This window comes from Cannabis sativa, chromosome 4, assembly GCF_029168945.1.
Source record: "Cannabis sativa cultivar Pink pepper isolate KNU-18-1 chromosome 4, ASM2916894v1, whole genome shotgun sequence".
NCBI classification, from domain to species: domain Eukaryota; kingdom Viridiplantae; phylum Streptophyta; class Magnoliopsida; order Rosales; family Cannabaceae; genus Cannabis; species Cannabis sativa.
The window spans coordinates 60813818-60881548 of record NC_083604.1 but is presented as its reverse complement, the minus strand read 5'-3'; the positions used below and the strand labels follow the sequence as shown (position 1 = coordinate 60881548).

The following is a 67731-nucleotide window of genomic DNA, read 5'->3' as shown; positions in this document are numbered from 1 at the left end:
TATTTTGCCCCTTAAAACACTTAGCTACCTGTAAATGGTGTTTATGTTGGGTTTTATGCCCTAAATAAAACTCATTTCAATATAATCAGATTTACTTATTAATATAGATCAGAAATAACATTTAATGTTGCATGGTTCACATGATTTATTTCATGATTATATGTACATAATGTATAGATTCATCTGAAACCCTTTTCACATACTTGATCCTGTTTATTGTGCCGTCAACACATTGGAAAGTAAACATGACTATGTGAATAAAGTTTCCTAGATATATCAGACATAGGGTTTTACTGATATGATAATCTACAACAGAGTTTACTTGCATTTGGAGAAGTGCTATGTTCTTTCCAGAGCATTGGTTAAAGTAAAGCTCAGGTTGGATGCATGGAGTATGCATCGGAAGGGACCGATATTGAACTTTGACTTAGATTTATTAAACTTACCGTAATATCTATTCAAGTCAATATCGCCTAGTTGATCCTAGATCAAATGTTCTTAATCCTGTTATGATTAGGCTCAATCTTGAAAGGCTATTCGTGTTCTTTGATTTGTTAGTTAAGCCTACTTTTAGGTCAGGGTGATACGTACATTTTGGGAACACGATAGTGCAATTGAGTGGGAGCGCTAGCATTAACATGGAATCTATAGCTTCTATCTGGCGAATAGTAAGCAAAGGATGATCTCCTTCGAGCTTGACCAAACGAACATAAATGGTGGAGTACTCATTTCACATAAGCTGAGATATCATTTATACGGGGTCAAGTGTTTTAAGGAATAAATACATTGTAGGGTGTAACGGTAATTTAATCCCTTTACAGTGTAGATCATTCATATAGAGGATCATTGATCAAATTAGGATTATAACAATGGATAACTAATGATGTGTCTATATGGTGGAACATATAGAGCATTCTATATACTGAGAGTGCAATTCTAAGTTCTATGCGTGGATTCAACAAAGAATTAATAAGTTAGTGAATTTTAGTGCTAAATTCTTGATCTACTTATTGGAAGCTCGGTTATATAGACCCATGGTCCCCCCACTAGTTGAGATAATATTGCTTGTAAGACTCATGTAATTGGTTTTGATTAATCAATTATAATTCTCAAATTAGACTATGTCTATTTGTGAATTTTTCACTAAGTAAGGGCGAAATTGTAAAGAAAGAGTTTATAGGGGCATATTTGTTAATTATGATACTTTGTATGGTTCAATTAATAAATATGATAAATGACAATATTATTTAATAATTATTTATAGTTATTAAATAGTTAGAATTGGCATTTAAATGTTTGAATTAGGAAATTGGCATTTTTGAGAAAATCAGATACAAAAGGTGTTAAAATTGCAAAATTGCAAAAAGCAAGGCCCAATCCACTAAGTGTAGGGCCAGCCACTTTTGTAGGAAATTTAAACTGATATTTTCATTATTTTAATGCCAAATAATTCAAACCTAACCCTAGTGGAATGCTATAAATAGATAGTGAAGGCTTCAGGAAAATTACACTTTTCTTCAGACTTTCTGAATCAGAAAAAAAAAAAAAACTGAGCCTTCTCTCTCCCTATCTTTAGCTGACCACTCTCTCTCTTCTTCCTTATAATTTCGAAATCCTTAGTGTATGAGTAGTGCCCACACACATCAAGTGATACCTCAATCATAGTGAGGAAGATCGTGAAGAAAGATCATCAGCAAAGGAGATTCAGCATCAAGGATTCAGAGAAAGAGATCCAGGTTCAGATATTGATAATGCTATGCTACAGAAAGGAATCAAGGGCTAGATATCTGAACGGAAGGAGTCATATTATTCCGCTGCACCCAATGTAAGGTTTCTTAAACTTTATATGTGTTTAATTTATCGTTTTAGAAAGTTCTTATTTAGGATGTTAATAAACATACTTGTGAGTAGATCTAAGATCCTGGTAAAATAAAATCCAACAACTGGTATCAGAGCCATGGTAATTGATTTACTTGCATGTAATTTGGACTTTAAAACGATTGTTTGTATGTTCTTTGGATGGTATCATGTTGTATTGAGTGTTATTTGATGAATGATTGATGTTTGTGAAATTTTCGTGAAAAATAATTGTGATTTCGTTTCTGGAATTATTGTTATTGGATAGTATGGAAAAAATTAAGCAAGTTAGCCTTTTACAGAACTCAATTTGGATTTTATTTGAATAAGTTATGATTTTTTGAAGATTTGACAAAATGGGGGCTGTGCTGATTTTTTCTGCGATCGCAGAACTGTCCGTACAGTTTCGGATTTTTTCCTTTTTCTTCAATTTTTCATACCTTTTCATGGAATTAACTTCCAATTTTTTGTATGGTTTTGTATATATACTATTACTATTCCTAATTCAATTCTAATTATCATTTTGAATTAATTTAATTTTTTTTTTTAAATTAATTCAAGATATTAGTGTAATTTGAATTTGAATAGAATTAGTATTTATCTTTTTGCTTAAAAATCTATCTTATTTTTAAATTTGATTATATTTTTTTTAAATTTAAGGTCAGATTTTTTAGATATTTATAATATCTTTTTAAGATATTTATAATATCTTTTAAGATATTTTAAAAAAATATCTCTTAAGATATTTATAAAATCTTTTAAGATATTTTAAAATATCTTATCTTTTAAGATATTTAAAAATATCTTATTTTTTAAAATTTTTTTAAAATCTTTTTAGATATTTTGACCTTATTTAAATTTAAAATAAGATATTTATAATCATGTAATTTTAAATAGATATAAGATAAAAGTAGGTTTAATTTTAAATTTTTTTTTTATTTTTCGAAATTTAAATTATTTTTTGAATATTAAAATATTTTTTATTTAATTATTTATTTATTCGAAATTATTTATTTAAAATTAAATAAATCCTACTTCCAACTATCCACCTAACCCTGTTGCAGGAGTATGTGTTTTAGCTTATGTGTAAGTTTTCAAAACCTATTATTACTTGATTGCAAATAGCCATGGTTACTTTTTGCCAGATCTAATGATCTGATGGCTCCCTTGGTCAAGATAATAATTTGTAACAGGTATATTTATAATCTTCTTTCATCTGTGTATGACCTAGCAACATGATAGGACCCATCCAAAGTGTGCCTGTGTGAGCCTATGTGTTTAATTTGATTATAGATACATATAGGTTGTTGTTGCTAAAATAAATTATCATAGTTCTTGATAGAATTTATTTAGGCCCATTTAGTTATTGGGCTTATTCAATTAATAACAGTTGTTCTTATTAAGGTTAAATTCCTCTCTTTTGGGCCTTGTGTGAGAGTTGGGAGCCATAGAAGTGGGTACGATATACTGAACTCAAAGACCCCTCACACAAACCACCCCAATTGTGAAGGCCCATTTGCCTGATTTGAATAACTGTACTAGGTTAATTAAACTAGTTTAACCTAATAAAATTGATTAGCAACATAATTAATTTCATTTATTTTGAAATTAATTTAAGAAAAATATAGTTTAAAGAATTTTTGAAGTTAAACTATATGTATTTTCTTGTATTTAATTAAATATAGAATTATAACCATCTAGATTCTTTCTGGAGCTTAATTTAAATTTTTCATTAAATATTCCTATTTAAGTTGATATTTAGTTATCTACAACTAACCAACTTAAATCTGAATATCTTTTGAATTTCAAATTTCAAAATTAAGTTGAGGAATTTTAGGCATTGGTTATTAAGATTCTTTAGATATTTTTTAAGTTAATATCTTTTCAAATATTAACTTAAAATGGAATATTTTTGAATTAAGTGGTTACAACTTAATTTTTGATATTTAATTAAATTTAAATTTGAAAATATTTAAGTTCTAGATTTTTTTTCTAGTACAACTTAAATTAGATATTTTTTCAAATTTTGTGGAAAAGATACTTAGTCAAATAAGATATTTTCTAGATAGTTATTCCTAGACTACTTATTATTTCTAATATTAAATAGGAAAATATTATACATTGTGAAATTAATTATTTAAATAATTAATTTTGGTACAAATTATTTTAAGTATATTTTTCCTAGTATTAAACTAGAGATTAATAATTAAGCCTTCTCTACACTTAATTATTTATTTCTTGAATTTAATACATTTAATTAATTTGAAAAATTAAATATCTAAGTTGATTTTCATCATGATACTTAAATATTTCTTTTTCATGACATTTAATTAAATAGAAAATTATTTTTAGTTGAAATTTATTTTTTCAACTAAATTTAAATAATTTTCAAAATATATTTTTTTTCTTTATTTTATTAATCAATTTTCGAAATTGCATTTACAAAATGCTAGAATTTCGAATTTTATCTTGAAAAATAGATTAAGTTGTAAATTAATTATTTATTTTAATTAATTCTTGGATCAACTTAAATCAATGATTTTTTCATTTATTGATTAATTTAAAATAAATTGAATTAAAGTATATTATTAGAAATTGAATTAATTAGTCAAAGGAAAATCTAGATAGGTGATATTTTTGCTTGAAGTATTTTTCTAGTGTATTTAATTAAATAGAAAATTAATATTTAAGTTGATTTTCATCATCATACTTAAATATTTGAAATTTTTCTTATATATATTTAATTAAATAGGAAAATTATATTTTTTGTTGTAAATTAATTTTATTAATTAATTTTGGGCCAACATTAAATTAGAATAATTTTTTCAGGATTTATTTTTTATTTTAACATGCATTTTCGAAAATTGTATCCTTGAATACTTTAATTTTTCGAAATGCAATATATATTTATAGAAAATAAAATTTGAGTTGTAAATTAATTTAAATTAATTTTGTAACAACTTAAATATTTTTTCTAAATATTTATTGGAAATTATTACTAAGATGGAAATAATTCATGTTATTTTCATAACCATCTAAGTAAAATTTATAAATATTAAATTAAAATTTATATTTAGAATTTTTCATTCTAAATTGGAAATTTTAATTAAATAAATATATATTTAAAATAAATAGAATAAATAAAGAGAATCAAAGAAAATACAACTCACTTTAAATAATGAGCTTGATTATTATTATGATATTCGATCTCCATTGTTGGTCTTACAAAAGTTAAATGTTTTCAATATAACCTCGAGACGCTAGACTTCGTCCCCCTATGGATGGTTATTCGTTGAACGCATTTAACACCGTAAGATTTCATTTGATAAGTGTTTTGTAAGTTTTCGTCTCTATTAGACTCTCCCCTACGGTGACTACTTAGAGATAAACTTATGAAACATGAAACAATGGTGGAAGCTCATAAAATGAGAATAACCTTGACTCTCGCCTACCGGGACAACGTTGGATTCTTATTTTGATCGAATAAAAGGTTGCTAGAATGGTTTCTATTTTAGATGAGCTGACAACTCTATTCAATAAATGATGCTTTGACTCTCGCCTAGGGACCGTATCGATCCGTTGAAAACCTTGGAAATTATATAGGATTGTATGTTTTAGTATTTTCACTAGTCATTCCTACTTGCTATATGTTTATAATTTCTGAATTGTGTATGAATTTATATTGAACCATGTTATTTTCTGTTATTAAGTTGTAGTTTAATTTCGAATCTTCATTGTTGGTCTAACATGTTTGTTTTTCTAATGAGATAAATCCCTAATGGATTTTCACCATTAGACATACATAATAGTGTAAGATCTCGAAAGATAAGTATTGTATATGCGACATCTAACTGTTCATCAATTGATGACACCTTAGACTAGTATTTTTACAATATGAAGCAAGAAGATTACATAAATAAGATTACTTTGTCTTTCGCTAATCGAAGCATCGTTGGATTCTTATTTATAAACGAAATTATCCTAATTCCTCTTAGCTTATTCATTTTGAATTAGCTTCAAAACATATCATTGGATGAATGGTCTATAAATCATTTCATGTCATTATATTTTCTCTTAAGAAATTAAATGACGCATATGATTATAATCCCGAAATTCTATTCCCAATTGATATAACTCCTCAATCTTAGAAATCTACTACTTGTATGGGCAAATCTGACTTAGAGTTTGTATTAGTAGTGCTGGTCCAAGATAGAATTACTCATTATATTTGGTATAAATTTAAGTCTTTGACTTTAATTTTAGATTCCAAATAGAAATTTTCTTAAATTTCTAATTCCAGAATACAATACAGTTACACTTTCTCAAGTGTTTAATATCCATCTTTTATTAATGGATTAAAACTGTATGGAATATGAGTTAGGTATTCTGTGACCAGGATCCACTTGAAGTATTCTAGAACTCTTTGATGTAACTAAACCTATGTCATCAATAGACACTACCACATTCTTTTTAATCTATGGCATTTGTATCTTGTTCATAGTGGATTTGACAAGATCAATCTCTGCAAAGAGTTAATATGCCTATATCCACTAAAAGTAGTTCATCTCATTCGCAGATGGATGTACATTCAGGGGTGGATATGAGTTTTTCGTTGTATTCTTAAAACGATAACTCTAGATTATACCTTTTAGCAAAGAAATTTAAAATGTTTGAAAAATTTCATTAATTTCTAGCAATGGTTAAAACCATTAAGGTAAGTGGTTAAAGATCTTGCGAACTGATAGGGGTGGAGAAATAGTTAGTAGATATGCAGTTCAAAGATCATTAAATTGATTTTCGAATTATATCCAAACTTACCTCCCCAGAAATTTCGAGTTGCATGTCGATGATTAGTTACTAGTCGTTGCCTAAATCCTTCTATGGTAATACAATTTCAGAATGATGTAATGATTGTATACTTAATGTAAATCATTACTAGATTCATGGATGACCTAATCAAAATCTTAAGAAAAGCTAGAACTATTAACCATTGTTTGTTAGCTTTTCTAAGTGATTAGGGGTGGACCATCCCATTGTCAATAGATAAGAAAGTGTTTGTTCAAACAAATACTACTTTTCTAAGAAAATGACTAAGTCTGAAAAACAAGTAGCAAATAAAGGAGATATTTAATTCTTGATTCCAAAAGTGTTCTATCATCTTATATAACATATGATGATCCCACTGCCTCTGTTGTCTTGTCACAACCGAAGAGATCAATACCATTTAGTTTTCTTCGACATAATTCACGGTACCTTGTCGTAGTGGGAGAGTTTCTAGGAACTCACCTTCTTATGACTTGGGAGACACTAGTGATTTAAATCCATTGTGAGTTTAAACAAGTAATGGATTGTCAAGATAAGAAACTAAGAAGAAAGCCAATAGAACTATGGTTTAATCCATTCACATGGAATAACCTAAAGTTTTTTATTACAAGGACATAAAAGGAAATTTTAGTTAATAAGTCTATTCTATAGACTTAACAAAACTTCCTGTTCCTAGTATTATAGGTTTGAGTTTATCTAAACCTATGGCTTATGGTATACCTGGTAATTACTTACTCTAATGCAAGCAACTTACTTTAGTAAGATGCTGAAGCATTTTCTTTCTAATGGAAATCTTTAGAAGCTTCACAACTTCTTAGGTATAGATTTTATTTATCTAAAGGAAAAGTTTCAACTATTCCAGAAAAGATAAAGCCATGAAAGAATTTCTTACATCAACAGTAAGAGGTCTTAGATATGCTTTTGTATGCCTTAGACCAGACACCTGCTGTTGAGTGGGAGTAATGAGTAGGTATCAGATTAATCCAGGAGAAGAACATTGGAAGACAATCAAGTAAATCCTAAGATAAAGAAGAGGAACTATATGTTAGTCTATAAGGGTGTGTTTAAAACTCTTAGACTACACCATATCAGATTTCGAAATTTGCCTATGTGCTAGTAAATATTTCTGATAAGATGGTGATTACTCTAGGGGTGGAATAGTGATTTTGGAGAAGTGTAAAAACCTATCTGAAGTCTCTAGGTCTACCAGAGAGAGACTGAATGTTAAAGCTGCAGGAAAGGTACTTATTCAGTCTAAGGAAAGTTCTATACATCTTTGGCACCATTCCAAATTGCCTTAAACTACTAGTGTTAATTTCCTGATTAACCAAAAGTAGTTGCCAAAGGTATAGAATCCAGTATCCCAAGAGAGTAGACATATAGAGAGGAATTTCACATTATCAATGATTTTGTGATAAAGGAAGAGTAATAGTGGAGAAAAGGTTGTGTTTAATTCAACCTTTCAGATCCTATTACGAGGAGTTTACTACTACTACACTTGATTTGTATATCAAGGTGTTGAGATTATTTGAAACACACTTTTTGTTTTATATTAGTGCAAGTGGGAGTTTGTTGGGTTTTATGCCCTAAATAAAACTCATTTCAATATAATCAGATTTACTTATTAATATAGATCAGAAATAACATTTAATGTTGCATGGTTCACATGATTTATTTCATGATTATATGTACATAATGTATAGATTCATCTGAAACCCTTTTCACATACTTGATCCTGTTTATTGTGCCGTCAACACATTGGAAAGTAAACATGACTATGTGAATAAAGTTTCCTAGATTTATCAGACATAGGGTTTTACCGATATGATAATCTACAACGAGTTTACTTGCATTTGGAGAAGTGCTATGTTCTTTCCGCAGCATTGGTTAAAGTAAAGCTCGTGTTGGATGCATGGAGTATGCATCGGAAGGGACCGATATTGAACTTTGACTTAGATTTATTAAACTTACCGTAATATCTATTCAAGTCAATATCGCCTAGTTGATCCTAGATCAAATGTTCTTAATCCTGTTATGATTAGGCTCAATCTTGAAAGGCTATTCGTGTTCTTTGATTTGTTAGTTAAGCCTACTTTTAGGTCAGGGTGATACGTACATTTTGGGAACACGATAGTGCAATTGAGTGGGAGCGCTAGCATTAACATGGAATCTATAGCTTCTATCTGGCGAATAGTAAGCAAAGGATGATCTCCTTCGAGCTTGACCAAACGAACATAAATGGTGGAGTACTCATTTCACATAAGCTGAGATATCATTTATACGGGGTCAAGTGTTTTAAGGAATAAATACATTGTAGGGTGTAACGGTAATTTAATCCCTTTACAGTGTAGATCATTCATATAGAGGATCATTGATCAAATTAGGATTATAACAATGGATAACTAATGATGTGTCTATATGGTGGAACATATAGAGCATTCTATATACTGAGAGTGCAATTCTAAGTTCTATGCGTGGATTCAACAAAGAATTAATAAGTTAGTGAATTTTAGTGCTAAATTCTTGATCTACTTATTGGAAGCTCGGTTATATAGACCCATGGTCCCCCCACTAGTTGAGATAATATTGCTTGTAAGACTCATGTAATTGGTTTTGATTAATCAATTATAATTCTCAAATTAGACTATGTCTATTTGTGAATTTTTCACTAAGTAAGGGCGAAATTGTAAAGAAAGAGTTTATAGGGGCATATTTGTTAATTATGATACTTTGTATGGTTCAATTAATAAATATGATAAATGACAATATTATTTAATAATTATTTATAGTTATTAAATAGTTAGAATTGGCATTTAAATGTTTGAATTAGGAAATTGGCATTTTTGAGAAAATCAGATACAAAAGGTGTTAAAATTACAAAATTGCAAAAAGCAAGGCCCAATCCACTAAGTGTAGGGCCAGCCACTTTTGTAGGAAATTTAAACTGATATTTTCATTATTTTAATGCCAAATAATTCAAACCTAACCCTAGTGGAATGCTATAAATAGATAGTGAAGGCTTCAGGAAAATTACACTTTTCTTCAGACTTTCTGAATCAGAAAAAAAAAAAAACTGAGCCTTCTCTCTCCCTATCTTTAGCTGACCACTCTCTCTCTTCTTCCTTATAATTTCGAAATCCTTAGTGTATGAGTAGTGCCCACACACATCAAGTGATACCTCAATCATAGTGAGGAAGATCGTGAAGAAAGATCACCAGCAAAGGAGATTCAGCATCAAGGATTCAGAGAAAGAGATCCAGGTTCAGATATTGATAATGCTCTGCTACAGAAAGGAATCAAGGGCTAGATATCTGAACGGAAGGAGTCATATTATTCCGCTGCACCCAATGTAAGGTTTCTTAAACTTTATATGTGTTTAATTTATCGTTTTAGAAAGTTCTTATTTAGGATGTTAATAAACATACTTGTGAGTAGATCTAAGATCCTGGTAAAATAAAATCCAACAGTTTAGTGATCTAATAATTAGTCAGTTAAACAAGAGCTTATCCATTTACTTCTATTTGCTAAGCTCGAAGGGAATCATCACTTGACTTATATACACCAGTAGAAGCTATAGATTCCATATTTATGTTCATCACTCCCACTCAATCATACTATCATGTTCCCAAAATATACGTATCACCCTGACCCAAAAGTAGGCTTAACTAATAAATCAAAGAACATGAATAACACTCCTGAGTTGAGCCTAAGCATATCAGGATTTAGATTCTTTTAATCTTAAGATCAACTACTGATATTGACTTGGAAAGATATGTATAACGGTAAGTTTGTAATATCTTAACTTAGTTGCAATATCGGTCCAGTCCAATGTATACTCCATACATTCGAAACTAGTATACTTTACTAATGTCCTGGAAAGAACATAACACTTACTCCAAGTGTAAGTACACATCATTGCTGATTATCACATTAGTGTAAATCCAATAACACTGATGAAACAGGGACCAAGTCTTTTGATTCATATGATCACAATCACATTCCACTGTGTTGACGATACTATAATTGTGAATAAACATATGATTTGGATTTAACTGATTTTGTGTGTAATAGTAATAAACATATTAAACATATTAAACCATTAGCATGTAAAATTCATGCAAACATCAATCACTTCAAATTTCTTATATTGATAACTAATCAGATTGTAAAGAGTTTTATTTAGGGCATAAAACTCAACACGATGAGCCACCATCATCGGCCAAGGGTTCGAACGAAGGCTATCAAGGGCCTCATCAACTCCCAACCTTGAGAAAAATTCGATCTTCTCCTTCCCAGGCCCTCTCTTTCTCTCTCTCGTCTCTTCTCTCACTATGTGGTGGACCTCGCGGGAGCTGAAGCTCCACGACTCTGATTAAGCCATCTCCGAGTCCTAATGAGCCAGTTGAAGCTCCACAAAAAACCCACAACCAAACCCAGAAAAACCCAAGCTTGATCCCCTCTCTTCACACACTCTCTCTCTCTCTCTCTCTCTCTCTCTCTCTCTCTCTCTCTCTCTCTCTCTCTCTCTCTCTCTCTCTCTCTCTCTCTCTCTCTCTCTGGATTTTGTTTATAATTTTGGGTTTAGGTTTAGGTGGTGGTGGCTGTTGTAATTTGTGGTGGTAATTTTTTTTTTATTTTTTTTTTGTGATTAAAGATTAGTTCTAGTGTGGTGGTGGTGGTGGCTATAGTGGTGTGGTAATAGTTTTATCCGTGGCTTTGGTGGTAGTGATTGTGGTGGCGATGATAATAAAGAAGAAGAAGAAGAAAAAGGATAAGGAAGATAGGTTAGAGTGGAGAGGATTAGGTTTCAGGAAAAAAAAAAAAATAAACAAAAAAGGAGAAAGAAAAGAGAAAAAAATATATTTTTATATATTTTTTTTATAATTTTAAAATTATTTTTTTTATAATATTTTAATAATTAATATTACGTGAATGAAAAATTGTCACATGTACACTTGTGTATACTTGGGCAGTTTACTATGACACTTAAGTGAGATTTTCTTGTTTCATATTACGTGAATGAAAAATTGCCAAACTATTTTTTTGTTTCATATTTAGATTTTCTTGCTTCTATTGTCAGCATTTCTTTTTGGTACTGCTCCTTTGCAACATTTGCATTTTGTTTGATCATTCATACTTTCATAGCCTTTGGAGAGAGTAAAGTTAGAAAGAGGAGACTTGGAGGGAATATGAAACCCATGCGTTTGAGGGGATCAACATTACCATCATTTTAATTTTAAAAGTGAGACATACTTGAAAACACAAACCTTTTATCATTCAAGTTTAATTTAAATTTTACATTCTCATTCCGATCAAGTTTAAACCTCATACCAACTGCTCCATTAAAGCTTTGTAATAGTCATTGCCTCATATATTGTAATCCCCATTGCATCATAAAACTAATGTGATGGTGATTACATATGGTTAAAAGACCTCTTTTGCCCTTTTTTATTTAATTTTAAATATTAAAATAATAAAATTAAGGATATTTTGGTTAATATTACTGTTTATATTACTATTACTATTCCCATTACATCACAAGCAAAACAAACATCACTTTAGTATTGTTAGAAACCATGGATTATAAGTACTAATTAACAAAATATTATCTTGTTTTCATTAGATCAGGACCAATACTAATTAACAAAATATTATCTTGTTTTGAAATATTGGCTAAAAATTCTCTGGCTTTGTTATCATGTCACTCATTGATTTTAACTACTTTTTGTCTATTTTTGCAAAAACTAATAGTACTTCCAACATGTAATATTATTATTGAAGAATTTTTTATATACCGAATTCATTGCTGAGCCGCCTACTAAAGCATAGATACTTTTCAACCACATCATTCTTATATGCCAACATTGGTCACTCTCCATCCTATACATGGCAACCCATTTGTTGGGGTAGGGACCTACTGGTTAAAGGTATGAGATTTAAGATAGGAAATGGTCTTCACATAGCTTATGATATTGATCCTTGGATTCCCAGCCATACTAACTTCAAACCAGTTAGCTAAAATGGTCCATCTAGCATGTCGGTCTCTAATCTTATAACTGAACAGAGGGAATGGAATATTGGCTTGTTAAATAATTTTTTTCCAGCCAATTGATGTTGAAAAGATTTTGACCATCCCTTAGAGTTTTTTACTGCTAACGATAGACTCATATGGCATCACTCATCCTCTGGAACCTACACTGTTAAATATGATTTTCATTTAGCCACAACATTGGAAGAGCAAAATACTTCTTCTATCTTAGATCCAAACCGTGATTGGTGGAAGTTTTTTTGGAACATGAATTTACCACCAAAAATACGTATTTTTGCTTGGAAAGTCCTACACAATGTGCTTCCTGTAGTTGCTGCCCTTTTTAAGAAAAAAATCATTGATTCAGCTACTTGTTCACTTTGTACTTCAAATTGGGAATCAATTGGACATGCTCTTTTTGGTTGTAAGCATGCTAAAGGAATTCAGAAGGATTCAAAATTCTCAATTGACTTCCATAAAGCTCAGACAATGCATAATGGAGACTACCTGCAACACCTATCTTCCATTTACAATCAAGAAGATTTTGAGCTGCTTATTTGTCTTATATAGGGAATATGGTCAGATCGAAACAAGGTCTTTCATGGTGGACAGGCACGACTGAGATCTTCAATCATTGCATATGTAACTGGTTTTCATCAGGACTATACCCATGCCAAAACTTACTCTACACCAGCTGCTACAACACAACATTTGGCCATTCAACCAGCCACCAATATCAGGCTGCAGCAGGCAGTTCCATGGTCTCCACCTAGAATTAATGGTTTCAAGTTGAATGTTGATGCAACAACGAATTTAGAGCAAAAAAAAAAAAAAAAAAAAGCTGGAGTAGGGGCTATTCTTCGAGATCATGATGGTATGGTTATTGCTGCTCTTTCCAAAATTGTGCAAGGAAGCTTTCGATCAGATGAAATGGAAGCAAAGGCTCTTTTCCATGCTCTCAATTGGGCATCACAATTACAACTTTCTATAATGCATATTGAAACGGATGCATTAATTCTACTTCAGCTGATTTATCTTGCTTCTCTAATCTTATATTTGATGTTCGTTGTCTCTTACTCTTTTTCCCTGGTGTTTTAGTATCCCATATTAAAAGAACTGCTAATCAAATAGCTCATGGGTTAGCTAAATTTGCTTTAGGGTTGGATGAAGACATGTGTTGGATAGGAGAAATTCCCTATTCTATTTTCTCTGTTGTTATAAATGATTTCAATTTATAATAGTAGTGATTTTCTAAAAAAAAAAATATACGAATTTCTATATAATTTGACATAATAATTATTATAAAATATCACTAATGATCGCAATGCACCACCTCTAAAAGTACTAACATCACAAGTGCCTTATAAAACTATTTTCTTACAGAATTTTAATAACTTTCTTATTAGTCTAATGAATGAATCAGATACAAAAGACATTATAATATTTACACTATCAAAATTTGTTGGAAGATATTTTTTACCATGCAGATGAAAAAGTCCTTCTAACCCTCTTAATATTAATCCTTACAAAAAAAAATGTATATTTTAAACTTTGACCTAAATTATACAATATAGTATAATAGAAATACCTTAGAAAATAAAATGGAATGGATAATTCAACTTTACCAACTTTGGTTAACAATAAAAAAAAAATTAAAAAGGTAATATGTTAATTATTAATAATAGGCTGATCAGACTAAAAGAAATATTTATTTTGTTATAAAAATTTTATTTTTATTGTAGCCTAGTGTATTATAAATACATTTTGTTATAAAAATATAATTATAGAATATATATTTAATAATGTAATTTATTAAAAAAAAATTAAATTATTATTTCTACTTCTGAAAAAAAAAAATTTAGCAATGCGCTTATTGTCTAGTAAACTTACAAAATAATAATATCTAAAATTGTTAGTAAAAAAAAAATATAATAGCAGTTTTTTTATTTTTATATTTTAAAATAATTTTTTTTGGTATTTTTATAAAAATTTATATAGAATCTCATATAGCAACTAGCAACTAACAACTAACGGAACAACTTAAATAGTAAAAATATATATAAAAAAAGATTAATTTGAAATGTAAAATTAAAAAACACTCTTATTTTTTTTTTTTAGAGTGAAAGGGAGTTATTGTTATTATTTTCTTGTTTGTAGAGTGGAATGACTCGTTACTTCATGAAAATTAAATTTTAATAATGATTTCAATTTTTTTTAGCAACACAATAATATGATTTTATTTTATAAAATTTCTGAAAAAAAATATATTTTTCAAAAAAAAGTTATTTTTTCTTGTGGATATTTATGCTTCTCACGCGTTAAAGAAAATTTGCTACTAAAAAATAAAAATATATTTATATTAGGATTAGGAAATTTTAAATGATGATTTTTATTTTATCTTAAGGAAAAGTAATAATTTTATTATTATTATATTTTGAGATAAAAAAGGTTATCTTTTTCTGTTATGACATAATATTTTTAAAAAATTATCCTAAATACACTAAAATTAGGAAAATTTGAATAGTGATTTTCATTTTATTTTTAAGGAAAAGTAATGATTTTATTATTATTATTATTTAAGAAAAAAATGTTAAATCTTTTTCTGTTATGACATAATATTTTAAGAAATTTTATCCTAAATACAATAATGATTTTTATTTTATTTTTTAGGAAAAGTAATGATTTTATTACTATTATTTTTTTTTAAAAAAAAAAAGTTAAATCTTTTTCTGTTATGACTCAATATTTTAAGAAATTTTATCCTAAATACAGTAGGATTAGGAAATTTTAAATAATATTATTTTAAGAAAATAAAATATATTAGGATTAGGAAATTTTAAATTTTAAAGTAAAAAAAGAGCCGTTCAGATGTCTCAACAGAATCTAATCTTGACTGTTCATTTAAGGCTGGACTTGTTATAAATAGTTGTCCAGCCTCTTTGGGTCTGATACTCTAGACTCTTCGTAAAAAGAAGAAGATGGATCTGACTCTGACTGTGTTCATTCATATCTGCAATTCAATTTCATATTCATCAATGTTTGTCCATATTCCTTTGTTGAATTGAACTTTGCTTGGTTTGTTCTGTGTTTATTATGCAGATTGCTTTGGATTGAGATCAATGTCAGCGACTTTGGGGTTGTGGTATGATTTTCCTGACCTTACTCTTTCACGGTAGGGTTATACTTAATCAAAACATAAATCTATAAACAGAAAGAAAAAGTTAAGCTTGATTATTGTTTTGTTTCTAACCTGATCAAATTTCTAACAATAGCACTTGCAATTGCCATTTTGTGCCTAACTTTATCGAGTGTCAAACAATAGGACTTGTTAAATATCAGCAAATTAAAAGTAGGAATGCAATGCAACCCTTAGAAAACCACAACACATGACATATGTGATTATTTTATTGTTACAATACACATCAACCACTCAAATCTTTTATTTTACTCACATTTACACAACACTTGTATATAGATCACACTCTTTAGGACACTCAAAGTTGGTTTACAGTCATTCTCGCTCTATCTTAGGGTTTTTGAATTAATTTTCATTCTAGGTGATCATCACAATTAAAATGATTTCTTTCAAATTCTTATTATTTAGTTGTCCTTACATGGTAGACACTACTTATATGTGCTTGTTCGATAATTTCAGGATATAAACTTTCGTAGCCTTCAATAATTTTTCATCGGATGTTTGACTTGACTTAGTTTTCTACTATTTTCAAGACTTTCTATTAGGTTTTGGTGAGGTTTTTGGTTTTACATTTTCTTAGCATTCATGTTGGTTTGGTAATTTCAGGAAGTATACTTGCATAGGCTTCAATAATCTCTAAACAAGCATTTAACCTGACCTAGTGTCCTAGTATTTTCAAGATTGTTTCTATCTTTATCATCTGCAGCGCAGGTCTTTGTGATTTTTGGTTTTTATATTTTCTTCAGGTTACTCAAATGATTTTTCTGGGATTTTCTACTTGCTCAATGGATTTTAGGCAAACTTTTTCTGGGAGCTGGTTAGAGATATCTTTTTGGGTTTTACATAGCATTTGCACTGTTTCATTTTGCCTCTCCTTTCTCTCGTTATGGTTTAAGTATTCAATTGTTTCTGTGTGTTTCTGGTACTACTGTTTTGGTGTTTTTGGTGGTAGCCAATAGTTTACCATAATTACTTGAGCGTTGTGCGTTTTTAAGTAGATGATGTAGACATACACGACCTTAGGGTATGACTTCCCTCTTGAATCTTCTTCTGAATAACCGACTTGTTTGGACTTGGGACAACATTGTGAGCATATTTTTTAAGGTTCTAGTTTTTAATGATCAACCATTGTGAATTGGTTTGGTTCTTTCTTGGTATAAGATCAGATTTTACAGCACTTTTTCAACTGTTGATTTACACTTGGGATCAATGTTGCATGTTTATTTATAAGCCCTTGGAAGATATATCTTATTGATCATACTTTTGCTGGCGGACTTGATTTTGATTTCTCCAAATGATTTTTTTTTTTATGTATATTTGCTTGCTGAATTAAATTTGTTCGGTATTGATATATCAACATTTGTGAATTCTTAGTTCTTCTGGATAGTTTTGTTTGTTTAAAGTATGGCTTTTGTCTATAGTTGAAATTTGTGTATTTTCTTTTTCTTTCATTTTTTTTTTAAACCAATTTCATTCAATTTTTCTGATTAGTTCCTTGCAATGTATTTTTTATTACCCTGTTTGCTTAAAGAAATTCAGCAAACATGACATTAATTCTTAGTACTGTTTTTCTTTTTTTAATAATGTTATATACATTTAAATTTGCTTAATCAGATTGATATATATTTTTTCGAACCATTAGAATTTTTTAGATTGAAGAATTAATTAGAAAAATGGTGCCATGAGAGTATGGTATAAATTGAAAAATAATCCTTTTTTTTAGGACTTGTTCAGTTTGTGTGAATATTATGTTACATTATTCAAATTGTCTATTCCTGTTTTCTTTTGGCTTTTGTATGATTTTCTGATAATTGTTACATATTGGCATATATATATATACTAGGTGAATGTACGTGCCGAGCCACGTATTATTAATTTCATTTAAGATTTTAGTCTTTTTAAGATTTTAAATATATTTTATTTTTAAAAATTACAAATTTTTTTCTTGAAAAAATTAAATATTTATATTTGAAATATCTTTATATATTTGAAATATCTTTATATTTGAAAAAATTAAAGATAGAAATGGTATTTTTGCTAAACCATGACACTTGAATCATCGGGGTGAATTAACACCAACCAATAAGAAAGAAAAAAAACAAAGAACGGTTTCAAGGTGGAGTATAGTGTTTAATATATGAGTTTGCACGATCAGATTTAGAACAATTACAAATAATGAGAAAGTAGATACAGAATTAAATCTAATCAAATTTAAATTTAAATGGTATATGATTTAGATATTTTTAATTAATCTATTTAATATTTAATAATTATTTAGTCAAAAAAAATATCTACAAACATCATAGTGAAAAAAATAATAACAATAAAAAAAATAGTTATCCTTATATGATAGAAAAATAGAAAAATTAAATTTTATCATCAATTAAAATTAATAATTATACCTGTATAATTAATAGATTAGAAAAAAGAGTAATGAACTATATTATAGATAGATATATAGATTATAGAGTGCAAACACTTTGGACTAATTTGATGACTCTCTATTGCCAAAAATTTATTGACATTAGAATAGAAAAGAAATTAATAAAGCAATTAAAAAGAATAACATCACATTATGAATCGGAATCAAAAAAATAAATATTTTTTTAAAAATAAATAAAAAAAATTATTAATATTCTCCTTATATAAGTTTGTTGGAGAGATATGTGGCTAAGATATTTTTTTAATTTAAAAATAGATTATTAATATTTAAAAGATTGTTTAATTTTTTGGTTTAATTATTGGGTTTATTTGTTAACGGGAGATCATAAATTTAACAGAATATTATATTCTGTTAAACTAAGAAATGCCGTTAGATAGACACTTTTAATATATAAAGATTTTTTTTAGAAAAGTTTCACGTTGGCATATTTAATTTTTCTAATTTGTGCAAAATTACTCAAATATTAGAAAATTGCTAGTTTTCAATCATTACTTAAACAAAATTTGGTTAATACATTTCAGTTATATTTACTAAATTTGGTCGATTTTTTTTTTGATAAAAAAGGAATACAGGATTATTTTTTTGTACTTTTAGAAACAAATTAAAACTAACATTTAAAATGAATGTTTCATGGAGTAGTTTTTCAATTTGTTTATTGTCAGGGTGTTTTTTCTTTTTTTGGCTTTTCTTAAAAAGACCACGTTTTTTCCATTTGAACTTAATTATATACATTTTTTTTTAATTTTCTTAAAAAAAATACCACATTATTTGTTATGGTAAAAACAACTGTTTTTTTTTTTTTTTTTTTTTAAATACTTATCTGTCTATTTTATATTATTACTTTTTTATATTTTTGAAGTTTTTTATACAGCGAAGAAATTATTATAGATCCATTATTATTTTTACAAATAACTTTTTCTAGTATTTTACAAATTTTGTTGTGTTTCAATTTTTATTTTTATAAAACATTTTTTTTAACAACTTATTTGTTTTGCAAGCTCTAGAACTATATGGAGCTTGATCCCTGTAAAGGGTATGTAGGCAACTTATTTTTGTAAGTTCAGCTCCATTTTTTTTTTTGTTTCTCTTTTTTTGTGAACAATGTAGAAGCAGCTCCAAAAAGTACTTTAATTTCGTTCGTTTCTAAGTATAAGGTTTGATATTTGGCCTTATCATTTTAGGCACTGGTTCGGTTTGATTGTAGGTTGGTTGTCTTAAAGATTCTTAGTGTCAGGTCAGATACTCGGTTGGGTCATTATATTTGGTTTGTTTCCCTGTAACATTTTATTTGTGCAGAACTTGACAAAACCTGTTCGTGAATAAAGTTTGGTTGGATCGTAGGTTGGTTGTTCTCAGTAATGAGTTAGATTTTTTTCTTTTAACAATATCTTAGGTTTATTTCCTGTTAGCTTTTGGTGTGTGTAGAGCATTAGAACACCTAGTAAGGTCAGATACTACAACTCCATCAACTATTGATTTTTACTTGGTCCCTTGCATGTTTATCTGCTCTCGTACATTTATTTCTCATATCTTGTATTGTTTCCTTTTGTATACTTGGATGCAGGCCCGTCTTAAGAAAGGCCTAGGGCGAAATTTGAAATGAGGCTTTTTTATATAAAAATTTAAAATAAATTTTAATTAAATTTTGACACAATATCAATTTTAATTTTTTTGTTTAACGTAAACTAACTTAATCAAGTAATATTTAATTATTAAGAGCATATTTATTAAAGTGTTATATATTTTAACACATTTGAAAGAAAAAAAAATAATGTGTTTAAATTATATATTTTTAAAACAATAGATAATAAATACACATTTTATTTTATTATTAATAATATCGTTCAAATATTTTAAAATTTATAAAGAACTTTAATACATTTTTTATACGTTATTTATTTATGAAATGCTATGTAAGGCTTGCATTTAACAAATAACTAGTCTAAAAGATGACTGAAAAGGCTTGCATTTAACAAATAACTAAAGTCTAAAAGATGACTGAAAAGGCTTGCATTTAACAAATAACTAAAGTCTAAAAGATGACTGAAGAAGGGATCGAACCCACAACCTCAATGCCAACAAGCCCCAATTACCAATTATGCCATACGTTTTTCATGTAATTTATTGAGTTAAATATTTATATATTATATGTTTTATTTATTTTTATATGTATATATATCAATTTTAATTTTTTCGGGGCCTCTAAAATTGTGGGGCCTGGGGCCGAGGCCCCGGCTGCCCTACCCTTTGGCCGGCCCTGCTTGGATGTCTTTGTCCTTATCCGTGGTTTCCTTTTTTTCCATTTTCTTTTCCTAGCTCTGTGGGTTGAAAATATTCTAGCTCTCTTTGGGTTGTTTTCAGTTTGTTTCAATTTTTTTCAAAATGGTTGCTTTTTTCCATTTTGGATTATCATAGATTTTAATATCGTTACATTTTTTTGGGACTATAGTGCTGTTATTTCACATTTATGGTATGTTTTTCCTATTTTGGTGTTAGGTTATTTTTAGTATTAATTTTAGAATAAGTTTAGTATATTTTTAATTTAGTTTTAATCGTGTTTGGAGTAATTTTACGTTTGTTATCTTTTATTTTTGTAGATTTAAAAAAGAAGAAAATTAGAAAATATCAAAGAAATAAGATGAAAAAAAGATAAAAAAAATCTCACAAAAAAATGATATGTAAAATAGAGAAAATTGTGCAAGAAAATAAAGCTGAAACTTCAAGCCTGAATTCGACTATGTTTTGATTAGATTTTGGAAAAAGTAAAAGCATAAAAGTTCTAGATCTCTCTTTTATCTTTCTGGAACATCTTAAATCGTCCAATTCCGAGCAATATCGAGAGAGTTATGACTAAAATACTATCAGTTGACGCAGCAAAAAACTCACCTCCTCTTCTAATCCTATGCAGAATAGCTTTTCTAATTCTTGAGAATAGGTTTTTTTTCTTCAAACGATTTTTATTTTATTTATTATTTTTTGGCTATAAAAGAAGTGGACTTTAATAGTTTTGGAGAGAGAATTCAAAAGCAATTTTAGAGCAAAATACTAAGCACGAATTTCAGAGATCAACTGCAACACTGGAGGCATTCTTCAGAGAGTTTTCAGCATTCTTTTTTTCTCTATTTTCTTTTCTTTCTTAAAGTTAATGTGTGTGATTTTGCTTCCATGAACATGTGTAGCTAAACACTTGATTAGGGTTAGATAGATATTGTTTGATATTGCTTTATGGTATTAATATGATTTATTTTTCCCCCAGTTTCTATGTATTCTATTTCATTGGTGCTTAACTACTTTTAATTGCTTGATCACCAATTAACTGTCTATGATTTTGATGCGAGATCTGAGAAGTGAGTGTTAATTATGCTTTAGTGAAATAGAACTAATTTCGATATAGGACTAGAGTACCTATATGGTTTAGATAGCTTATAAGGTTTCTGTGTTTAATGTCTGTTGCATGTTAAATTTACCACGAGAGTAGAAAGTTTGCATGTGATGGAGATTTATATATCTAAGAAGACTGTAAATTACCTTAGTAAACCTGCTATTGCATAGAAATTGATAATAGGGAGATAATCATATTAGGCCATAATCAACTATAAACTAGGGCTTCGATTTTAATTGTTTCTATTGATTATGGCCTAATATGATTTGCTTCCTATTATCAAATTCTATGCAATAGCAGGTTTACAAAGGTAATTTATAGTCTTCTCAGATATATAAATCTCAATTACATGCAAATTTTCTACTCTCGTGATAAATTAAACATGTAACAGGCATTAAACACGAAAACCCTATAAGCTATCTAAACCATACAGGTTTCCTCATCCTATATCAAAATTTAGTTCTATTTCACTCTAGCATAATCGACACTCACTTCTCAGATCTCGCATTGAAATCATAAAATAGTTAATTGATGGCCAGACAATTAAAAGTAATTAAGTACGAATGAAATAGAATATACAGAAATTGGGAGACAATAAATCATATTAAAACCATAAAACAATGTCAAACAACATCCATCTAAACCCTAATCAAGTGTTTAAGCTACTCATGTTCATGGAAGCAAATCACACAAATTAACTTTAAGAAAGAGAAGAAGAAGATAGAGAATAAAATAATGCTGAAAACTTTCTGCAGAATGCCTCAAGTATTGACTTCTGTCTCTAAAATTCGTAGTGAAACCTACTTCTTTTATAGTCAAAAAATGATAAAATAAAATAAAAATCGCTGAGAAAGAAAACCTATTCTGCTTATGATTAGAAAACTTATTCTGCTTAAGATTTGAAGGGGTGGTGAGTTTTCTGCTGCGTCGACTGATAGTATTTTGGCCATAACTCCCTCGATATTGCTCGGAATTGGACGATTGAAGATGTTCTAGAAAGATAAAAGAGAGATCTAGAACTTTTCTATTTTGACTTTTTCCAAAATCTAATCAAAACATAGTCGAATTTAGGTTTGAAGTTTCAGCTTTATTTTCTTACACAATTTTCTCTATTTTATAAATCTTCTTTTTGTGAGGTTTTTTTATCTTTTTTTTTCATCTTATTTTTTTGATATTTTCTAATTTTTTTCTATTTTAAATTTACAAAAATAAAAGATAAAAAATATAAAATTACTCCGAACACGAGTAGAACTAAATTAAAAACACACTAAAAATTAATTTAAAAATAATACTAAAAACAACCTAACAGTTTTATATGTGCTATTTATATATTTCAAAGTAAATCTTAGATATATAAGACTTTTTTCAAGTATTAGTATAGTTTTCTTTTTTTTTTTTAATGGTTACTTCCCTTTATGGTTTTTTTTTTTTTTTGTTACTTCCCTTTCTAGTTTCTATGTTATTTCTTAAAGATCACGAAAAGAGTTGAAGGCTCTGCTATATTTTCTATTTGGTGTGGTTGGATTGTGAAGGAGTAGTTTCCATTACATATCTCTTACTCATGTATGCACTACTTAATATGCTGTTTCATACCATATTCTTTTTGTTTGATATTATTAGGCCTAACATTTTCTTAAACTACTTTTCATATAATGCTATACCTTAAGCATCCATCAGTTTTAGAGATTTTTCTAGGGTTCTCCGATTAAAAACTTTGTGAACTTGCAACAACATTGTGAACTTGTTTTGTTAGAATCTCGATTTTATGAATTAACTCATTAGTAGGAACTAGACACTAGTTTGGCTTGATTGTAAGTTTTTTGTCTCAGCGTGAGGTCAGATTTTCTGTTCTTTATCACTGAGCGGTCGTTTAATGGCCTTAGCTGGATCAATGTCTTTGGTTTATTCTCCGTAACATTTCATTTGTGCAGAACATGACAACACCTAATTTTTGAACAAAGTTTGGTTGGATGGATGGTTGGTTGGTTATTCTCAGTATGAGGTCAGAAATTTGATTTGGATTAATATATTTAGTTTATTTCCTGTAACTTTTGATGTATGCAGAGCATTACAACTGCTGATTGTGTACTACTATTTTTCGATGTAAGGTCAGATATTACAACTACTGATTTACACTTGGGAAGGTGCATATTTATATGTATGAGTTTTAGTTCATAATTTTGATGGTGTTCTAGCTTTGACTGACTGGTTTTTTAGGCTGCAATTGTTTTCATGTTGCAATCCTCTTTTTTTACTCGGCGAACTGTTAGAATTGCTGAAATAAATCTTGGGTTATGATTTATTGTTGACATAAGTAATTCATGCTTCCCCTGTTTTTAGTTGCTTAAAAATATTTAGGAAATCTTAGATTAGTATTAATAATGCCTTTCATGTAAATTTGTTAAATTAGATTGATATTTACTTACTTATTTTACGATAGGAAACTTATAAAGATAAATGACTAATTTAAAATGTGATTCTTTTATTGTAAGCACTCAAATCTTTTATTTTAGTGACATTTATTTTACACCACACTTGTATATATAGTACACTTTAACACACACTTTTTGGGACACTTTTTTTTATACTCTCACCCTTTTTAGAACACACTTGTTGGTACATACACCTTCAGCTACTCCAGGCCCCTATTATACTACTCAAAGTTTGTTTACACTGATTCTCGCTCTCTTTTAGGGTTTTTGTATTAATTTTTTTTTTCTAGGTGATCATGACAATTAATGATTTCTTTCAAATTCTTATTTAGTTGTCCTTAGTTTTCTACTATTTTCAAGAGTTTCTATTAGATTTTTGTGAGGTTTTTGGTTTTACATTTTCTTAGTATTTCCACTCTTGCATTTGACTTAGAGATATCTTTCTGGGTTTTACATAGCATTTCTGCTCTTGCATTTGCCTCTCCTTTCTCTCGTTGTATTTTAAGTATTCAATTGTTTCCATGTGTTTCCGGTACTATTGTTTTGGTGTTTTTGGTATATTCTTTCTCCTTAGATGATGAAGGAGTATATTGTGGGTTGCTGACCCTGGATTGTGAAAAAGGTGTAAACTATTTGTTTCGTTTCATATTTAATTTTCCTTGCTCAATTGTATGCATGCTCCTTCGCAACATTTGCATTTTGTTTGATCTTTTCAGGCTTTCAACTTTCCTGAACATCAACTTGATTACTTTGGATTTATTTAAAAAAATCACTTAAAACTTTGGAGGGGATGTTGTATTAATATTCAAGGTCTATTATAATTACTTAAGGGCTGTCTGTATTTATGATTTCTATACACGACCTTGGGGTATGAATTCCATCTTGAGTTTCTCGAATCTTCTTCTAAATAACTAACTTGTTTGGACTAGAAACAACATTGTGGGCAGGTTTTTTAAGATTCAAGTTTCTAATGATCAGCCATTGTGAATTGGTATATCTTATTAGAGCACTTTCAACTGTTGATTTACACTAGGGATATATCTTATTTTTGATATTTTTGTTGGCAGACTTGATTTTGATTTCTCTGAATGAGTTTTTTTATTTGTTTGATGGTGTCCTAGCTTTGGTTCAAACTGATTGGTTTTTATACTGCACTTGTCTCGGTGGAGTTTTAGACTTGCTGATAGAAGTTCGTTTGGTAGTGATATATCAAACATTTGTGTATTCTCTCTTCTTTTGGATGGTTTTGTTTGAAAGTATATTTACTTTTTGTCTATAGTTGAAATATGTGTATTCTCTGTTCTAGATGGTTTTGGTCTATAGTTGAAATTTGTGTATTTTTCTTTAAACCAATTATATATATCTTGATAACTGTATCAGTGATTTAAAAGTTATTTATTTTTAAGTTTTGTATTGTAATTATTATTATTATTAATTAATTAACAATGCCACAATGGTACGATGAGAGTGGTATAAATTGAAGTAACTTTACTTACAATCATTTTTTTAGGACTTGTTCAGTTTGTATTGGCTTTATCATTACTTGAACAAAATTTAGTTATCACATTTCATTTATGTTTACGACATATGTGATAAACAATTTTCTTAGGCCAAAAGGTTCAGTAAGCTTTATTTAAAAATGGAGGATCAATCTGTTAAAAGAAGAATGCAGGATTATCCTTTTTTGTACTTCCATGGGTGAGATTTTGAATGTTTCAATTTGTTTTTTGTCAAACAATTTTTTTTTTTCTTTTTTTCTAAAAAAGACCACGTTTCTTCCATTTTAACATAATTATATACATTTTTTATTTTGTAAAAAAAATACCACATTAAATAATACTGCAGATTGATATATTTATTTTTTCAATATATATTAAGTGCTTTAATTTATGTTATTCAATTTGAAATCAAAATGGGGTGAATTTGTTATGATTAAAACAACGGATTTTTTTTAATACTTATCTGCCAATTTTGTATGATTATTTTTTGTTTATTTTCTTTAAAGTTTTTTACACAGCAAAGAAATTATTATAGATCCATTATTATTTTTACTAATAACTTTCTCTTACAATTTTTATTTTGTGTTTATGAAATATTTTTCTAACAACTTATTTGTTTTGCAGGCTCTAGAACTACATGGAGCTTGATCCCTGTAAAGGGTATGTAGGCAACTTATTTTTATAAGTGCAGCTCCAATTTTTTTATTTTATTTTTTTCTTTCTGAACAATGCAGAAGTAGCTCCAAAAAGTACTTTAATTTCGTTGGTTTCTCAGTATAAGGTTTGATTCTTGGCATTATCATTTTAGGCACTGGTTTGGTTTGATTGTAGGTTGGTTGTATTAAACTATTAGTGTCAGGTCCGATGCTCGGTTTGGTTCTTTATCTTTAGTTTATTTCCCTGTAACATTTTATTTGCATTTGACGTAGGTTTCTTGTTTTCAATAATGAGTTAGATTTTTTTCTTTTAACAATATCTTAGTTTTATTTCCTGTTAGCTTTTGATGTGTACAACACTTCAACACCTAGTAAGGTCAGATACTACAATTCCATTAAATGTTGATTTTTGCTTGGTACATTGCATTTATCTAGTTTTCTTTGGGTTGTTTTCAGTTTGTTTCAATTTTTTCAAAATGGTGGTTTTTTCTTTTTTGGATTATCATTGCATCTGTACTCTTACATTTACATTTACCTCTCATTTTTTGTGCTGTTACATTTTTTTTGGGCGATCTAGAATATGTTGTAAAAGTGAACAGGTTGGTGGTGTAATCTAATAAGATTTTACGCATAAATTTTTGATTGGCATTGGATTTAGACATGTGGCCTTTGGGTATGTGTTCCAGCTTTCAAGTCTATTGAGGTTTTTTTTCTCTTTTTTCTGAACAATGCAGAAGTATACTCGAGTTAGATAAATTTATTTTAAATTTTTTAGTGATTAGTTTTATAAGTACTCATTTTTTTCTCTTTCAATAATATATCTATTATATTTAAAACTTCTATTTACATTTTTCTTATATAATTGGTAGTGAAATTATGTATCTTTATGCAGTGCACACCAACGCTTATGAACTCGTTTGATTCTCCATATAGTTCTTCTAATTATTTGTGGTTATGGATCTGACCCATTCCTTAATGCTTTATTAATATCTTAGGTATATATTTGTATCTTTGTTTTGTTTCCTTGTAACATTTTATTTGTGCAGAACTTGACAACCTAGGTTCGTTAACAAAGTTTGGTTGGACCGTAGGTTGATTGTTCTCAGTAACAAGTTAGATTTTTTTTTCCTTTTTAACAATATCTTAGGTTTATTTCCTGGTAGCTTTTGATGTGTTGAGCATTAGAACACCTAGTTGTGACTTGGTTTGGTCTCTCTATATTTTTCTTGTCTTGGTGATTTTGGGTGATTTAGAATACATTTTAAAGGTGAATAGGTTGGAGTCATCTAATATGGTTTACACAAATTTTTTTATTGCCATTGAATTTCAGCATGTGGCCTTGGGTATTTATTCCAACTTTCGTGTTTGTTTAATTTTCTTCTGAATAAACTGCAGAGTTGGGCTTGGAACAACATTGTAAATTTGTGAGCAAAGTTTGGTTGGATCGATGGTTGGTTATTCTCAGTTTGAGGTTAGAAATTTGATTTTGATCAACATCTTTGGTTTATTTCCTGTAACTTTTGATGTGTGCAGAGCATTACAACTGCTGATTGTGTACTACTATTTCTCGATATAAGGTCCGATATTACAATATCTTCAATTATTGATTTACACTTGGAAAGTTTCATGTTTCTTTGTATGCATTTAGTATATTCGATTTTTATCTGAATAAGTTTTTGTTCATGTTTTTGATGGTATCGTAGCTTTGGCTCGAACGGACTGGTTTTTAAGGCTGCAATTGTCTTAGCTTGGGTTATTGTTGACATAAGTAATTTTTGCTTCCCCCGTTTTTAGTTGTTTAAAAGTATTAATGTTAATAATGGTATTACTGTAACTTTGTTAAATTAGATTGATATTTATTTATTTAACGATAGTAAACTTAAAAAGATAAAATGAACTAATTTAAAAAGAATGATGCAATGATAAAATGTTATAAATTGAAGTGACTTTCATATAATTGTTTATATGATAGAATGTAAGAACAATGTTGCATAATGCTAGCCTTCTTATCATGTATGAAATTGGGTAATTATTTCAGTTATATATGCTTAATGATACAACATACATAAATCTTATCATATTCTTTATACACAAGAAAAGAGTTTTATTGGGAAAAATTTGAGTTGGTCACAATTGTTTTAAATTTTAGAATGGATCAATTTTTGTCTGATTGAAAAAAATATATGTTGTTTAAACTAAAATGAACCTATGTAAATTAATGCATTATTTCATGAGATATATATTCACATACATGTATTGGAAATTATTACTAATATTAATTATAACAAACATTCAAAATTTACTTGTCATTTTTTATACTTTTTTTTTAATTCAATAATTTGTATATATGTAAAACTTATCAATTTATTTTCATAAGTATTTCTCCCATAAAAACAAAAATCAATACAATTTGTATTGATTGTCCATAAGTATAGCTATATTCAAAGGAAGATGCTAAAAATATACCATGATAAATTTGATACAAGTTATTATTGTTTATACCGAAATTATTTTATATTATTATGAAATTCAATATAATTAGTTACTAAGTAGTAATATCTTTTACAGGGAGAAACCAAAAGTATCTATAATATTTTATTGTTGGAAATTATTTTACTAGTATGTTGATTAACACCCTAAATATAAACTTCTAAAACAATTGATAAATTAAACACATATAAAGTATGAGAAACCTTACATTGGGTGCAGCGGAATAATATGTCTCCTTCTATTTAGATCTCTAACCCTTGTATCATTTCTGTCGCAGAGTATTATCAAGATCTGAACCTGGATCTCTTTCTCTCCTTTCTTTAGTGTTGAATCTCCTTCTTGCTGAATGTCTTTCTTCACGATCTTCCTCACTATGATTGAGGTATCACTTGCTGTGTGTGGGCACTACTCTATCACTAAGAGGTTCGAAATTTATAAGAGAGAAGAAAGAGGTGAAGGTGGCGGCTAGGTATAGAGAGAAGGCTCAGGTTTTTCTCTGAAGGAAACAAGATGTGAAAGTGTTGTATTTCCTGAAGCCTTCACTATCTATTTATAGCATACCACCTAGGGTTAGGTTTGAATTATTTGGCATTAAAATAATAAAAATATCAGATGATACTCCCTATAAAAGTGGCCGGCCATGGCATTATGGATTTGGGCTTCACTTTTTACAATTTTGCTGTTTTATCATTTCTTCATCTCATTTTCTCAAAAATGCCAATTTTCAAATTCAACCATTTAAATGTCAATTCTAACTATTTAATAACTATAAATAATTATTAAATAATATTGTCATTTATCATATTTATTAATTGAACCATACAAAGTATCTTAATTAACAAATATGCCCTAAAAACTTTCTTTACCATTCGCCCTTACTTAGTGAAAAATTCACAAATAGACATAGTCTAATTTGAGAATTATAATTGATTAATCAAAACCAATTAAATGAGTCTTACAAGTAATATTGTCTCAACTAGTGGGGGACCATGATTTTATTAAACCGAGCTTCCAATAAGTAGATCAAGAATTTATAACCTAAATTCACTGACTTATTAATTTTTCGTTGAATCCACGCATAAAACTTAGAATCGCACTCTCAGTATATAGAACGCTCTATATGTTCCACCATATAGACACGTCATTTGTTATCCATTGTTATAATCCTAATTTGATCAATGATCCTCTATATGAATGATCTACACCGTAAAGGGTTTAAATTACCGTAACCGAATTTACCAAGTAAATTTCCTAACTTATTAATTGCTTATTGAATCTACACTTAGAACTTGGAATTGCAGTCTCAGTCATATAGAACGCTCTATATGTTCCACGATATAAATACGCTATTAATTATCCATTGTTATAATCCTAATTTGATCAATGACCCTCTAATAGATGATCTACATTGAATAGGACTAAATTACCGTTACACCTTCAATGTATTTTATCCTTAAAACACTTGGCTCCGTATAAATGATATTTCAGCGAAGTGAAATGAGATCTCAACCATTTATCTCTGTTTAGCCAAGCTCGAAGGATATCATCGTTTCACTTCTAAATTCCTATAGAAGTTATAGACTCTATATTTATGTTAGCGCTCCCACTCAATTATACTATCATGTTCCCAAAATATACGCATCACCCTGACCAGAAAGTAGGCTTAACGAACAAATAAAAAAACATGTATAATATTCTTGAGATCGAACCTAACCATATTAGGATTAAGATCATTTGATCTAGGATCAACATGTGATATTGAATTGAATAGATATTACGGTAAATTTTAACAAATCTAATCAAAGTTCAATATCGGTCCCTTCCGTTGTATATTCCATACATCCGATACTGGTAAACTTTGCTAATGCCCTGGAAAGTACATAACACTTATCCAAGGTGTAAGAATACCTATCACTGATTATCATGTCAGTCTAAATCCAGTGAACTGACAAATCAGGGAATAAACTTTCGAACATATAATCAAGATTATATTCCACTGTGCTGACAACACTATAATCATTAACAAATTCATATGTTCTGGGCTTAAATAGAATCTATAATGTTTACCCAAATTTTGACGACGATGACGTGTCAAGAATAGCACCACGCGGCACAAAAATTTCGGGACTAAATTAATGAAGAAGGAGTAAAGTCATGACTGTTGAGATGTCCCCTTAATTTGGGTGGTTGTTCTTCTCCCCGCAAATAAAAAACTTGAACTTGGGTTTAGGGTAAGGGGGGACCCCACCCTAACCCAAAACTTGGGTTTAGGGGGGGACCCCCCCAACTTGGGTTTAAGGGGGGACCCCTCCCTAACCCCCCCCCCCCCCCCCTCTCAAGTTGGATCTTGGGGGGGTCACCTAACTATGATGCTGGTCATCCCCCCTCAGCGAGAGTCTCGGGGGTGTTACCCCCAAGTATGGGCTTAATCCTCAAAGGTGGTTGACGACCATGTCACACCCATAAGGGACCCTTGTCATCAGTGACTCCTTCAAATGTTCAAATCCCGCGAAAGGCTCAAAGACAGTTGTCAACCCACGAAAATAGAGGGATATTATCCTAAATATCAGACTCCAAGCGCCTCTGAAAATCAAGGAGACGGTTGAGATAGCTCCGCGTTGGTCGCGTCTCCTGAAGCAAGAAGCACCGACTCCCTCCCCTATATAAGGGGTCACCCATGACCTGGGAAGGGGATCCGCAATCTGAAACACTTAGAAAAATAAAGAATTTTCATTCTTTGCAATCAAGAGCCTGTTCTTGACTATTGCAACTCAGATTAATAAAACTCAAGGGGAGTAGGCTATTACCGATATCCGGGGCCGAACCTCTTTAAATTCTGGTGTCTTTTATTTACATTTATTACGAATTCCGGCGTTATTAATTGCATTTATTATTGTGATTTTGGTTTAAATCTCATTTATTACGACTCTGCATCGGTTGGCTAGAAATCCAGTCAACATTTTGGTGCTTTCATTGAGAGCTTTAGCCAAAATCTTTAAGTTTTTCGCCGGAAAAAATGTTGTTAACCCGAAGATCTCAAGAGCAACCTGACGAAGAGATGGAAAGTGCCCACCAAGTTCCATCAGCGAGCAACCTCGCCGGAAACAATGGAGGACGACCCCCCCGTCCAGGAATGGCAGCACTACCACCACCGCTCAAACCGCTGGCCATGGAGCAACTGGTCGAACTACAGTCACTGGACAGACAACTACTGGGCATACCACCAATGCCACTGCTGCAAGAGGCGGCGCTACTAATGGCGCCACCGGAAGAGGTAATCCTAGAAATTTTGTCCCACCTACTGACGGTGTGGGCCAAGCTCAGACTGGCCGCGGCCCTGGCATTTTTACGCCGTGGAATGAACCCCATGTTGACATCAAGGGAATTGACCCCGAGATGGATCAAATGCGAGACGCGATAGGCCAGATGCAAGGCCAGTTTCAAACTGTGCACCAAGAGCAAAACTAGGCTCGAGAGGCCATGACTGAAAGTCTTGCTAATCAAAGGAGAGAATTCCAATCTTGGCTGGAAGATCATGCTCGTGAGATGAGGAGGCATCAAGACGACCAAGATCGTCGCACCCAAGAGGCTGCCGACTTAATACGAAGCTACTTCAATCAAAACACTCAAGGGATGGGTACTGATGCCAACAATCAACATGTACCTCAAACCTACCCTCGGGAGGTCCCTACCTCAAGGAACCAGAGGGAGAGGGTGGTCTATGGACCTGAAGAGCGCCCAAGGAACCAAGAAAGGACTAGGAGTCACCCCTCCAACAGGGTTCCCCGCAATAATAATCGACCACCCCCGATTAATGAGCAAGTCGTACCCGGCCATCATATGGGACGCGATGACTCCCACAATGTCCGTCTAAGGCGGAGTGGTGGAGGAAACTCTAGAAACAATAATGGTGATCGTGGCAGAAATAGTGGAAGGACGCCCCAGCGTAGGGAATGGCAACCCCGCAATCAACGTGGCCAACCACGAGATGGCAATGATCGCCCAAGAAATAGTAGGTCTAGAGGGAGAAGAGAAGACCCTGAGGTCAACAGTGACGACCATCCAAACTACCCTGACAGTCATGGTGATGATGAAGTTGAAAGTCGGGCTAACAACCAACCAAATCCTGAGATGGGGGGTTATCAAGCCAGAGGGCCGTATGCCCCTAATAGGCAACATCAACCTGAAAATCCACCCCAAAGGGGTAGGAATGACCAAGTACCACCCCCAGCTGATGGAAGGGCTGATAGTCAGAACGCTGGAGGAAGGCCAAGAACTGGATCAGTTTTTGAACGGGTAGGCCCCCGAGGGGGTAGAGACCTGCGGGACGCCCTCACCAGAAATAGAGATAATCGTGGTTCCAACATAGTGAACCCACCCGAGCCAGACCAAGGGGACCAAGCGAATGTTGGTGCCAATTGTTAGGCTAAAATTAGTCTAAGTTTCGGGTCGTATTTTCAGTTAGTTTTCACTCTTTGTTTCTAGTTTTAGGGCTATTTTACGCTTGATTCTTTTGTTTCAGGTCCTTGGGTGTTTAAAGAAAGTATGTACAAGAATTGAGGAAAAGTGGTGAAAGAATCGAGAAGAAAAACCAAAGTTTGTGTCGCTCGCCAGTTCCGGTCGTGATCGGGAACATGCCGATCGCGGCCCAGGAACATGCCGATCGCGGCGGGAACTGCTCGATCGCGGCGGGAACATGCCGATCGCGACGGGAGCGGCGAGAGAGGATCTCGAAGTTTCAAAGTTTAACCCCGTCGCGACGGGGGCTTTGCCAGTCGCGACGGGGACCCAGTGACGAGATTTTTGGGCAGTTTCGTAATTTCACGAATTTTAAAGATGAGAATTGGTTTAAATAGAGGGAGTTCGTGAAAATTAGGGTTCATTCAGAATTGGAACCCTAAAAACAAAGGAGGAGGCTAGAAGAGCGGCTTGTGGCGACCCGGATCAATTGCTTCAACTAGTTCTTTCTCTTCTCTTTAATTTTTCTATGTTCTTTTCTATTTCAATGTTAATTATGGATTTGATTATGGATGTTTTGAACTAAACTCCTATTTAGGGAGAATGATGAATGTTGTTTAAGTTTTTCCTAGTTAATGAATAATTGCCATTCCTCCATCTTGATTGTGAACACTATTCATATTTGTGTTTAATTTCCATGTGCAAGATTGATCACCTTTTACATGTTTTATGATCTCAATTCGAAATCTGAAATCTGAAAAGTGAGAATTGAGAATGCTAAAATTGGATAGTCTAGGTTTTGATGTGAAACGAAAGTATTTACATAGTCTTTGTGACATTTAGATTATTGCTTAATGCTGATTTCATGTTAGTTTAATTAAGAGATTAATTAGAGAGCATGAGATTTAGAACCTAGAAGATCTGAAAAGAGCTAGGTTAATTTATAATCTGTCATTCACTTCAAGAGAATGATAGCAATTAGACATTAACATTGGTAACTTAACAACAGGATTCGTCTCCCTATTCTCTCATCTTGATTAATATTCACTTGTTTCTTTAAGTTTCTTGAATTTCTTTCTTCCTTTTTTAATCATAAATACTTTTGATTTGCCAAATAGAATTATAAGTATAGTTTAGTAGTAATTAATCCAATTCCCTGTGGTTCGACCTCACTTGCGTGAGTATACTACTTGATTGCGTGCACTTGCGTAGTAATTAATAATTTTCGCAACAAGTTTTTGGCGCGTTCTTCTGGAATTGTTTAAAGATTAATATTACACAAAATTATACTAACTTCTACTTTGGTATATTTTCTCTCATGTGATTTTCTAACCTTTCTCTTGCAAAAAAAAAAAAAAAAATTGTTCTTATCTATTTCGGGTATTTTGAGTGCATGCGCGCCGCTAGGGCAACGGTTATACTACCCATCGACCACGAAATTGAGAAAACTTGTAGGAGAAACCGAAGGAACAAGAGGAAAGAAGGAGTTTCGACAGCTACTGCGAAACAACGAAATCATGGTTGCTAATGTGAATGCGAATGCGTAAATAACGGCAATAATGGTGGTGCGTGGAAGACCAGCTAATGGCGAAGTAGCTTGAGAGATTACATTCTCCCTACTCGACGGGAGTGCGGTCATGTATCGGGCCACGGCGAGTGGATGCGAATAACTTTGAGATCAAACCTTGCCATACTTCAAATGGTGCGCCTTCGGTTCGGTTTGGTGGCCTCCCTTCTCGAAGATCCTAATGCATCTCTCGAACTTCATGGAACTTTGTGAGACTTTTAAAGTCAATGGAGTTAGTGATGATGCCATTCGTTTAATTTGTTTCCATTCTCACTTAGAGAAAGAGCCAAGAGCCGGTTAATCTCCTTGCCACCAAATTCCATAGCAACATGGACGGACTTAGCAACTAAATTTAAATGCAAGTTCTTTCCCCCACAAAGTCCGTTAGCATTGCGAGGAGAGATCAACAATTTCTGTCAACAAGAGAATGAGTCTCTCTATGAGTCTTGGGAGAGGTTCAAGGACTTAATCAGAAAGTGTCCTCATCATGGTATTGAGAAGTGGATGCTGGTTCATAATTTCTATAACGGGTTGGTTGGTAACACTAGAACTCTAATAGATGCAGCAGCTGGCGGAGCCTTTATGAGAAAGAGTGCTAATGAGGCGTATGATCTATTGGAGGAGATGGCTCTAAACAACCGGCGAGTACAACTGAAAGGAGTCAATCTAAGAAGGTAGCTGGTGTGTTAGAGGTTGATGCCATTACAAAGTGACGGCTCGGAGTTGAGGCCCTAACAAAGGCGATCGCGGTGCAAGCCAAACAAGCTCAAGTGGTTTGTGAGATATGTGGAGGTCCCCATCACTTTTCTGAGTGTCAGGCAGATGTGGATGATTTGCCAATGGATCAAGCAAAAGCCATTGGAAACTATTCCCAAAACAATAATTATGGGCACAACCAACGGGGGTTCTACCGGCGAGAGAAACCGGCCCAACAAAACCAACAACATTTGCAACAACAAAGTTCTAGTGGAGGCTCCACTATCCAAGCTGATTTATTGCTCCAATTCATGATGGAAACTAGAGCCTCTATTAAAACTCTAGAAACTAAAATGGAACAATTGGCTACTCAAGTGGAAAAACAAGCTCAAGGAAATTCGCCTAGCACTAATGATGCAAAAGGAAGAGAACAATGTAAAGCAATTTCCTTAAGGAGTGGAAAGAAATATGATGGGCAGGAGATGATACAACCAAGATGGATGAAGAGATTAAAGATCAAACAACACCAACTCAAGCATCATCAGATAAGAAGATTACTGATAGTCCAACACCACCACAGCAGTCTCCACCAATCAGTATTGATCATCATGTGAAAATACCCTATCCTCAGAGACTCCGAAAGACCAATCTAGACAAGCAGTTCACAAAATTTCTAGAGGTCTTCAAAAGATTACACATCAACATTCCTTTTGCCGAAGCCTTGGAACAAATGCCCCGTTATGTGAAGTTCATGAAGGAGATATTGTCTAAGAAGAGAAAATTGGAGGACTATGAAACAGTGGCATTAACTGAGGAGTGTAGCGCCATTTTGCAAAAGAAACTACCGCCCAAGCTTAAAGATCCGGGTAGTTTCAATATTCCATGCTCTATAGGGGGTTCGGTTGAAACTAAAGCTCTATGTGATCTGGGAGCAAGCATTAATCTAATGCCCTTGTCTGTCTTCAAAAGGCTAGGATTGGGAAAAGCAAAGCCCACAACAGTGACTTTACAACTAGCGGATCGTTCTTTGACTTATCCTCGTGGGATAATTGAAGATGTACTGGTGAAGGTTGGTAAGTTTATCTTCCCTGCTGATTTCCTAATTCTTGATATGGAGGAAGATTCAACTATTCCCATTATTTTGGGAAGACCATTCTTAGCCACAGGCCGAGCATTAATAGATGTTCAAAAGGGAGAGTTAAAGTTGAGAGTGCAAGATGAAGAGGTCAATTTTAATGTTTTTGCCCCAACCGACATTCCTACCTGTTGTAAGATTGAGATGGTGAAGGGGTCTTTTGTTAAAGCTGATAAGAAGAAAGCAAAGCCTAAAGAGCGACTTCGAACGATTCGGCGTCATTGGAAAAGATTGATGTGTGGTAGTTCTGAAGGTGAGCTTACTCTTGTGCGAAACTCTGAAATCAACACGATTGGTGGTAAATTTTCTTCATTTAGTACGAGGGCTCTTTTGGATGAAAAGGGTCCGCCCAACCCCTTCTGATGGGGGTTCAGGTAAGTCCTTCTCACCTTGAGTATAATAACACATTGTGGACAATGTCATATTTAGTTTGGGGGGAGAGACTTAAAATTTTTAAATTTTGCACTTTAATTTCTGCATTTTAATTTTCTGTTTTAGTTTTTTTTGTTTTAGTTAAGGAATGGCAATAAGCTAGAAGATAATTATGTGCTGCTGATTAGTGTGATGTGATCTGAAATTGTAAATTAACTGTGTGCTTGATTCTGTTAACTCTTTGGATTAGTTTAGATGCATAGAAACCTGTGTTTATCTGCAAATACTCAATCTGTGAAAATTGTTATAATTGTTTTACTATGGTTTGTGGTAAGATTGACAGGATAGCTTAGAACTTGCATGTTTATTCTTTTGAGACGAAATCCTTGATAGTGTTCAATTGGAATATGACTTAGGCATTTGTTGGAGAGTTTGAGCCTTTCAAGCCTACCGTAATAATGTGTATTCCTAGTTAACCTTTTGAGCCTAAACCTGCTATGTTTTTCACCCATCGATATAAAAAAAAAAAAAATTGCAACCACACTATTAATTTTTCTTCACCATTTTATCCATGATATCATAAGCTACATAATTAGTTTGGGGGAGGAGAAACATTTAGTGTGAGGAAATAGTGAGAGGGAGAAAAACTTGTAAGATTAAGAAGAAAAAAAAAATTTGTGTAATTCAATGTCACTGAAAAAAAATGGAATATGATGAAAAAAAAACACAATAAAAAGTAAAAATATGTGTGAAAAAAAAAAGAGAATTTTTTTTTTTTTCAGTGATGTTGAAAAATAATAGAGATGTCTTCTATCAATCTTGGTAAATTCGGGAATATTATGGGATCTTAGAAAAAGAAAAGTAAGAAGCTTGTAGGTTCTGTTTGTGTGCTTATGATATCTTGAGCCAAAATTGTCTTTTGCCTATCCCTGAATATCTGAGCCATATTACCCAAAGCCTTGAAAAGACCTAATGATTCCAAAGAATACTGTCAACATTAGTGGAGAAAGGTAAGCATGCAAGCTTATGAATTATCGGGTTGTGGAACTGTTGGAAAGAGTAAAACTTTTATAGCAATGTTTCACATTTGAATAAATTTTTGCAGTTGTACATAGTGTTATAAATTGAGCATCTGAGTTAATTGTTAGAGTTAGTAGGATCGAAATTCTAGTTTATGCAAGGAAGAAAACAGAGCATGAGTCAGCAGCGTAGTGATTATCTGACAGTGTAGTTAGTTTTTTTTTACCTTACTCGGGGGCGAGTAAGAATCTAGTTTGGGGGAATTTGTTAGGCTAAAATTAGTCTAAGTTTCGGGTCGTATTTTAAGTTAGTTTTCACTCTTTGTTTCTAGTTTTAGGGCTATTTTACGCTTGATTCTTTTGTTTCAGGTCCTTGGGTGTTTAAAGAAAGTATGTACAAGAATTGAGGAAAAGTGGTGAAAGAATCGAGAAGAAAAACCAAAGTTTGTGTCGGCACTGTTCCGTGTCGTGGGAACATGCCGATCGCGGCCGGGAACATGCCGGTCGCGGCCCGGGAACATGCCGATCGCGACGTGAACCGCAGAGGATCTCGAAGTTTCAAAGTTTAACCCGTCGCGACGGGGCTTTCACAGATCGCGACGGGGACCCAGTGACGAGATTTTTGGGCAGTTTCGTAATTTCACGAATTTTAAAGATGAGAATTGGTTTAAATAGAGGGAGTTCGTGAAAATTAGGGTTCATTCAGAATTGGAACCCTAAAAACAAAGGAGGAGGCTAGAAGAGCGGCTTGTGGCGACCCGGATCAATTGCTTCAACTAGTTCTTTCTCTTCTCTTTAATTTTTCTATGTTCTTTTCTATTTCAATGTTAATTATGGATTTTATTATGGATGTTTTGAACTAAACTCCTATTTAGGGAGAATGATGAATGTTGTTTAAGTTTTTCCTAGTTAATGAATAATTGCCATTCCTCCATCTTGATTGTGAACACTATTCATATTTGTGTTTAATTTCCATGTGCAAGATTGATCACCTTTTACATGTTTTATGATCTCAATTCGAAATCTGAAAAGTGAGAATTGAGAATGCTAAAATTGGATAGTCTAGGTTTTGATGTGAAACGAAAGTATTTACATAGCCTTTGTGACATTTAGATTATTGCTTAATGCTGATTTCATGTTAATTTAATTAAGAGATTAATTAGAGAGCATGAGATTTAGAACCTAGAAGATCTGAAAAGAGCTAGGTTAATTTATAATCTGTCATTCACTTCAAGAGAAGGATAGCAATTAGACATTAACATTGGTAACTTAACAACAGGATTCGTCTCCCTATTCTCTCATCTTGATTAATATTCACTTGTTTCTTTAAGTTTCTTGAATTTCTTTCTTCCTTTTTTAATCATAAATACTTTTGATTTGCCAAATAGAATTATAAGTATAGTTTAGTAGTAATTAATCCAATTCCCTGTGGTTCGACCTCACTTGCGTGAGTATACTACTTGATTGCGTGCACTTGCGTAGTAATTAATAATTTTCGCAACACCAATATTGCTCAACCTCAAACAGCCACAGATCCGGTGATCCAGGCTCGGTTGGACGAGTTAACCCGATTGGTCAAGGACCTTACCGCACCAAAACCCACTGATTTGGACCTCGAAAGGAGGAGAGGGTCTGCCTTCTCCCAAATGATTAATGACCTCCCTATTCCAGCAAAGTTCAAGATGACCACTTGCAAGTACACGGGTAGTGAAGACCCATTAACTCATGTGGAGAACTTCAAAATCCAAATGGACCTTCAAGGAATCAAGGATGACCTTAGGTGTCGAATTTTCCCTACAACCCTCACGGACACGGCGCAACAATGGTTTACTAAACTACCCCTAGGAAGAATTACTTCTTGGGATGAGTTTGAGGGGTTATTCTACACCCAATTCTCTTCAGCCCGACAGATACCAGTAGAGTTGGGTGACTTGGTTGCCATCAAGCAGAAGCCCGATGAGCCACTAAAAGACTACATTCAACGCTTTATGCAGGAGGCAACCAAAGTAAAAAATCTAAGCGATGATGGCAAGCGGGCCGCCATCATGGGGGGCATCCTTGTGGGAAGTCGGCTGTGGAAGGATACAAGGCGAAAACCAACCCATACTATGAGAGACTTTCTTGACAGAGCTGATGAGTTTATTAAATTGGAAGAAGCTGAGCGAAACGCTCAAAACTTCAACCACACTAAGAATAAAAAGACCGGAACAAGCTCAAATAGTCAAAGCTCTCAAGGGGGTAACGCTAGGAATGACTCCAACAATGGTAAGAGAGGGAATAACAGTAATGGCGGTAACAACAATGATAACAAGAGACTAAAGAATACCCCCGAGCCAGCCAGGCAAGATCCAATCCCAAGGTTCACCACCTATAGCCTGCTCCTGGACACAAGAGAAAATATCTACAATGCAACTCACTCGGTGGTAGCGTACCGCAAACCTTATCCCATGAGAAAGGACATTAGCAAACGCGACATGAACAAGTTTTGTCGATTCCACAATGACTACGGTCATGACACCGATGAGTGCAATAATCTTAAGGAGGAAATAGAGTTTCTCATCAGACAAAACAACCCCAACTTGAAAAGATATGTACGACAGGACAATGACCGGCCCCAACGACAACAACAACAACAAGCAGTTGGGGATGACAAACAATTGTTACCTCCCCCCGTTGCGGGCCGTTTGGACATTATATCTGGAGGACCTCACCTTGCGGGGAACTCCGAAAAGTCCCAAGAGAAATACGATCGGTCTCTGCGACATGAACTGGGTGACGATGTATTGGCTGTCCAAGAGCGAGCTCCCAAGCAACCTCATTATGAACATGAGTTAATCACGTTCTCTAAAGACGACACCAAATACGTTCGATATCCACACAACAACCCCTTGGTGGTAGAGGTACAAATCGCCAATATGATTATGGCAAGGACAATGATTGATAATGGGTCGTCAGCCAATATCCTCTTCAAGTCCTCATTGGAAAGGATGGGTTTGGGAGCAAAGGATTTAGAGCCCTGCGAACATCTCATCTATGGATTCACAGGAAGTGGTATGGCACCGGCTGGACTTATTAAGTTACCATTGACAGTGAGAACAGCCCCCAAGAGTGTCACTATCATGGCATTATTCATGGTATTGGATATAATATCTCCCTACAACCCCTTAATCGGCCGCCCAACCCTGTATGACCTGAAAGCAGTCACTTCTATCTTTCACCTCCTCGTCAAGTTTCCTACCAAGGGTGGAATTGGCTGCTTGAAGGGCAATCAAACAGTAGCACGAGAGTGTTACAACCTATCCATCGCAACCAGGTAGAAAGCAGCCAAATCCCTCAAAGCTACGACAAGTAGTTCTCAACAATGAAGACTCGCCCAAAACGGGGTCGAGGACATTGATCCCCGTTTTGGGGATATTGATACAGGGGTTGGTCCGATTGAAGAATTAGAAGAAATGCCATTAGACCCCAAACAACCATCCAAATTAATCAAGATCGGGAAAAACCTTCCTGAGGACATAAGATCCGCTTTGATCTAGTTCTTAAGGGAAAACCAAGATGTCTTCGCTTGGTCACACGAAGACATGGAGGGAATAAGCCCCACCGTGATAAGTCATGCTTTAAACATCGACGTCGAAAACTTCAAGCCAGTTCAACAAAAAAGAAGGCTACTCGACAAAGAAAGGGCCAAGGCATTGAAGGAAGAGGTGGAAAAACTATGGAACAACAATTTCATCAAAGAGGCCTACTACCCAGTTTGGGTATCGAACCCTGTACTAGTTCCAAAGCCAAATGGCACCTGGAGGTTGTGCATTGACTTTACAGACTTAAACAAGGCATGCCCAAAAGATTGTTTTCCCTTACCGAGAATCGATCAATTGGTAGACGCAACAGCCGGCCATGAAATTCTAACTTTCATGGATGCGTACTCAGGGTATAATCAGATAAGCATGCTGATTAATGCTTAAATTTGTATATTTTAGGGGTTTTATTGGATACATAAAATTAATTAAATTAAATATTTTCTTGGTTTTAATTGTAAAATTATTTAATTTGGAAATATTTTATTTATTTTGGTTTTATGTTATTTTTCAGATTTGGAGTATAAATAATAAAATTGTAAGTAGTTTAGAAGAAGTGAGCAAGACAAATGAAAGCCCAAAAGTAATGGCCCAATTTCCATCTCTTTTAAATTCTTAATCAATACAATTTGATTATGATTAAAGCCACCTTCAAATTCCAAACTGAGCCCACTTAAATATATATGGTGGAATTCCAATGTCTTATAATTATGGGAATGGCACATAACACATGAAGGTTCCATCATATGAACGTGTGGGGTCATACCAATCTCTGTCTGCTCCCACGTCTTCAAGGTATTTCACTTTGACGCACACACCAAAATGATCCACTACTTATCCCAGTACACTAATATCTGGAGCCATTTTCTCACGCACAACACACACGTAAATCATCAAGAGTGGGATCAAAAGTCTACTATAAATATAGAGCAAAGGCATCATACAAAGCATCAGATTTTAGTAGTGTTATTATACCAAAATTTTATCTTTTTCTTTCATTCTTCTTTATTTTACTTTATCAATTTTGGTGTAAAGACAATGCCTTTTCTAGGCTAATTTCTTTGGCAAGACTCAAGTGTAAGTTCATGTAATTTTTATTATTCTAATATATTAATTCTCTTTGTTCTTCATTTCCATATTTATTATATTAAATTTCTCTTCTTCTAAATTGCACTTTAAATTAATAGTACCTTTTATATAAGTTCAGTCATGCTTTTCTTATGTAAGTTAGGCTATTAATTATTAGGGTGTTTATTATATTATATGATTTTTACTGCATTCTTCCGGTGGTATTTTGTCGATTTAAATTATATAATATGATAGTATTTTTAGAAGTAGTATTAATTTAATTAGAGAACATATTTTTCTAGTGAGCTTAATTATACACATTTTCCAACTATAATTAATGGTGTAGAATTATAGTTGAGGTTAAAGAATCAATTTTATTAGGAAAATATAATTGCATGTACGAAGCTTGTGTCTTCCATAATCATTTTCTGATCATTTCTCATTTTAATTACTTGTTTATTTTTTTTTTAAAATCATTTTCTCAATATTCTCACATCACATTCAAGGTTCTTATTTTATTCTCGTAAAATTACTAACTGTCCTTTTGAGTGTATTTTTCCTCCCTGTGGATACGACATATAGCCCGTTTACTACCGCGACCGCAGTGTAACTAATTGGGCGACATCACATGCACCCACCTGACCAAGAACATACAAGCTTTCGAACGGACGTCGGCTTGTATGGCTACAAAGTGACGCCGCTTGGCTTGAAAAACGTTGGAGCCACCTATCAGAGGTTGGTCAACCGGATGTTTAAAGAGCAAATAGGCAGAAACATGGAGGTCTACGTCGATGACATGCTGGTCAAGTCTAAGAAAGCCCAATGGCACATTAAAGACTTAAAAGAATGCTTTGAGATCCTAAGACAATACCGAATGAAGCTCAATCCTCTTAAGTGTTCTTTCGGAGTAAGCTCGGGAAAGTTCCTTGGATTCATAGTGAACTCTAGGGGCATCGAGGCTAACCCAAAAAAGATAAAGGCACTGATCGACATGAAGTCCCCAACTAAAGTTAAAGACGTCCAAAGCTTAACAGGCTGAATCGCTGCCTTGAGTAGATTTGTCTCCAAGTCAACCGACAAATGTGTCCCTTTCTTCAACATCCTAAGGGGTAACAAAATATTCGAATGGACTGAGGAATGCGAAAATGCCTTTCAAGCTTTAAAGCAACAATTATCCCAGCCTCCGGTCCTTTCAAAACCCCTAGATGGTGAAGGGTTAAGCTTATACCTAGCAGTAACAGAACATGCAGTTAGTGCAGTCCTGGTAAGGGAGGAAGATAGAGCACAACACCCAATCTACTATGTGAGCAAAAGGCTGATTGGGCCAGAGTGTAGATACCCCCTCATAGAAAAGCTTGCCTACTGCCTCATCTTAGCATCCAGGAAGCTTCGATCCTACTTTCAGGCTCATCCCATTGTGGTACTCACTGACCAACCCTTACGCCAGGTGCTACAAAAACCCGATAAATTAGGGCGCCTCCTTAAATGGGCAATAGAATTAGGGCAATATGACATAACGTATCAGCCAAGATTGGCTATTAAAGGGCAGGCCCTGGCTGACATTGTAGCTGAGTGTACCGGGGCGCAAGACGGCGACCAACCAACAATAACCAGTGACGTCCAAAGGCCTGACCTGAGCGATTCACCTGAACCACACGTCCATAACTCTGAGAAAAATGAAAACCAAGACTACCCCGGTGAAAGCTGGAAGCTACAAGTTGATGGTTCTTCTACCGACCAGTCATCAGGAGCGGGGATCACCATAACAACACCGGAGGGACAATGAATTCACACGGCCATTCGCTTTGGTTTCCCTGCCTCAAACAATGAAGCAGAGTATGAAGCATTAATTGTCGTTCTGAAACTAGCGAAAGAGGTGAAGGCCAGATACTTAGACATTTACAACGACTCCCAGCTGGTTGTAAACCAAGTTTTGGGAGAGTACATGGCTAGAGGAGAAAAGATGATGGCCTACCTTAGCAAAATACAAGACTTGCTTGCCCAACTGGAAGGGTACACCATTCAACAAATACCACGAGAAGAGAATGCTACCGCTGATGCCTTGGCAAGGTTGGCAACAAGTGAAAAGATAGATAAAGCCAGCCTTGTGCCAATAGAATACTTACCCGAGCCAAGCATCCGCACCAAAGAAGAAGTACTCCTACTCGATACGACTCAATCGTGGATGACCCCCATAGCCGCTTACTTAGAACAAGGGACACTGCCCACCAACAAAAACGAGGCAAAGAAAATGAGAAGGAAGGCCACCCGGTACCTAATCATTGATGGCGTCATGTATAGGCGAGGGTACTCAATGCCCCTACTACGATGTGTACATCAAGACCAAGCCCAACAACTAATGGAAGAAGTCCATGAAGGTTTTTGCGGTAATCAAGCTGGGGGCAAAGCTTATCCAAGAAGGTACTAAGGCAAGGATTCTTCTGGCCAACCATGATAGAAGACTCCATGGAGTATGTTCGAAGGTGTGAAAAATGTCAAAAGTTTGCAAAAATACCAAGGGCTCCACCCAACGAGCTAACGCAAATGCAGAGTCCATGGCCCTTCGCTATTTGGGGTATAGACTTGATCGGTCAGTTGCCTAAGGGCAAAGGAGGAGTGCAATATGCGGTAGTAGCAGTCGATTATTTCACAAAGTGGATAGAAGCCGAACCACTAGCAACTATAACATCCAAGAAGGTGCTTGACTTTGTGGTCAAGAACATTATATGTAGGTTTGGATTACCCCATAAATTGGTATCTAACAACGGTACCCAATTTGACAGTGTCCTGTTCACAAATTTCTGCATTAAGCATGGCATAGTAAAGAGCTTCTCAACGGTCTCGCACCCCCAGTCAAACGGGCAGGTAGAGGCGGAGAATAAGACCTTAAAAGACACCTTGAAGAAAAGACTCGAAGAAGCGAAAGGAAGCTGGCCAGAGCAATTACCTGAAGTTTTGTGGTCATATAGGACGACCGAAAGAACAGCTACTAGTGATACCCCCTTTGCCCTTGCTTATGGGTATGATGCGATGATACCACTCGAGCTAGACCCACCCTCCCACCGACGAGTGACATACAACCAAGTCAGTAATCACCAGCTGATGAATGAATCGTTGGACCTATTGGAAAGTCGTAGGGAGGCCTCACAAATACGGTTAGCAGCATACCAACAAAAAGTAGCCAGATACTTTAATTCCAAAGTTAAGGAAAGAAGCTTCAAGGTAGGAGATCTAGTACTACGCAGAGTCTTGGCCAACACTAAAGACCCAACAGCAGGAGTATTGGGGCCAAATTGGGAATGTCCATACGAAGTTACAGAACTTGTACCCCCGGCACGTATAGGCTTGGCCAGTATGACTCTAACATCAACCTTATGTTGGGTTTTATGCCCTAAATAAAACTCATTTCAATATAATCAGATTTACTTATTAATATAGATCAGAAATAACTTTAATGTTGCATGGTTCACATGATTTATTTCATGATTATATGTATATAATGTATGAATTCATCTGAAACCCTTTTCACATACTTGATCCTGTTTATTGTGCTGTCAACACATTGGAAAGTAAACATGACTATGTGAATAAAGTTTCTTAGATTTATCAGACATAGGGTTTTACTGATATGATAATCTACAACAGAGTTCACTTGCATTTGGAGAAGTGCTATGTTCTTTCCAGAGCATTGGTTAAAGTAAAGCTCAGGTTGGATGCATGGAGTATGCATCGGAAGGGACCGATATTGAACTTTGACTTAGATTTATTAAACTTACCGTAATATCTATTCAAGTCAATATCGCCTAGTTGATCCTAGATCAAATGATCTTAATCCTGTTATGATTAGGCTCAATCGGAAGAGGCTATTCGTGTTCTTTGATTTGTTAGTTACGCCTACTTTTAGGTCAGGGTGATAGTACATTTTGGGAACACAGTAGTGCAATTGAGTGGGAGCGCTGGCATAAACATGGAATCTATAGCTTCTATATGGCGAATAGTAAGCAAAGGATGATCTCCTTCGAGCTTGACCAAACGAACATAAATGGTGGAGTACTCATTTCACATAAGCTGAAATATCATTTATACGTGGTCAAGTGTTTTAAGGATAAAATACATAGTAGGGTGTAACGGTAATCTAATCCCTTTACAGTGTAGATCATTCATATAGAGGATCATTGATCACATTAGGATTATAACAATGGATAACTAATGATGCGTCTATATGGTGGAACATATAGAGCATTCTATATACTGAGAGTGCAATTCTAAGTTCTATGCGTGGATTCAACGAAGAATTAATAAGTTAGTGAATTTTAGTGATAAATTCTTGATCTACTTATTGGAAGCTCAGTTATATAGACCCATGGTCCCCACACTAGTTGAGATAATATTGCTTGTAAGACTCATGTAATTGGTTTGATTAATCAATTATAATTCTCAAATTAGACTATGACTATTTGTGAATTTTTCACTAAGTAAGGGCGAAATTGTAAAGAAAGAGTTTTAGGGGCATATTTATTAATTATGGTACTTTGTATGGTTCAATTAATAATATGATAAATGACAATATTATTTAATAATTATTTATAGTTATTAAATAGTTAGAATTGACATTTAAATGGTTGAATTAGAAAATTGGCGTTTTTGAGAAAATCAGATGCATAAAAGATAAAACTGCAAAATTGCAAAAAGTGAGGCCCGAATCCACTATGCATGGCCGACCACTTTTGTAGGCAATGTAAACAGATATTTTCATTATTTTAATGCCAAATAATTCAAACCTAACCCTAGTGGAATGCTATAAATAGATAGTGAAGGCTTCAGGAAAATTACACTTCTGATTCAGAAAAACCTGAGCCTTCTCTCTCCCTATCTGGCCGACCATTCCCTCTCTCCTTCTTCCCTCTTAAATTTCGAAATTCTTAGTGTATGAGTAGTGCCCACACACAGCAAGTGATACCTCAACCATAGCGAGGAAGATCGTGAAGAAAGACTTTCAGCAAGAAGGAGTTTCAGCATCAAAGATTCAGAGAAAGAGATCCAGGTTCAGATATTGATAATGCTCTGCTACAGAAAGGAATCAAGGGCTAGATATCTGAACGGAAGGAGTCATATTATTCCGCTACACCCAATGTAAGGTTTACTAAACTTTATACCTGTTTATTTTATCATTTTAGAAAGTTCATATTTAGGGTGTTAATCAACATACTTGTGTGTAGATCTAAGATCCTGGTAAAATAATTTCCAACAACTGGCCTCAGTGCCATGGTAATTGATTTGCTTGCAAGAAATTTGGACTTTAAAACGATTGTTTGATGTTTTGGATGGTATCATGTTGCATTGAGTGTTATTTAATGATTGATTGATGTTAGTGAATTTTTGTGAAAAATAATTGAATATCTGTTTCTGGAATTATTTTTATTGGATAGTATGGAAAAAAATTAAGCAAGTTATTTTTTTACAGAACTCAATTTCGATTTAATTTGAATTAGTTATGATTTTTTGAAGTTTCGAAAAAATCGGGGTTGAGCGGCACCCTCGTGCGCGCGCGGATTTCATGCAAATCCTGCATTTTGCCGAGGTTGCACGCCCAAGCACCCACCAGCGCGCCCATGGACGTACAACTTGCAATTTTTTCGTTTTTCTTCGTTTTTTCATGCTTTTTCATGGAATTATCTTCCGATTTTTTGTGTAGTTCTGTATTTATACTATTATTATTCCTAATTCAATTCTAATTATCATAATGAATTAATTTAATATTTTTTAATTTTAATTCAAGATATTAGTTTAATTTGAATTTAAAAATAGTTAGTATCTATCTTTTTTGCTTAATAATCTATCTTATTTTTTAAATTTGATTATATCTTATCTTATTTTTAAATTTAAGGTCAGATTTTAAATTTTTAAATTAATTTTTTTTTAAATAATTTGACCTTATTTAAATTTAAAATAAGATAACTATAATCATGTAATTTTTAAATGAAGTAAGATATTTTGCTAACTTTTAAATTTTGTTATTTTATTTATTTAAATTACATTTAAAATCTGAAAAAGATATTCATTTATCTTTTTTAATTTTTTATTTAATTTTTATTTATAAAATAACATTTAAATTTTAAAAGTAGTTAGCAAATTTTGAAATGATATTTAGGTTGGTTGAAACCTAATTTTTCAAAATTGTAGGTTTAATTTTAAATTTAAATTTTTTTTAAAATTTTGAATTTTTCAAATTTTTTATTTAAATTTTCGAAATTTTTTATTTAATTAATTATTTCGAAATTAATTATTTAATTTAAAATTAAATAAATCCTACATCCAACTATCCAACTAACCTTGTTGCAGGAGTATGTGTTTTAGCTTGTGTGTAAGTTTTCAAAACCTATTATTACTTGATTGCAAATAGCCATGGTTACTTTTTGCCAGATCTAATGATCTGATGGCTCCCTTGGTCAAGTAAATAATTTGTAACAGGTATATTTACAATCTTCTTTCATCTGTGTATGACCTAGCAACATGATAGGACCCATCCAAAGTGTGCCTGTGTGAGCCTATGTGTTTAATTTCATTATAGATGCATATAGGTTGTTGTTGTTAAATAAAATATCATAGTTCTTGATAGATTTTATTTAGGCCCATTTAGTTTTTGGGCCTATTCAATTAATAACAGTTGTTCATTTTAAGGTTAAATTCCTCTCTTTTGGGCCTTGTGTGAGAGTTGGGAGCCATAGTAGTGGGTACGACATACTGAACCCAGCACCCCCTCACATGAACTACCCCAATTGTGAAGGCCCATTTGCCTGATTTGAATAACTGTACTAGGTTAATTAAACTAGTTTAACCTAATAAAATTGATTAGCAACATAATTAATTTCATTTATTTTGAAATTAATTTAAGAAAATCATAGTTTAAAGAATTTTATTCTAAGCTAAACTATGTGTATTTTCTTGTATTTAATTAAATATAGAATTATAACCATCTAGATTCTTTCTGAAGCTTAATTTAAATTTTTCATTAAATATTCCTATTTAAGTTGATATTTAGTTATCTCTAACTAATCAACTTAAATCTGAATATCTTTTGGATTTAAAATTTCAAAATTAAGTTGAGGAATTTTAGGCATTGGTTATTAAGATTCTTTAGATATTTTTTAAGTTAATATCTTTTCGAATATTAACTTAAAATGGAATATTTTAGATATTTTTTAAGTTAATATCTTTTCGAATATTAACTTAAAATGGAATATTTTTAAATTAAGTGGTTACAACTTAATTTTTGATATTTAATTAAATTTAAATTTGAAAAACATTTAGGTTCCAGATTTTTTTCTAATACAACCTAAATTAGATACTATTTCAAATTTTGTGGAAAAGATACTTAGTCAAATAAGATATTTTCTAGATAGTTATTTCTAGACTACTTATTATTTCTAATATTAAATAGGAAAATATTATACATTGTGAAATTAATTATTTATATAATTAATTTTGGTACAATTTATTTTAAGTATATTTTTCCTAGTATTAAACTAGAGATTAATAATTAAGCCTTCTCTACACTTAATTATTTATTTCTTGAATTTAATACATTTAATTAATTTGAAAATTAAATATCTAAATTGATTTTCATCATGATACTTTAATATTTCTTTTTCATGACACTTAATTAAATAGAAAATTATTTTTAGTTGAAATTTAATTTTCAACTAAATTTAAATAATTTTCAAAATATATTTTTTCTTTATTTATTAATCAAATTTCGAAATTGCATTTCTTAAATGCTGGAATTTCGAATTTTATTTGAAAAATAGATTAAAGTTGTAAATTATTTATTTTAATTTTGGACCAACTTAAATCAATTATTTTTTCATTAATTGATTAATTTAAAATAAATGAATTAAAATATATTATTAGAAATTGAATTAATTAGTCAAAGGAAAATCTAGATAGGTGATATTTTTGCTTGAAGTATTTTTCTAGTGTATTTAATTAAATAGAAAATTAATATTTAAATTCATACTTAAATATTTAAAATTTTTCTTATATATATTTAATTAAATAGCAAAATTATATTTTTTTGTTGTAAATTAATTTTATTAATTAATTTTGGGCCAACATTAAATTAGAATAATTTTTCCAGGATTAATTTTTTTTTTATTTTAACATACATTATTGAAAATTGTATCCTTGAATACTTTAATTTTTCGAAATGCAATATATATTTATAGAAAATTAAATTTGAGTTGTAAATTAATTTAAATTAATTTTGTAACGACTTAAATTGAATATTTTTCTAAATATTTATTGGAAATTATTACTAAGATGGAAATAATTCATGTTATTTTCATAACCATCTAAGTAAAATTTATAAATATTAAATTAAAATTTATATTTAAAATTTTTCATTCTAAATTGGAAATTTTAATTAAATAAATATATATTTAAAATAAATAGATTAAATAAAGAGAATCAAAGAAAATACAACTCTCTTTAAATAATGAGCTTTATTATTAAGATATTCGATCTCCATTGTTGGTTTTACATCGCGTTTATTTTAGTGAGTAATCCTCCCTAATGGAGGAACGTTCATTAGCAAGTTAGCACCGTTTAATCTCGAAAGATAAGTAATCTTGTAAGTTTTTTATATAGTTTTGATCACCCTAATGGTGGCGACTGTATAAGACTTGCAAGAATATGAAACAATGGTGGAAGCTCATAAGATAGAATTGCCTTGACTCTCGCCTAAACGGGACAGCGCTGAATTCCAATCTTGATCGAATAAAAGGTTGCTAGAATGTTTAACATTTTAGATGAGCTGACAACTATATTCAATGGATGGTAGCTTTGACTCTCGCCTAAACGGGACACTGATATCAGTTTGTTGAAAACCTTGAAAATTATTTAGGATTGTAAGTTTTAGTATTTTCACTTGTCATTCCTACTTGCTATATGTTTATAATTTCTGAATTGTGTATGGATTTATATTGAACCATGTTATTTTCTGTTATTAAGTTGTAGTTTAATTTCGAATCTTCATTGTTGGTCTAACTTGGCTTGTTTATCTAATGAGATAAATCCCTAGTGGATTTTCACCATTAGACATACATAATAGTGTTAGATCTCGAAAGATAAATATTGTATATGCGACATCTAGCTGTTCATCAATTAATGACACCTTAGACTAGTATTTTTACGATATGAAACAAGAAGATTGAATAAATAAGATTACTTTGACTCTCGCTAATCGAAGCATCGTTGGATTCTTATTTATAAACGAAATTATCCTAATTCCTCTTAGCTTATTCATTTCGAATTAGCTCAATAACATATCATTGGATGAATGGTCTATAAATCTTTTCATGTCATTCTATATTTTCTGTTAAGAAATTAAATGACGCATATGATTATAATCCCGAAATTCTATTCCCAATTGATATAAATCCTCAATCATAGAAATCTCCTACTTTATGGGCAAATTTGACTTAGAGTTAAATTAGTAGTGGTGGTCCAAGATAGAATTACTCATTATATTTGGTTGAATTTAAGTCTTTGACTTTAATTTTAGAATCGAAACATAAATTTTCTTATATTTCTATTTCCAGGAAGTAATACAGTTACACTTTCCAAGTGTTTAATATCCATCTTCTATTAATGGATTCAAACTGTATGGAATATGAGTTTAGTATTCTGTGACCAGGATCCACTTGCACTATTCTAAAAACTCTTTGATGTAACTATACCTAAGTCATCAAAAGACTCAGCCACATTTTTCATTAATCTATGGCATTTGTATCTTGTTCATAGTGGATTTGACAAGATCAATCTCTGCAAAGAGTTAATATGCCTATATCCACTGAAAGTAGTTCATCTCATTCGCAGATGGATGTAAATTCAGGGGTCGATATGAGTTTTTCGTTGTATTCTTAAAACGTAACTCTAGATTATACCTTATGCAAAGAAATTTGAAATGTTTGAAAAATTTCATTAATTTCTAGCAATGGTAAAAACCATTAAGGTAAGTGGTTAAAGATCTTGCGAACTGATAGGGGTGGAGAAATAGTTAGTAGATATGCAGTTCAAAGATCATTAAATTGATTTTTGAATTATATCCAAACTTACCTCCCCAGAAATTTCGAGTTGCATGTTGATGATTAGTTACTAGTCATTGCCTAATTTCTTCCATGGTAATACAATTTCAGAATGATGTAATGGTTGTATACTTAAAGTAAATCATTACTAGATTCATGGATGACCTAATCAAAATCTTAAGAAAAGCTAGAACTGTTTACCATGGTTTGTTAGCTATTCTAAGTGATTAGGGGTGGACCATCCCATAGTCAATAGATAAGAAAGTGTTTGTTCAAACAAATACTACTTTTCTAAGACAATGACTAAGTCTGAAAATAAAGTAGCAAATAAAGGAGATATTTATTTCTTGATTCCAAAAGTGTTCTATCATCTTATTTGACATATGATGATCCCACTGCCTCTATTGTCTTGTCACAACCAAAGAGGTTAATTCCATTTAGTTTTCTTAGACATAATTCACGGTACCTTGTCGTAGTGGGAGAGTTTCTAGGAACTCACCTTCTTATGACTTGGGAGACACTAGTGATTAAAATTCATTGTGAGTTTAAACAAGTAATGGATTGTCAAGATTAGAAACTAAGAAGAAAGCCAAAAGAACTATGGTTTAATCCATTCACATGGAATAACCTAAAGTTTTCTATTACAAGGACATAAAAGGAAATTTTTGTTTATAAGTCCATTCAATGGACTTAAGAAAACTTCCTGTTCCTAGTATTATAGGTTTGAGTTTATCCAAACCTATGGCTTGTGGTATACCTGGTAATTACTTACTCTAATGCAAGCAACTTACTTTAGTGAGATGCTGAAGCATTTTCTTTCTAATGCTAATCTATAGAAGCTTCACAACTTCTTAGACATAGATTTTATTTATCTAAGGAAAAGTCTCAACTATTCCAGAAAAGATAAAGCCATGAAAGAATTTCTTATATCAACAGTGAGAGGTCTCAGATATGCTTTAGTATGCCTTAGACCAGACACCTGCTGTTGAGTGGAAGTAATGAGTAGGTATCAGATTAATCCAGGAGAAGAACATTAGAAGACAATCAAGTAAACCTTAAGATTAAGAAGAGGAACTATATGTTGGTCTATAAGAGTGTGTTTAAAACTCTTAGACTACACCACATCAGATTTCGAAATTTGCCTTTGTGCTTTCTGATAAGATGGTGGTTACTCTGGGGGTGGAATAGTTATTTTGGAGAAGTGTAAAAACCTATCTGAAGTCTCTAGGCCTACCAGGAAGGGACTGAATGTTAAAGTTGCAGGAAAGGTACTTATTCAGTCTAAGGAAAGTTCTATACATCTTTGGCACCATTCCAAATTGCCTTAACTACTAGTGTTAATTTCCTGATTAACCAAAAGTAGATGCCAAAAGTATAGAATCCAGTATCCCAAGAGAGTAGAGATATAGAGAGGAATTTCACATTATCAATAATTTTGTGATTAAGGAAGAGTAATGGTGGAGAAAAGGTTGTGGTTAATTCAACCTTTCAGATCCTATTACGAGGAGTTTACTACTAACTACACTTGATTTGTATATCGAGGTGTTGAGATTATTTGAAACACACTTTTTTTTTGTTTTATATTAGTGCAAGTGGGAGTTTTTTTGGGTTTTATGCCCTAATAAAACTCATTTCAATATAATCAGATTTACTTATTAATATAGATAAAAAATAACTTTAATATTGCATGGTTCACATGATTTATTTCATGATTATATGTATATAATGTATGAATTCATCTGAAACCCTTTTCACATACTTGATCCTGTTTATTGTGCTGTCAACACATTGGAAAGTAAACATGACTATGTGAATAAAGTTTCCTAGATTTATCAGACATAGGGTTTTACTGATATGATAATCTACAACAGAGTTTACTTGCATTTGGAGAAGTGCTATGTTCTTTCCAGAGCATTGGTTAAAGTAATGCTCAGGTTGGATGCATGGAGTATGCATCGGAAGGGACCGATATTGAACTTTGACTTAGATTTATTAAACTTACCGTAATATCTATTCAAGTCAATATCGCCTAGTTGATCCTAGATCAAATGTTCTTAATCCTATTATGATTAGGCTCAATCTTGAAAGGCTATTCGTGTTCTTTGATTTGTTAGTTAAGCCTACTTTTAGGTCAGGGTGATACGTACATTTTGGGAACACGGTAGTGCAATTGAGTGGGAGCGCTAGCATAAACATGGAATCTATAGCTTCTATCTGACAAATAGTAAGCAAAAGATGATCTCCTTCGAGCTTGACCAAACGAACATAAATGGTGGAGTACTCATTTCACATAAGCTGAAATATCATTTATACGGGGTCAAGTGTTTTAAGGATAAAATACATAGTAGGGTGTAAAGGTAATCTAATCCCTTTACAGTGTAGATCATTCATATAGAGGATCATTGATCACATTAGGATTATAACAATGGATAACTAATGATGCCTCTATATGGTGGAACATATAGAACTTTCTATATACTGAGAGTGAAATTCTAAGTTCTATGCGTGGATTCAACGAAGAATTAATAAGTTAGTGAATTTTAGTAATAAATTCTTGATCTACTTATTTGAAGCTCGGTTATATAGACCCATGGTCCCCAAACTAGTTGAGATAATATTGCTTGTAAGACTCATATAATTGATTTTGATTAATCAATTATAATTCTCAATTTAGACTATGTCTATTTGTGAAATTTTCACTAAGTAAGGGCGAAATTCTAAAGAAAGAGTTTTAGGGGCATATTTGTTAATAATGATACTTTGTATGGTTCAATTAATAAATATGATAAATGACAATATTATTTAATAATTATTTATAGTTATGAAATAGTTAGAATTGGCATTTAAATGGTTGAATTAGAAAATTGGCGTTTTTGAGAAAATCAGATGCAGAAAAGATAAAACTCAAAATTGCAAAAAGTGAGGCCCAAATCCACTATGCATGGCCGGCCACTTTTGTAGGCAATTTAAACTGATATTTTCATTATTTTAATGCCAAATAATTCAAACCTAACCCTAGTGGAATGCTATAAATAGATAGTGAAGGCTTCAGGAAAATTACACTTCTGATTCAGAAAAACCTGAGCCTTCTCTCTCCCTATCTGGCCGACCATTCCCTCTCTCCTTCTTCCCTCTTAAATTTCGAAATTCTTAGTGTATGAGTAGTGCCCACACACAGCAAGTGATACCTCAACCATAGTGAGGAAGATCGTGAAGAAAGACTTTCAGCAAAAGGAGTTTTAGCATCAAAGATTCAGAGAAAGAGATCCTGGTTCAGATATTGATAATGCTCTGCTAAAGATAGGAATCAAGGGCTAGATATCTGAACGGAAGGAGTCATATTATTCCGCTGCACCCAATGTAAGGTTTACTAAACTTTATATGTGTTTATTTCATCGTTTTAGAAAGTTCATATTTAGGGTGTTAATCAACATACTTGTGAGTAGATCTAAGATCCTGGTAAAATAATTTCCAACAAGGAGGAGGCGGCCGAGGTGAGGCAGGCGATCCAACAGTAGGGGTGTGAATATCAATGGCCAGGCCAGGGTTAGTCTTCTTAACCTTACCAGGAGGAGCCATGGGAGGGGTGGTAGAAGGCGAACCCTCTTTCTCCTGGTAGGTTGTTTGTCGCAACAGGCTGGCCATATCTGCAAAACACACAAAAATTATTAGTAACATGTAATAACATGCAAACTAATGAAAAAATGCAATAAGCAAGACAAATAGCGATCATCACCAAGAGAGTCACACTCCCTAATTGGCCTTTTCTTAGCAGACCCGGGCATAGTGCTTTTCGCTATGGCTGTCTGTGCCAGCGTCGAAGGTTCCAAGGGTCGTGGGATTTCCTGCACTCCGCTAGAAGGAGTAACAACAAAGTTGAACCCAAAATCATCTAACGCCCGGGGGGGATGTTAGAATGTTTAGATCCTTCTTATAGCAGGCAGTTGGGCTAATGTAAGAGCTCTCTCGTACATGGCAAAAGTGGGGGAAGGCTTCTCGAATTGGTCCACCATTTGGAATTTGGTGTATTTAGTCCCAATGTCCTTCACAAAAAAATAGAGAGTTTTAAAATCATGTTCCTTCGACGACTTCTCCATACCATGAAGGAATTTAACATTCTTGTGTGTATGCTGAAATGTGTAATATCCCGACCGATACTCACTGTTGTTCGGTCTCAGATCGAAGAGATAGTGTACCTCATGGCCTGTTGGCCACTTCCATCTCATTAACTTATATAAAACAAATATGCCAGTCAGGACTCGTATGGCCAAGGGAGAAAACTGCCCCGGACTAAGGCCAAAATAATCAGCCACGTCTTTGAAAAAATTATGAAGGGGGAGTGCCCCCCATAAGTGATATGGCGACGGGACCATGCACACAGCCCCTCCCCAGGATCATGCGCCAACTGATTCGGGGAGGGGAGTACTAACTGGCAATCCTTGCCATTCACAGTCAACTCCTCCACATATTGGAGTTGGGTCTCGGTGAGACTGCTAGAAGGGGCCACAAAGCGGGTCTGCTTGGTTTTGCAGCGGGAAGTGCGAACTTCCTTAATCACTTTAAGGGCGAAATCACTGATTTTGAGAGTGGCTGGTTGGGAACCCTTGGTTGGTTCTTTCTCTTTGGCGGCTTTGTAAAGGGTATTCTTGGCTTCCTCTTCCACCCACTTCTCAAACTCTTTGACTATCTCCTCCATGGCTCCATCGTCAAAATCAGTCTCAACATCGTCACATACCCTCCGTTTAGTAATGACCTCCGCCATATGGGAACTGTCAGAAGAGCTAACCCGACTCTTCTTTTTAGTGCGAGCCATAGCGTTCAACATGGCAGGTAGTTTTGCGGTGGTTATAGCAGTCTCAGCCAAGGGAAGCCCCCATGACATGCCAATGGGCACCCCTACTGGAATATTGACCTCACCAAAAGGAAGAGTGTATGTCCACTCTCGGGGCAGATAAGATCGTATCCCTTTTTCAAGCTCCCAAATATGCCTGTTGTATGCTTCACCACCTATTCTCTCTCGGTAGAGGTGGTCGGGCGTCTCTGACACACTACTAAGCCCCTCGTCCCCAGACGAGTTGTGTGGGGGCAACGCTAGACAATCTTCAAACAAAAGTTGAAGAAGGTCCTCGTCTACTCGGTGTTCACCCCCCAATAATCGCTATAACGCATCTGCAAAAAGGAAAAAGGGAGAAGGTGAATACACCGAGTAATGCTAGTAAGCTATGTTGGAAATTATTTTACCAGGATCTTAGATCTACTCACAAGTATGTTGTTTAAACATCCTAAATATGAACTTTCTAAAACGATAAAATAAACACATATAAAGTTAAGAAAACCTTACATTGATGCAGCGGAATTAATGTCTCCTTCCACTCAGATCTCTAACCCTTGAATCCTTTCTGTAGCAGAGTATAATCAAGATTTGAGCCCGAATGTCCTTCTTCTTCAAGTTTGATCCTTCACAGTCTTCCAATCTATGATTGAGTTACTGCTTGCTGTGTGTGGGCACTTACTCTTTCACTAGGGTCACGAAAAAGATGAAGGGAAAAAAGAGAGGGATTTCGGCCAGGTATAGAAAGTGGGGAAGGCTCAGTTTTTCTGAAGAGAGAGATTTCTGTTAGAAAAGGTTATTGAAAACTTGTAATTTGACTGAGCCATCACTTTCTATTTATAGGCAACTACTAGGTTTAGGTTAGGAATTATTTGGCATTAAAATAATGAAAATATTAATTTGAAAAACTAACTTAAGTGGCCTGCCATGGTGTAGTATTGGGCCTCACTTAATTTTGCAGTTTTACCAAATTTTATCTCTATTTTCTCAAAAACGCCAATTTTCCAATTCTAACCTTTTAAATGCCAAAACTAATTATTTAATAACTAAAATAGATTATTAAATAATATTGTCATTTAATTTAATTATTAATTAGACATATAAAGTCCATTAATAAATAAATAAACCTAGAAACTCTTTTCTTTACAATTTCACCCCTGCTTAGTGAAAATTCATGAAATTAGACATAGTCTAACTTTAGAATTATAATTGATCAATCACGAATCAATTAATGAGTCTTACAAGCAGAATGTTCTCAACTAGAATGGGGACCATGGATCTATATGCTGAGCTTCCAATAAGTGAACCAAATTTACCAAGTAAATTCCTACTTATTAATTCTTCGTTGAATCCACTCTTAGAACTTAGAATTGCACTCTCAGACTTATATAGAGCATATTGTATGTTCCACGATATCAATATACTATCTCATTTAACCATTGTTATAATCTTATTGTGATTTAAAGATCCTCTATATAGATGATCTACATCGAGATGGGATTTCTTTACCGTTCTCACCCCTCAATGTATTTTGCCCCTTAAAACACTTAGCTACCTGTAAATGGTGTTTAATGATCTAATAATTAGTTAGTTAAACAAGAGCTCATCCATTTACTTCTATTTGCTAAGCTCGAAGGGAATCATCACTTGACTTCTATACACCAGTAGAAGCTATAGATTCCATATTTATGTTCAGCACTCCCACTCAATCATACTATCATGTTCCCAAAATATACGTATCACCCTGACCCAAAAGTAGGCTTAACTAATAAATCAAAGAACATGAATAGCACTCCTGAGTTGAGCCTAAGCATATCAGGATTTAGATTCTTTTAATCTTAAGATCAACTACTGATATTGACTTGAAAAGATATGTATAACGGTAAGTTTGTAATATCTTAACTTAGTTGCAATATCGGTCCAGTCCAATGTATACTCCATACATTCGAAACTAGTATACTTTACTAATGTCATGGAAAGAACATAACACTTACTCCAAGTGTAAGTACACATCATCGTTGATTATCACATTAGTGTAAATCCAATAACACTGATGAAACAGGGACCAAAACTTTTGATTCATATGATCACAATCACATTCCACTGTGTTGACGATACTGTAATTGTGAATAAACATATGATCTGGATTTAACTGATTTTGTGTGTGAACATAATAAACATATTTAAACCATTAGCATTTAAAATTCATGCAAACATCAATCACTTCAAATTTCTTATATTGATAACTAATCAGATTGTAAAGAGTTTTATTTAGGGCATAAAACCCAACAAACTCTCACTTGCACTAATATAAAACAAACTGTGCAAATAGGTCAATCTGATGTCTTGATCTTCAGATCAAGTGTAGTATATTTGAATCCACCCAAACTTCTGGAAACTAGCTCATAAATACACTTATGAAACTTCCTTTACTATATGCTTTACTCATCAAGGGATACTGAAATCTTTACTGTTTTAAAAGTACATCTGAATAAACAGAAGACATATCTCTCATATTTTAAAATATGTAATTGAGATAATACAGTGTAGACTTTTCTTCAGTGATATAACTTTCTGGTATTTTCGAATAGACCAAGTTATAGTTCTTCTCTGGTAGAGCTTGAATTATTATACAATAATTCCTCCACCCCCAAAGTAAGCACCATCTTATAGAAATCGAAATTAGATGGTGAGATACAAAGACAACTGATACACAGTTCCTTAATATCTGACATATAGATCACTTTCATAAATCTTTCTTGAATATCTTCTAATGTTCCTTATTTGATTACATCTCAGATAGCTCCCACTCAATAGGAGATTCTGGTTAAATAATACTTTTAACCTCTGATTGTTTAGAGAGTTACCTAGTTGTGACTTTCGTATTAGTCTGAGACTTTAAGTCAAGACTAAGTCATCAACATAGCAGACTAGTATTTGAAGTGAAAAATACATGCCAGAGATAAAGTAATCAAAATTAAGATACCATCAAATTTTATGAGGATTAAGAATTCTTGGTTCAAGTCATTCGAATGGACTGAACTAGAGTTCTTTATCTTATTCTCATAATTCTGATAAGCTATACCTATCCATGTGAATGGTTAGATTTGCTTTTCAGTAGTGTTCTTAAGTACCTATCACAATTATCAACCTAATGAAGATGGGTATAGAACTTTAATTTCTCCCACTCAATTAAGGTAGTGTGAAACTTTAACAAAGAACTATCAAAGGTATCAAACTTTTACTTACCACAGTAAAAACGAAATGGAACATACAATCAAGATCAAGAATTTATATTGACAATAGCTGACTCATTATATTACTTCCATGTTTAAACAAGATATGTGTTTCATAGGGAATTGTGGAATATACTCCACCCCTAAGTATATACATATAGGGTACTATGGATAACCTCCACCCCTAAGTATATAGAGATTATGATCCACCCCTAAAGGTTGTAAAGATCATGATTCTCATAGTGTGATAGAGTTTATGTGGAGTTGTATACTATCCAGAGTTCATTAGATATAAAAGATCGTTGAAATGCATAGTTTTCTTAACTTTTCTCCACCCCTATCAGATCATAAGATCCTTTTATTAAACAAATTCTTAATAATTGTATGAGAATTAACAATTATTGATAAACATAGAAATAATTTCTAGTGTTTATATAATATAACTCGATGAAGAGTTGAAAATATTATAGAATTTGCATCAATAATAAAAACACTTACACATGCAAACATACAAATATAATGTGGTAATAATTGATGAAGATAAAATTAAATGAAGCTCAATCTCATAAATTGCAATGGTGATTTCCAAAATAAATTTTTTTTTAATAATAAAATAAAAAATGTATTGCAACAATATGAGAAAAACAGGGATAAATATCCCTAACTAAAATTTGAAATCCAAATTGTCTTAAACTAAAACAATTAATTCAAATTGAAGAGCTTCATCTTCATCTGGACGATTTCACCCTTTGGTCCAGCTTTCTGATCCAACTCAATTGAGTTCAAGTAGCTGGGCCTATAAGAAGAAGAAAACAAATAAACAAAGTTTAGTCCAGAATCATAAATCCAATTGGATAATAATTCACTAAAACTCTTAAAGTTTATAAATGGAAATACCTTGTTTCTTTGCAAGAAGTTTAGGACACTGGGGTTTCCAATGACCTTTCTCATTGCAGTAGAAACACTTTCCTTTAAGTGTAGCATCACCGGAAGGAGCAGCCTTTTTATTGGCCTTTGTTCGCTTCTTGGTGTTGTGCCACTTCCTCTTCGATTTGGGCTTTGAAGCAGAGACAACATTTGCTTCAGGTTTTATCGTCCCATTACCATTCCCAGGATTGTGAGGTTTACTCCCTTTCTTCTTGGGTCCTCCAATCAAATTTTCATAAGTTTGAAGGTCATTGACTAATTCATGAAAGTCAATTTCCTTCTTATTCATGACATAATTTAATGTATATGGTAGAAATGCTGGAGTCAGGCTATTCAAGATAAGACTAACTTGAGTAGCACTGTCCATTTCAGCACCATGATCCTGGGCTTCTTGGAAATAACAGGACATGAGGAGAACATGGTCACGCACGTTTTGATGAGGTTCCATCCGTGCATTAATGTACTTCTTAGTCGCGTCAAAGCGTGACTGAAGTGATGCCTTACCGAATAGCTCATTTAACTTCGTCATAACTTCAGCCGCCTTCTCAGTTTTAGAAAATCGAGTTTTGAGGGTGTCAACCATGCTAGAAAGCATAAAGTATAGAGCTTTGTCATTTGCTTTCGCCAACGCTCATACTTTTCTTTTCACAGCTTTGGATGCATTGTCCCTGTGCACTTCGGGTGACTCGCTCGCTTAAAACAAACAAGACACTTTCTCCTATGAGAGCAATATTAATGTTCTCATTCCATTTATTAAAGTTAGATCCATTCAGCTTGTTTTCAGTCAACAGTGATAACATGGGATTCATTTTGATAATACAGGATACTACAAAATAATAGAAATCAATAAATAGAAATTAATAATGGTCTAACACAAAATCAATTCAGAAATTATAAGCACATAGCAAGTAGGAATGATATGAGAAAATACTTAAAAATTCAATCCTAAATAATTTCTAAGGTTTTCAACAAACTGATATCAGTGTCCCGTTTAGGCGAGAGTCAAAGCTACCATTTATTGAATAGAGTTGTCAGCTCATCTAAAATGTTAAACATTCTAGCAACCTTTTATTCGATCAAGATTGGAATCCAGCGTTGTCCCGTTTAGGCGAGAGTCAAGGCTATTCTATCTCATGAGTTTCTACCATTGTTTCGCAATTTGCAAGTCAAATATGGTCGCCACCATTAGGGTGATCTATACCATATAAAACACTTACAAACCACTTATCATGCGAGATTAAACGGTGCGAAATTGCTAATGAACGTTCCTCCATTAGGGAGGATTACTCACTAAAACAAACGCGGTGTAAAACCCACAATGGAGATCGAATATCTTAATAATAATAAAGCTCATTATTTAAAATGTATTTTCTTTATTATTCTAATAAATAAATTCTCATTAAATTCGAAATTAAGAATTAAAATTCAAAAATAAGAATTTAATATAATATTTATAAAATTATATTTAGATGGTGATTGAAATAAAATTAATTATTTCCATCTTAGTAATAATCTTAAATATAAATATTAAGGAAATTAATTTAAGTTGAATTAAATTAAATAATTAGCAACTTAAAAATTTCCTTTGAGAATATATTTATTGAGTTCGAAAATTTAAAGTATATAAAAATACAATTTTCGAAAATAATAAAATTAGAAAAGAAATACTTCAAGCAAAAATATCACCTATCTAGATTTTCTTTTGACTAGTTAATTCAATTTCTAATAATATATATATTTTAAATTCATTTATTTTAAATTAATCAATTAAATGAAAAAATCATTGATTGTAGTTGGTCCAAGAATTAATTAAAATAAATAATTAATTTACAACTCAATCTATTTTTCAAAATAAAAAAAATTCAAAAATATTGCATAAATAAAATGCAAATTTCGAAATTGATTAATAAAATAAAGGAAAATATATATATTGAAAATTATTTAAATTTAAGTTGAAAAAATAAATTTCAACCTAAAAATAATTTTCTATTTAATTAAGTGTCATGAAAAATCAATAAATATTTAAGTATCATGATGAAAATCAACTTAGATATTTAGATTTTTCAAGTTAATTAAATGTATTAAATTCAAGAAATAAATAATTAAGTGTAGAGAAGGCTTAATTATTAATTTTTATTTAATACTAGGAAAAATATACTTAATAAAATTGTACCAAAATTAATTATTTAAATAATTAATTTCACAAAGTATAATTTTCCTATTTAAATATTAGAAATAATAAGTAGTCTAGAAATTACTATCTAGAAAATATCTTATTTGACTAAGTATCTTTTCAAAAATTTGAAAAATATCTAATTTAAGTTAGATAGAAAAAATCTAAAACTTAAATAATTTCAAATTTAGATTTAATTAAATATCAAAAATTAAGTTGTAACCACTTAATTTGAAGATATCCCTTTAAAGTTAATATTTGAAAAGATATTAACCAAAAAATATCTAAAATATTCCATTTTAAGTTAATATTTGAAAAGATATTAACTTAAAAAATATCTTAAGAATCTTTAATAACTAATGCCTAGGATTCCTCAACTTGATTTAAAATTTAAATAAAATATTCAAATTTAAGTTAGATAAGAAAAAATCAGTTGATACAACTAATTTATAACTTAAATAGGAATATTTAATTAAATAAGCTCCAGAAAGAATCTTAGTTAGTTAAAATTCTATATTTAATTAAATACAAGAAAAATACAAATAGTTTGTCTAGAAATAATATCTAAACTAAGAGTGTTTTTCTTAAAATTAACTTTAAAATATTAAAATGAAAATAAATTTTCATATATTTTAAAAGTTAATTATGTTGCTAATTCAATTTTATTAGGTCAAACTAATATAATTAACCTAGTACAGTTATTCAAATCAGGCAAATGGGCCTTCACAATTGGGGTAGTTCATGTGAGGGGGTGCTGGGTTCAGTATGTCGTACCCACTTCTATGGCTCCCAACTCTCACACGAGGCCCAAAAGAGAGGAATTTAACCTTAAAATAAATAACTGTTATTAATTGAATAGGTCCATTAACTAAATGGACCTAAATAAAATCTATCATGGTGTGACATTTTATTTAGCAACAACCTATATGCATTTATATAATAAAATAAACACATAGGCTCACACATGCACACTTTGGATGGATCCTATCATGTTGCTAGGTCATACACAGATGAAAGAAGATTGTAAAATTTACCTGTTACAAATTATTAACTTGACCAAAGGAGCCATCAGATCATTAGATCTGGCAAAAAGTAACCATGGCTATTTGCAATCAAGTAATAATAGGTTTTTAAAAACTTACATACAAGCCAAAACCATATACTCCTGCAACAAGGTTAGCTGGATAATTGGAAGTAGAATTTATTTAATTTTAAATAAATAATTTCGAAAAAATAATTAAATAAATAATTTTTTTTTAATTTTCGAAAAAAAATAAAAAAAATATTTTAATTTCGGAAATAAAAAACATTTAAATTTCGAAAATAAAAAAAAAAATTAAAATTAAACCTACTTTTTGAAAAATTAGGTTTCAACCAACCTAAATATCATTTCAAAATTTGCTAACTACTTTTAAAAATTAAATGTTATTTTAAAAATAAAAATTAGAAAAGATAAATGAAATATCTTTTCAGATTTTAAATTTAATTTAAATAAATAAAATAACAAAATTTAAAAGTTAGTAAAATATCTAACATCTATTTAAAATTACATGATTATAAATATCTTATTTTAAATTTAAATAAGGTCAAAATATCTAAAAAAGATTTGATTTAAAAAAAAATATTTATAAAATCTGACCTTAAATTTAAAAATAAGATAAGATATAATCAAATTTAAAAATAAGATAGATTTTTAAGCAAGAAGATAGATACTAATTCTATTCAAATTCAAATTACACTAATATCTTGAATTAAAATTTAAAAAATATTAAATTAATTCAAAATGATAATTGGAATTGAATTAGGAATATTAATAGTATATATACAAAACTATACAAAAAAACGGAAGTTAATTCCATGAAAAAGCATGAAAAATCGAAGAAAAACGAAAAAATTGTGAACTGTACGGACAGTTCTGCGATCGGAGGAAAATATCAGCACAGCCCCGATTTTTTCAAATCTTCAAAAAATCATAACTAATTCAAATAAAATCCAAATTAAGTTCCGTAAAAGGCTAACTTGCTTAATTTTTTCCATACTATCCAATAAAAATAATTCCAGAGATAAAATCGCAATTATTTTTCACGAAAATTTTACAAACATCAATCAATCATCAAATAACACTCAATACAACATGATACCATCCAAAGAACATACAAACAATCGTTTTAAAGTCCAAATTTCATGTAAATAAATCAATTACCATGGCTCTGAGGCCAGTTGTTGGAAATTATTTTACCAGGATCTTAGATCTACTCACATGTATGTTGTTTAAACATCCTAAATATGAACTTTCTAAAACGATAAAATAAACACATATAAAGTTAAGAAAACCTTACATTGATGCAGCGGAATTAATGTCTCCTTCCACTCAGATCTCTAACCCTTGAATCCTTTCTGTAGCAGAGTATAATCAAGATTTGAGCCCGAATGTCCTTCTTCTTCAAGTTTGATCCTTCACAAGCTTTTCCAATCTATGATTGAGTTACCGCTTCTTTGTGTGTGGGCACTTACTCTTTCACTAGGGTCACGAAAAAGATGAAGGGAAAAGAGAGAGGGATTTCGGCCAGGTATAGAAAGTGGGGAAGGCTCAGTTTTTCTGAAGAGAGAGATTTCTGTCAGAAAAGGTTATTGAAAACTTGTAATTTGACTGAGCCATCACTTTCTATTTATAGGCAACTACTAGGTTTAGGTTAGGAATTATTTGGCATTAAAATAATGAAAATATTAATTTGAAAAACTAACTTAAGTGGCCGGCCATGGTGTAGTATTTGGCCTCACTTAATTTTGCAGTTTTACCAAATTTTATCTCTATTTTCTCAAAAACGCCAATTTTCCAATTCTAACCTTTTAAATGCCAAAACTAATTATTTAATAACTAAAATAGATTATTAAATAATATTGTCATTTAATTTAATTATTAATTAGACATATAAAGTCCATTAATAAATAAATAAACCTAGAAACTCTTTTCTTTACAATTTCACCCCTGCTTAGTGAAAATTCATGAAATTAGACATAGTCTAACTTTAGAATTATAATTGATCAATCACGAATCAATTAATGAGTCTTACAAGCAGAATGTTCTCAACTAGAATGGGGACCATGGATCTATATGCTGAGCTTCCAATAAGTGAACCAAATTTACCAAGTAAATTCCTACTTATTAATTCTTCGTTGAATCCACTCTTAGAACTTAGAATTGCACTCTCAGACTTATATAGAGCATATTGTATGTTCCACGATATCAATATACTATCTCATTTAACCATTGTTATAATCTTATTGTGATTTAAAGATCCTCTATATAGATGATCTACATCGAGATGGGATTTCTTTACCGTTCTCACCCCTCAATGTATTTTGCCCCTTAAAACACTTAGCTACCTGTAAATGGTGTTTAATGATCTAATAATTAGTTAGTTAAACAAGAGCTCATCCATTTACTTCTATTTGCTAAGCTCGAAGGGAATCATCACTTGACTTCTATACACCAGTAGAAGCTATAGATTCCATATTTATGTTCAGCACTCCCACTCAATCATACTATCATGTTCCCAAAATATACGTATCAACATGAATAGCACTCCTGAGTTGAGCCTAAGCATATCAGGATTTAGATTCTTTTAATCTTAAGATCAACTACTGATATTGACTTGAAAAGATATGTATAACGGTAAGTTTGTAATATCTTAACTTAGTTGCAATATCGGTCCAGTCCAATGTATACTCCATACATTCGAAACTAGTATACTTTACTAATGTCCTGGAAAGAACAT

The 67731-nt window shown here is 32.2% G+C and overlaps 2 protein-coding genes, 1 long non-coding RNA gene and 1 other non-coding gene across 7 annotated transcripts; 3 read left to right on the top strand and 1 right to left on the bottom strand.

The window, feature by feature from the left end:
* Window positions 1-15634: 15634 nt before the first annotated feature.
* LOC115711990 (uncharacterized) lies at window positions 15635-30425 on the top strand. 4 transcript variants are annotated; one of them, XR_009687408.1, is made up of 5 exons: window positions 15635-15881; window positions 23662-23732; window positions 23839-27894; window positions 28021-28085; window positions 29085-30424. It is a non-coding gene; the product is annotated as an uncharacterized LOC115711990 (long non-coding RNA). The 4 variants fall into 4 exon arrangements; XR_009687407.1 differs by having other exon boundaries at window positions 23839-28085; window positions 29085-30425; XR_009687406.1 differs by lacking the exon at window positions 29085-30424 and having other exon boundaries at window positions 15636-15881; window positions 28021-28151.
* Window positions 30426-32287: 1862 nt separating this feature from the next.
* Window positions 32288-33232, top strand: LOC133037030 (uncharacterized). Its single transcript, XM_061113831.1, has one exon. The coding sequence runs from the start codon at window positions 32288-32290 to the stop codon at window positions 33230-33232; it is 945 nt and encodes a 314-aa protein (XP_060969814.1).
* A 1987-nt stretch (window positions 33233-35219) lies between these two features.
* Window positions 35220-35326, bottom strand: LOC133037584 (small nucleolar RNA R71). Its single transcript, XR_009687676.1, has one exon. It is a non-coding gene; the product is annotated as a small nucleolar RNA R71 (small nucleolar RNA).
* Window positions 35327-36024: 698 nt separating this feature from the next.
* Window positions 36025-41371, top strand: LOC115713568 (uncharacterized). Its single transcript, XM_061113830.1, has 2 exons — window positions 36025-36124; window positions 39537-41371. Exons 1-2 carry the CDS (start codon window positions 36025-36027, stop codon window positions 41369-41371), a joined length of 1935 nt encoding a protein of 644 aa, XP_060969813.1.
* The last annotated feature ends 26360 nt before the right edge of the window (window positions 41372-67731 follow it).

What these genes read in the sequence shown, in the direction of transcription:
- LOC133037030 (XM_061113831.1), top strand. Translation starts at nt 32,288, where the DNA reads ATGACTGAAAGTCTTGCTAATCAAAGGAGAGAATTCCAATCTTGGCTG.
- LOC115713568 (XM_061113830.1), top strand. Translation starts at nt 36,025, where the DNA reads ATGGATGAAGAGATTAAAGATCAAACAACACCAACTCAAGCATCATCA. An exon ending in ACAGCAGTCTCCACCAATCA is followed by an intron (nt 36,125 to 39,536) that starts GTATTGATCATC and finishes GCACTTGCGTAG; the next exon opens with TAATTAATAATTTTCGCAAC.